Here is a 63,640-nt window from a genome sequence, read left to right as displayed (position 1 = left end):
GCAGTCTCCTTCATGTATCCTGGTGTTCACAGCTTCTCCCTACTCTTTTTTGTGATCAGTTGGAGGAGTAAGGCAAAACGGTTTAAGATAGTAAGACAGTATTCTATGATATTTACAGTAACAGTCAGTATAGAAGAGATGGGATATCCTTTGGCTACTTATAGTGTTAACCGTGATCTTCCCCCCCACTAGCCACATTTTAGGAAGGATGGAAAGAAGATAAGACTCTTATTGGGGTCGAAAGGATTGTTAGTTGTATCTAGAAAGCTGTGAGGCTGTGGGAGGTCAGATTCTGAGGTAGGGTGTGAATAAAGATTAGTAAATAAGAGCAGTGTGTAAAAGAATAGAGACAACCCCCACGATAATATAGTTCAGGAAATTGCAAAGTAGGCTGAGATCAGGTAGGGGTGTTGAGTAGTATTTACAATTGTATGAACTAGGTGTTATTTACAGTAATATTAAAGCAACAATCATGTGGCAGAATCTATGAGATCTAGATAACAAGAATAAGGAGTATAGAACCTTGAGAGGTGTACTAATGGAACACACATGAAGGATAGTAAATTATCAACACACTGTGACTGAGATAACAGGGGGAACCTATCAAATGACAGTATAACCAGCCAAGCAAAGAAGATTATACAGAAAGAAAAAGAATACCAAAATATTATTAAAATAAAAAATGTCAGAAAAGTGAGAAAAAGATAATACAAATTTGCAGTATATTGCAAGCTCAGAAAAAATAAGGGAAAAAAGCAGACGGTGGAATGCAGGAGACATAAATTTGGAGTGGAAGGAATAATACTAGGATGAAAGGAAGAGAAACATAAGGAATTGAGAGATATAAAAATACTAAGAATTAAAAAATAAAAAGTCACTTAAAAAAACAAGATAAAATCAAACAATCAAACAACAACAGCAAAAAAAAAAAAGGCCAAAAAAAAAAAAAAAAGCAAAACAAAAAACAAAAACCAAAAAAACCCAACCTCTTGTTGTTTTCTAACTGGCCAGACCAGTTTTTCTGGTCTTGCTGGCTTTAGCAGGCTGAAGGGCCTTTTGAATGCTTATCAGTCTTCCCAGTCAAAACTCAGTCAGTCTCCCAGGTACTGTCTCCATGGCCAGCAGGGTGCTCTCCCCAGAGCCAATCCGACTTCCCCCTGCAGAAGCCTAGGCGATCCCAAGCACGCTCTCTGGAGCTCACTGCCGTGGTCTCCCAGGCTCCGGGGCCCTGCAGAGCTCCTGTGTCTTTTCCAGGTTCATAGTGCAAGCTCCTGATGATCGCTAGGAGACGCGCCCTTCCCCCAAATTTCACCGCAGCGGGCTCTGTGTTCTTGGGAAGCACCCGTGACTTTTCTGGGTTCACGGTGCCAGCTCCAGGGATTGCGAAGGGGCTCACATTTCCACCAATTTCCCCTTTGCCAGTTCCAGGAACCCCCAAAGCATGGCGTCCCTTCCGGGTTCACAGCGTGAGAGTCGGGAGTCCCAAAGGGGCACGTGCTTCCCCAAGTTCACTACCACAGGGTCCAGAAACCAGCAAACCCCTCCCCCCGCGCCCTTTCCTTATTCAGGGCTGTGAGGTCTGTGTTTTCTACAGATCAACAGTCCCACGGGGCTGGGGGCACCGGAGCCTGTCCAGGCTGCCTCTGGTCACACTGGCTGGGGGCACTCACCCTTCCCAGGGCTATGCTTGGGTGCCAGCAGCCCTGAGAGACTGTCTCCCAGTCCAACTCCCCTCTCTGTGCCTTCAAGCAACAAGGTCTCTCTTGGAGTTGCTCAATCCCCATTGTCTGGGGAGGGAGCAGCAAGTCTGCTCTCCCGGGTGCCCTGAGGCAGACCTAGGAGCACCGGGTCTGGGGGCTGCAACCCCTCTGGTTCCCATGCTGATCCCTGGGTCCCTGTTGTCCTGAAGCAGTCTCCTTACCGTCTGGCTTTTCAATGTCCCTTACAATTTTCAATGCTCTGTTTTCATAAACATTTTGATATCCTATGCCCCTTGCTCTTTTCCTCCATGAATCTATGAGTTTTTCTCCCCTGCACAGAGGAAGGGGTTCACGATTCCTCCAACTAAGCCACCATCTTAGGACTCTCTGGAGATTTTGTTTTTGTTGTTTCCCTGGATGAAAATAGTCCTCAAAGGGAAACATTTTGTTGATGTGGAAGAAGTGAAACAAAAAATGTCAAAAGCACTAAAAAGCATCAAAACTGATGAGTTCAAAAACTTTTTTCCTTTTTTTGTTGTTGTGCACTTATAGTTGTCCCATCCCCCCATTACTCTCTGCCCCCCCTCCTGTTGTCTTTATTGATGGTCCCCTTATATAGGTTCCTTGGTGACCCTGCCTCTTCGTTGTCCCATTATCCCCTTCCTCCCCCAACTCGGTTACCAAAACTGTTCTGAGCAGTGGAAAAAAGTCTTGGTAGGTGTAGTGCATCATATGGAGAGCACCTGCAAGGTGACTGAAGTTTCAACATGTAAGAATAAATACACAATTGTTAAAAAATAAATAAAAATACTGTGTTCTGTGGGTCCCCCTTCATATACTTGAGTTTAAACCTAGGCAGTCTAGTACCAGAGGCTGGATTTTTAAGCATTATGTTATTCTTTCTTATAAAATTGGTTTAATATTGATCTCTGGAGAGACCAACTGTAACTTTCTTTTTTAAATTTTCTTTTTATTTTTTTAAAAATACTTTATTGTAGTTCCAGTACAGTTGTCTGTCTCCACCCCCCAGCATTCCCTACCCCCGACCCCAGCCATCCCCACCTCCCTCTCCCACTTCCACCTCCTCTTGCTTTTGTCCATGTGTCCTTTATAGTTGTTCCTGAGGACCCTTCCTTCCTTCTCCCGATTATCCTCTCCCATCTCCCCTCTGGTTACTGTCAGATTGTTCTTAATTGCAATGTCTCTCGTTATGTTTTTAATCAATGCTTAAGAGTGGGGTGAATGAAGAACATTCTCCTAGGTGATACTTCAGAGACTTTGCCTTCCTATAATGTAGAAAGGATATACTCCAAACTTTTTATATCAAAGTTTTGTAATTTTTATCTATTTACTGAACATTTAATTTTCTTCCTTTAGGAATTATAATTTTTTTCTATTTTTTTGATTTGTACTGTCTCTATGATATTTGAATTACTAGTGTAGGAGAAGGTTTCTGTCTACAATTATTAATTTATGCTTTATTATTTAAAATGGATTTTTATGTTATTTTATTATTTTCATCATTAAAATGGAATGAAATTGTATTTTGGGCATCAGTTTGAATTAAATAACCTTATCACACTTTTTGTTTTTGTGTCCTTGTGCTAAATGTATATTGGTGAATTATCTTATGTTTTCCAAGTTTGTGGCACTCTAGCAATTCTTATAATGGTTTTCAATATTTCTCCAGGAATTAAAGTGCTTGGGAACACATCTCTCCATCGTCATCTCTGTTTTCTACCTTGTCTGTCTTCTAACCTGTTTCTGTTCTGGGTTAGTATCATTGTAAGTCTTTCATGTTCACTCATGGCTGCTTCTCTTACCTGTTGTTTGGTCCCTTGAACACATGAGAAGACTTAGTAAAGTGTGTCAATATTTCTAAGTTCTACAACTGCTTTTGTAGGAAAGTTTTGGACTTCTTGTATTTAAAAATAAGAAAATATTTTCTTCCTTCTTTTTTAGATATTCCCCTGAGTCATATCATAAAATAAAGATAAATAATATGTAAAAAAGAAAATTTTACACCCCTCCCTTCTTCAAAATCCTATGAGACTATTCCCTTGGCCCGATGATCTCATTCTGAGAATCCCAGAACTCTAATACATCACTTGGTCACCACCTTCTACCATAGCTAATTAGTCACCTCCCTCAAAATAGCAGTGTTTTATATAGCCTCTAGTCTTAGGGAGGGTGGGTGAGAGGATGTGGGCAATGCTTATGCACAGGAGAAAATTTGGGTTGTGGAACTTCTCTGACTCCCTGATGATGTTGCCAGTTAGGTAGGTGGTGGTGAACAAGAGGGGTGGAGGGCAGTTGGGCTCTGCTCTGTCCCAAGAAGAGTCTTCTAGGTTCCTTGCTTCCAGAGAGGAAAATGTAACAAAATGAGCAGAAGCAGAAATTATATAGGAATGAAGTTTCAGGGCAAATGTGTAGAGAAAAGCACATGAAGGAAGGTGAAGTTGATGTTTGAAATGGGAATCCAGGTAGAAGAACAAAGATATGGGAAAAGAATGGTTACCGTAAGCTGACAATTACTGTCCCTGCTTTGAAAATCTCTGATCCATATTCCACTTTCTCTGCATGTCAGTAGCTCATCTTTGACCTCACTTGCTGCATTGGCCAGAGGGTAATTTGGTCAAACAATTTCAATGTGACCTTTAGTGCCCATGGATTTCTGTCTCTTTTGATATTCAATTCTGCTCATATGTCAAACAAATGTACTTTTCTGAAATTCTCATTAAGTTCCTAAGCACACCTGAATGGTGTCACAAATGTATTCCAGCTGGCGTTTGTCCAAATTTATGATGCTCACCTTCAAGAAGTTTCTTACAGTTACTGGGAAGCTTTCTTTATCTCAGCTGTTTATACATTTCTGCCACTCTGCACATCTTCTGTGTGTAGCACATTGCCTTTTTTTCCCACTTTTCCTCCAAAACTTCCTTGTCTGTATTACTGAAACTGTTTGACATTTGTAATTTTGTTTTCTCTACTTTGTCTTTATTCTTTACCTCTCTACAATCTTAATTCTCTCTTCACTATTTGACTTCACCTACTCCTTTTAATGCCACCAATAATACGTATCCCGGCCCTAAGTCCCTGCCTTTTTCTTAGTCTGTGTCTTCTTGATCACTTTGTATCATATGAGAGGGACAGCTAGTACTTCTTTGGTATTTCTTTTCCCCTTGTTTCTCATTGTTGTGCACAGAAACAGGGCTTTTAAAAAGCAGGTGATATGTAAAAATAGATATAACATAAAGAGAGATGTGGATGATACAGATAGAATAGAGAGGGCAAAACCTGGAGTGGTTCTTGAGTGCACAAGAAGGAAGAGTTACAATGCAAAAGGTAAGGATTTGGCTACATCTTTGTTACTTTAGCTTTAGAAGGGAAAGGACACATTTTCTCTTCCCTCTTAAGCTAGAATCCTGTACCTATTGTTTTGACAAGTGATAGGGTGGTCAGTTTTCTTTCCTGTTGTTCTTGTCTGATATTTTGTTTTTGGCTTCTAAAATAAATGGACATGGACAATATTATTACATTATTCTGTACTTTGACACAGAGGTGTGCTGTAGAGATGAACAAGAAAGATTTTTTAAATTCTGGTTTCAAAGACAAAACTTACTTTTATTAGACATATGATTTAGTTTAATATTGTACATAGATTGGAATTATGCAGTGATAACAATACTCTTCATTGCTGTTTTGAGCATTCAGTCAAGTAATATGCATGCAAAATGATTGATTTTCAAAATCACTTTATTTTCACACTTTAAAATACTTTTTACCAAAATCACGATATTTTCACACTTTAAAATACTTTTTATTTTTAAAGAAAACTCAAAAATTTTGTCAAGTTTTTAAAAATACTTTTCTGTATTTTCAAATGATGAATATGTACTATTGAAGTCATTGTAAAATGATTTCTAAAATTACTTTAAATTTTGCTGTGGAGTGCATTGCAGTCACTATATAATAAAAAGAGTTCTAGAATGTGGCAGAAAGCCTCTTTTTCAAGAGGAAGTCACAAACCTCTTTTTTCTTCTCATTAACAGCCTCCCTCTTTAGTTACACTGGAAAAACCAAAATGGTTATAGGCAATGACTCTCCAGGTCAAGTATTCTCAGTTTGGCAACCCAGCATCTCTGAAGCATCACTTGGTCATTGTCCCTAGGGACTGTAATTACCTTCCTTTCTTACTGTGACACTGTTTCACACAGGTATTTGTGTGTGTGTCTGCAATGACACTGAGTAGGATCTGGTTGAGTTTTGGGGGGACTAATAACTGAATCTTAGCAACAATGATGTCTTAGTCCCCTTGGCAAACCAGGCAGGTGAGGGGAATGAAGATAGTGAGAAAATCAGAAAGCAACATTTCTCTGTTCTAAGGATAGAGATGGTTTGGGTAAGCTGGTAAAGATTTTCTCTGGTCAGATTCATTCAATTACAGCAGTGTCTCAATGGGGCTTTTCTTTTTTGCCCCTTCTTTCCAGTTTATCCATGGCACTGAAATAAGTCACATTCCTTAAGCATGGGTCTCATCGATTCCTTGCTCCCCAGTCTTTGCTTCCTTTTTTTTTTTGAAACAATGCTCAATTATCTTAAGTTAGAGGCTGAGGTCAGGTTTCTTTGAAAAAAGTGAGTTTCAGCTTTTTTTCTCCTCATATTTACCACTGCTGTTTTAAACGGTTTCCATTCTCCAGGCAACTTGCACTTCTCACCATTATCCCAGAGCATCTTAGACTTACTTGTCATTTCTCATATTATCATCTGTTTGATATGATTCTTCCAAATTTATCTATAAATATTATAATAGCTCTTCTCAGTGCCACATTTACCATTTGGCTTCTCTACCAGAGTTGTAGTTTGCTTCTTCCACTTTGCTCATGTATTCCTGTCTGTGGCACTCATTTTACTGTACTTGTTGGATATTCACTGACCATGTTAGATATGCAATGTCTTTCTAAGCAACTAGCACAGAAGAGATACCCAGTAAATACATGTTAATTAATAAAATAAATAAGAAGACATGGCAGAACAAGAATAAACAGAACTAAGACTACATTAGGCTTAGTTACCAGCTGTCTCCATAATTGGCTATTTGACATGTATAAACTGTCAATGTGTTTTACATTTGTCCAGGGTTAGGAAAAGCTATGGCTAAAGAATATTAAGTAGATCTTGAAAAAAGATGGTAGTTTTGAAGTAATTTTTGTTTTTTGCAAATGTCTTATTTACTGAGAGCCATGTATTTGAGAATTTGCCTCCTTTGGAAATTCCATGGGCAACCCTCTCCTGCTTCTGCAAAAGTTTCAAATGACCAGTGTTATCTGAGTTGGTCAGGAAATGCATCAAAATAGTTTTTTTGAGAGTTCTTCTGTGGCTTTGGCTGCAGGGAGAGGGGCAATTGGGGAAATGACACAGTATAACTATGTGTCAGAGCACAGACTTCTTGCAAAGGAAGCCCTGAACAGAATCTTCACTGAGCAGCAAAATAATTCTAATGGAAATATTCCTAATGAAGACTTTCAAGCCACTGGACACCAGCACAGACATGAAAACCTAACTTAAAAGCAGCACCACTTAATCATCTTAGAATAATGGATTCTGAATTAAAAACTTTTTAATACCTGGAATTGAAAACTGGGACATAGAGCTGGCTGGTCCCTCCCATGTACCAGGTACCATTTATTGTGCTCCACATTGTGGTAGGTTCTGCATTAGGTATGAGTTACATTTATCATGTCACCTAGTTCCCATCACACCCTGCAAGGGAGGTGTTATCTCCTTTCACGAATGAGGAAACTGAGGCTCTGGGAGGTTCAGGAACTTTCTCATGCTCATATAGAAAGTAAGTAGTAGAGCCTGGATTTTAAAATAAGCCTGATATACTTGAAAGCTCAAGCTACTCACAGCTCTACTGTAGTCTTCTGAAATGAGAGCAACAGCAATAATGTATTTACCTTTACATTTGTACTGCATTTTCAAAAGCAATTTTCCATTCATTACTATCTATAGAAATTGTGTGATCCTGGCTGGGCAGTTACTGAAGGAGTTTACCTATTTGAACGAATCACTAGACATGGGAGCTGGATCCTCCTACTTACTTTTATCTGAACCCTTCTGAACTTTGTCCTCTGTCCTTGTGTGCCTCATTTTTTACTCTTCTTTTTAGTATCATAGTGCATATCTCTTCTAATTTTTCTTTTCCTGGTGTCTTTTTCCTTTTTATATTCTCTTTCCACTTTTTATTATCCTTATTCCTCTCTACCTCAGAATATTGACACACTTCATGACAATGAGTTGAGTGTTGGATGTAGTTTTGCAGAGGAAAGTCTCCTCCTGTCTCTAAGCAAGATGTATGTTATGGAGGGTGGGGTGCCTCTGGATAGAGATTATTCATTATGATTACTATAAATTTTGAGATGAGAAATGTTCTACTCTGCATGTGGAACCTACTTGAAAAGCTGCTGGTGAAAGGAGAGCACTGGAGTCTCCTCTCATTCTGAAAGGAGAATTTCAGGATGAAGTTCTAACTTGCCATCTAGTTATAAACTCTGGATGATATACAAATGAAAATTTTCAACCATTATGTTAATAGCAGAAGACTACTCATTACAGATCAAGGTATTTACCACTCATATTTAAAAGAATAGATCTCATTCCATCCTCTTTCTGAAATCCCTTACCTCTCTAGATGATACTTGTCTTTTCTTTGAAGATCTATTGCTTTTTTCTCACACATTCAAGAAGTAATTTTTTCTATTGTTTACATTGTATATATTGTATACTTCCCTTTTATTGTAGCTATTATGTGCACATTTTATGTCTACAATGATTTATTGAGTTTGTGACTTATAGAAGTTAGTCAGAAAAACACCTTTTGACCATTATGAACTGAAAATGTCAAAAAGCTTTATAACATAATTGAGAAACTTTATTTACTTTTGAGGAGAGTAAAAGATAGAAAAGCAGAAATAATGGTGCAATAACAAACAGTCCCTCAAATTTCCTATTGTTATATACTTCCAAATAAACACCAAAATAAGAAGAGTGAACAATTAAAGTATGGTTGTAATGAATATTCTTGTTTCTGTGTACAGTTTACAGTTTTCTAACATTTAATTACTCATTTGTTTTGTTGTTGTATCTAGTTAAGTTGTCATACTGAATAATTTAGTGCTAATAATATGTAGTTTTTATAATTGCTGGTATTTAGTGTCAGTTTTAAGAAATTGAAACTGGAAAAATTGGCATTCGTGCTGCCTATCACTACCAGAACCAATAAGAAGAGACAGGGATATCACCTTTATAGGTGTTCAGTCTATGCAGATGTTGGCAACATGAGAAGATGGTGGGTTATGTACCCTCAAAATCCATCTGAACATCTCATCTCAAGCTGTCCATTTCACAAGAAGAAAGGGTAGGTAAGGATTTGGAAAAACAGTTAATTGGATAGAATTGCAGTACAGTCATGATTTTCCTAGTACATCTTTATCTGTTGATCAACAATTCTTTATCTATATCACTGGGGTTCCATCCCTGATGCACAATGGTGCTGATATCATCTCCATAGCTTGAAGACCTCCTGGGGCACAAAGGATGAATTGCTTCTGGATCTCTTGGAGTCACAAGGTCAGGCATTCCAGTTCCTGGAAAAACAGCTTTCCCTATACATTAATCACTGAAGCTTATCAAGTATGACTGAAGCCAATCTTTAACTCTTGAATTCTCCTAACAAAAATCACATTTTTAAGTTTGATTTTTACTCTTCTTTCTTAAGTTGTTTTCTACAGGATCTGTAATTTCTGTACTAGGAATCCAGAGACCTGGGCTGTGGTCCCCAGTTCTGGCACTACTGTGACTATGAGCAATTCAGCTTACGTTAATGAGTCTCAGATTTTTCATCTAAATAATGTTCAATTTGGACCAGGCTCTTCTTAATTTGAAGTGTTGATATGATTCTATTGGGTACTTATTTTCCCCCAGAAAAGTCTCCACATTTTTCATCAGTTTCTGGATGTCTCTGGCCCTCTCCCAGTGCCCCCAGTCACTCACCCATGCTTTTTTTTTTTACCTCCCAGTCCTCTTCAGCATATCTATGCCTCCCACGATGAAGAGCATAGGTGGTTCCCTGTTCCCCAGCTCAGACTGACAGATTTCTGATGACTGAAGAACATGAGACTAAAGAAATGTGCCTCTGAACACTGGGTTGTAGGCTGAGAAATTGAGAGTAAAGAGATTTGATTTTGTTTTGTATGGAGAGACTCGGCTTAGTAGTGGTGAGTCAGAATTGGGGTCAGGTCATAGTGAGAACTTCTGGAAGTTTGGGGGCAGAAGGGTGTTTTAGGATACATGAGAACATCAACTTGACATGCATTTTTTGGTGAAAAGATTCTTCAGTTTTCTGGAGCTGACTCTGCAAAAGAACAAGAATATCAGTAAACCTGTTGTTCTGCATTCCAGCACCTTCTAAGGGCATAAAACTTCAGGAGCTGTGTTCAGGGTTCACCCTCTACATGGAATTGACTATGTTGGGTATTTGGACACAGAGAAATGCAATCATCTCCACCCCATCATCTGCTCCCCTTCCATACACAAACATACTCCAAACTAAAAAGGCAACAACCTTTCAGTATCAACTTTAGGTACACGTGATCAAGCTAAGGAGAAAATTCTGTTTTGCTCCCTTATATTGTTATTTGACATTCCTTTGATTTCAAAATGGGCTACAGCTTAAAAGTACAAGTGACCTTGAAGGTACAAATACATACATGAATTTCAGATCAATAACCAAGGTGGTTCAAATATGAGAGCAGGTTACAGTAAAGGGAAGGACTGAATACCTTAAAAGGATGGAGGCACCACTGAACTGGAAAAGGGAGTAGGTGGGTGAGGCGGAGGCCCTGGTGAAGCAAAACTTAATATTTCAATGTTTTCAAGTGCTGGTCATAGGCACCTTAATATATGTGAATGCATAGAAGCTGTTTGCAGATGTATTTAACATTCTCTGTGGCAATATAGGCATATGCTGTAGCAGAAAGTAGGGTAAATTCCCAAATATTTTTCTATATCCTAGTCTTGGGTAAAAGCCTTTCAGGGCCAAGTGTAGCCTCTAGAGAATTATTGAATAGTGTGGCCAGTAGAATGCTCTGTACAATTTTGGTAGAACTTTAAAAAATGGTAAGCTTCAGTGGGTGAACACTAAGGATAGTATGGTAAGTGAAATAAGCAAGTCACAGAAAGACAAATACACCACGATCCCACTTATATGAGATATCTAAAAAAGGAAAATTCATAGAAACGAAGTAGACTGGTGATTACCAGGGGCTGGGGGATGGGTAGAGGATGTTGTTGTTTAATGGGTATAAAGTGTCAGAGCTGCAAAATGGAAACATTCTGAAGATCTTTCCACAACAGTGTCAAAATACTGCATACTACTGAAGTAGATGCTTAAAAAAGGTTAATACAGTAAATATTATATCATGTATTTTTTCCACAATGAAAAAACATTGGAATATTTGGAAGAGAAGTGAACCTAATCTGACTTGAAAGAGAATGAAATTCTATCTTCAATAAGGCCCATATACTTCCTCTTTGACTACACCTGCCTAGTTCTGATGTGAATATTGCCTAGTTTCATCGATCTCAAACTCAGTCTGCATCCTATTCTATCATTTGTTTCTTCTTAATTCAGTCCCATCTCACGTTTCAGAAACTCTTATTCCTAGAGAATGATCCACTGAATAGCAACAGTTCTCCCCCAACCCTGTGCTATAAGTATAAACCCTGTGCTATTGTATGGAGAGAAGAATATAAAAAATGGCCATGAAAGGGAGGTGAAATTTTTTTTAATGGAAAGCAGGGTAAGATATAATATGCATAATAATCTAATTTCCCTTTGGAGGTAATGAAATGAATTGATTTCCACTAACTGTCTCTCTCCTTTTGCAAGTAAGTATACTTTCTTGCTTGTATGTTCTGTTTCTTGCTGCAGGTACTTGCCTAATTCCCCTATAATTTTAGTCCATAAGAGATTATGCTGCTAGTTACAATCATGATATGATCTCTTCACTTATGTTTATATCACCACCACCAACCACCACCACCACCACCACCATCATCATCATCATCTTGCAACTGTGAAGAATTGGATAACCAGATAGTTTTCATTGTTAGGGTGAATAGGGCAACACAAATAATTAATACCACTATCATCCAGAATAATCATCATTTCTTTCTTACTTTCTTAGTGCCCATAATTTCAGCCACAGCCCAGTGGGTGGATAAATGGAAGGGGGAAATCACTCAGTTGTGTCTGAGTTTGTGTTTCTGGGACTCACCCATTCATGGGAGATCCAGCTTGTCCTCCTGGTGTTTTCCTCTGTGCTCTATGTGGCAAGCATGACTGGGAACATCCTCATTATGTTTTCTGTGACCACTGATCCTCATTTACACACCCCCATGTACTTTCTACTGGCCAGCCTCTCCTTCATTGACTTGGGAGTCTGCTCCGTTTCCGGCCCCAAGATGATTTATGACCTCTTCAGAAAGCGTAAAGTCATCTCTTTTAGAGGATGTATTGCTCAGATCTTCTTCATCCACTTCCTTGGTGTTACAGAGATAATGTTGCTCATCGCCATGGCTTTTGACAGATATGTGGCCATTTGCAAGCCTCTCCACTACCTGACCATCATGAGCCCACGGATGTGCATTTTGTTTATGGCTTCTGCCTGGGCATTTGGCATCAGTCACTCATTGTTCCAACTAGCACTTATTGTTAACTTGCCCTTCTGTGGTCCTAATATACTGGACAGCTTTTACTGCGACCTTCCTCGGCTCCTCAGACTGGCTTGTACAGACACCTACAGATTGCAGTTCATAGTCATTGCCAACAATGGTTTAATTTGTGTTGTCTCTTTCTTTGCACTTGTCATTGGCTACATTTTCATCCTGGTTACTGTTTGGAAACATTCCTCAGGTGGTTCACCCAAGGCTCTGTCCACTTTATCAGCTCATATCACTGTGGTCCTTTTGGCCTTTGGCCCAGTCATGTTTATCTATACATGGCCACACCCCAATTCACAGATGGACAAGTTTCTTGCACTGTCTGATGTTGTGCTCACTCCTTTTTTAAATCCAGTCATCTACACATTTAGGAATAAGGAGATGAAGGCAGCAATAAAGAGGTCTTTCAGACAATTAGTGATTGTTAGAAAAATTTCATAAATAATGTTATAAGGTCATTATCATCATGTAACCAGCATCTGGGATTTTAGAGTTGTTTTTGTAATGTATCAGTAATTGGCTTGTATAAGCAGACACTTTATGAAGGCTCTTATTCCCTAAGAATAATGAATATTTAGAGAAATAAAACTTTAATTCCAAAGTTATGTTGATTCAGATGGGGTTGCACATATATGTAGTAATTATAGTAATTTCTTCCTTGTTGGTTTCTTTGCTTTTTGTTTTTCTGAAGATTTTTGGGTTATTATTGTCTTTCAATTTACCAATATATTTTCTCATAATCTGTCTCTAGAGGCAACCAAGGGGCTAATTATTCACTTGCAACTGATAGTCACCACTTTTGAACCATAATGCCCCTTCATTTACTCTTTTTGTAAGTTGGAAAACATTCATATCTCATTCAAGTTATTCAAGACCATTATAAGCATGCACTTTCTCTTTATGGTTCAGAAAACATAGTTATTTTGTTGAACAGAAGAGTCTTCTCTTCAGATACTTTGAATAGGTATAAATAACCTGATTTTAGACTAGAGGATTAGTAATCTTGTTTCATTCTGTCCTGCCTTTCTGTTCCCTTTCTTGCTGTTCATTGTCTTATATAAGTGACCATGATCACTCAATATTTTTTTCTATTTGTGATGTAAACCCTTCTGGGAAGAACTTTGAAAAGACAAAACTGATGACACCCACTGGTTTCCTTGACATACATGTGCATATTCAGGATCTAGTGTTTCATTCTTTCATTCATCTGTCCATCAAATTATTATTTTTCTCTCCTATATATGTGGAATTGTGCTTCCCATATATCTGAAATTGTTTTTAGGACTACATGGAAGCATCCAAAATGTGTGGCTGGAATAATTATAGACAGAGAGAGATATGAATCAAATATTTGTACCACAAACTTACAGAAGCTTTTGTAGTGCTTTGTGAAAAAGCAAGTGTGAGATTTCCAGTGCTGATGAAATGTCATAAGCCCAATGAAGCTTGTTTTCCCCTTTAATTACATCTAAACAATCTTGGAAAATCATATATTAGTGAAAACTACCAAAGTAAAAAAAATAAAGGTAACAAATGCACTGGCATATAATAGAAGGGAATCAAACTTGAAGAAACAATGCACATGCAGGTGACGATTATTTTTAAGAAAATCTTTTCCTTTTTTTTCCCTCTTGGCCTTTTCTGAGAACAGATCCCAAATGCAGAGCTATGGTTGCCATGATTCAGGTAGAAAAAAAATTCTTAGAGGCAATCAGGACTTCTGTCCATATTACTGGATAAAGTGGTCCCAGAAAGCTGGTAAGTGTGGAATATATATATAAATATAATATATGTAATTATATATAATATATTATAATATATAAAATAATATATATAATATAATATATATAAATATTTAAAAGATCTTTTTCTTTTACCCTTTTCCTCTCTTTGCCAAATCCTAGTGTAGCTATTGTGTCAGAGCTACGTCAGTGGAGCAGATAGCTAAGACTCTTTTGGGGGCCCCATTATTTATGGAGAAAGGACCTGAGAGAGGACCCTTGTGGTCTGAGAGTGCGAATGAAATTCCCATATATGTTTTCTACCTCTTGTTTCTTGCTACATTACTGTTGGGACAGGACCATTTTATGGAGCTGCAACTCTGCATAATTCAGGCAGCTAAAACTCCAAGAGAAATCACATATTTGCAGGTGAATGATGATGAAAAAGAACCCTGCAAGATGAAGAGTGAGTGAAGATTCTTAGAGAGAGAGCTGGAGAAAATCACCTAGTCTGGTGTATGCACCATCATCACACACCCAGGGCTGGTTCCTGAGCTGTGTATGCATGGGACAGACCCAGAGCAACATAGCAACACCTTGGAAAACTTACCTACAAATGAGTGTCACATGTGGGGCAGACTCAGAGCAACAGAGAAAAGTCTGTAAAAACACAACTAACATTGAAACTACTACCAACAGAAGCTGCAACAGAACTTACATGAACGTAAATTATTGCCTACAAAAAGAGAACAACACAATTTTCCAGAGAATTTTAACATTAGGTATTTTGTAAACCTAGAGTTTCACAAAATAATTTAAAAATGTCCAAGATAAAATCTAAAATTAATTGACATAAAAGAATCACAAAAATGTGACAAATTCCCAAAGGAAAAGATAATCAACAGGTGCCAAGTGTAAGATTACCAAGATGCTAGAATTTGCAGAAACATACTTTTATTTATTTACTTAGTTTTTTGTTTGTTTGTATATTTAATTGTTGTTCAACTAGAATTGCCCCCTTTTACCCCCATTGCTATCCTCTGCCCTGCCCACCCTCCTCCCACATTCAATCCTCTCCCCTCCCCTATTGCCTTTGTCTATGGGTCCTTTAAAAATATCCCTTGGCTTGAGCCTTCCGTTCTTTCTCCTTATATCCCCTTCCCCTCACTCCTCTTGTCACTGTCAGTTTGGTCTTTATTTGTAAGGCTCTGGCTCTATTTTGCTCAGTTATTTATTTTGTTGATTAGGTTCCACTTGTGGATGTGATCCTGTAGTATTTGTTTTTCACCTCCTGGCTTATTCCACTTAGCATAATGTTTTCTACTTCCATCCATGCTGTTGGGAAGGGTAGGACCTCCTTTCTTACTCCTGCACAGTGTTCCATTGTGTAAATGTACCACAGCTTTTGATCCAGTTACTAAGGGGCACTTCTGCTATTATTTTCAGCACTTGGCTATTGTAAATAATGCTGCTATGAACATTGAGGCACATAGGTTCTTCCACTGACTCAATCCCTATTGTTTTTTGCAGTTAGAAATTATGGGGATTTATCTTTCTGAAACTGGTACACTTGGCTGATGGGCCTGGTGTGGTACTTGGGCTCCTTGCTCCCAAGCTATCCCTCCTGAATTTTTATGCACCGCATGTGTATGTGGGCCCAGCCTGTTCCACATCTGCACCTGTCCTACCAGACTAATGGATGGGATTTCTCTCATTCTGTAGTTGTCAGACTTCCATTTCTGCCAGTTCTGAGTGATGGTTGTTCTACAACTAAGTTGTAATTTTTTTTTGTGGTTGTGCGAGGAAGCAAGCCATGTTTACCTATGACACAATCTTGACAGGTGTTGTCTTTTCAATTCTTTGTTCCTCTTTCTTACAGGAGTTTCAGGTGTACTATAAAATGAAATTTTGCAATTTGTGATGATAACATGGATGAACCTTAAGAGTACAGTGCTAAGTGAACTAAGTCAAAAGGAGAACAACAAATAGCCTATGGTTCCATTTACATGTGGAATAAAAAAGACCTGTAGAAACAAAATTAAAGAAACTATTTGATTTTCTATTTCACTTTGCTGAGGACATTTAAGCCCCCAAATTTTCTACTTTTAGTAATCTTCATTTCTATCATACTTTTTCTATTTACCTGTTGAAATATTTTAGTTTATTTTTCATCACTTTTTATTTTCTATGACTTATGTATTTTTTGAAGTTTTTTCACAAACTTTTAATTTTTATTTGTTTAATTTTTATTGTTGTTCAAGTACAGTCGTCTCCATTTTCACACAAAGATGGCCCTGAATCCCATCCATCCCCACCTCCCACCCTCAAACCTACTTTTTTTGGCTTCGTCTATGTGTACTTCATACTTGTTCCTTAATGGGCCTTCCCCTACTTTGCTCCATTATCCTTCTCCCCTCTCCCCTGTGGTTACTGTCAGTTTGTTCTTTATTTCAATGTTTCTGGTTATATTTTGCTTGATTGCTTGTTTTGTTGATTAGGTTCCACTTATAGGTGAGATCACATGGTATTTGTCTTTCACTACCTGGCTTATGTCACTTAGCATAATGGTCTCCAGTTCTATCCATGCTGTTGGGAAGGGTTATTTCTTTTTTTAACACTTACAAAACAATGTGACTTTTATTTTTATTTTTTTATGTGTGCCTTGCTTACACCTTCCTTTTTTATTTGTATATTTTTCAGTTATTCTAATTATTTCCACCATTTGCCCCTCTCTGCCCAGCCTGCCCCTACTTCCATAGTCAATCCCCACCCCATTGTCCATATCCATGGGTTCCCTGACTATTCCCTTCCCTTTATTTCAAGCAGTTCCCCCTCCCCTCTCCCCTTACTGCTGTCAGTCCATTCTGTGAATCTATGCCTGTGGTTCTATTTTCCCACTAGTTTGTTTTTGTTCATTAGAATCCTCTTACAAGTCAGATCATACTTTATTTGTCTTTCACCAACTGGCTTATTTTACTCAGCACGATAGTCTCCAGGTCCATCCATGCTGTTGCAAAAGGTAGGAATTCCTTCTTTCTTTATTCTGTGTAATATTCCATCGTGTAAATGTACTACAGTTTTTAAATCCACTCATCTACTGATTTCTTAAAATTTTATTTTTCAACTACAGTTTGCAATCAATATTATTTTGTATTAGTTTCATGGTACAGCATAGCGATCAGACAACCATATATATGTGCATACTTTACGAAGTATTCCTCTGGTATGTCTAGCACCCAGCTGGCACCATATATAGTTATTGCAACATTATTGGCTATATTTCTTATGGTATAACTTACATCCCCATGACTATTTTGTAAGTACTTTGGTGAGCAAGGGTTCTGCCCACGGAGCACCCCTGTCTGCCACCAATGAGAATAAGTCTACCAAGACATGATCTTCTTGGGAAGGAAAGGTGGCCAATCTCTCAAAGGGGAAGGGCCTGGAGTCTTTTCTTCAATTGGCTTTTATTGGGTTTAATTTGCCTAGGAATACAGGGCATATAGCTCATCAATCATTGTTAGGCAGTAATGATCAAACAGTTATCTACATTCTTAGGCCTGATTGCCCCAGAAACCTACCCTTTCCAGCATAGGACTGCATTGGACTCTGGCATCATTTCAGGCTTATGTCAGGTGGGGGATGTGGGCAGCCAAGAGATTAGGAGACTTTTTACAGACAGAATGAGGACTCAAGCTATGTCAAAGCTGAGGGGTGAGAGTTCATCACCCTCTTTCCTGTAGTCCCCCAAGTGCTTCCCTCACAGCCCCATCATGACCACCCCTGTCTTAGGTTGTCCCTGCCTTAAGGAATCTAACCCATCATTGGCTAACTAGTCATCTACCTGGGGCCAAGCAGAGAGAAATAAAGGGGGCAGAGGGGGCAAAGTTTTGCCAGGAGGATAAGCTTTGTGTTTTCAGTGGCTTATGGTCCCAAGGTTGTTTTGCTCAGCCTTAGCCATGGAGGGTTACAGCTTCTGAAACCAGGCAGGGTGGTTCCCAACAACTACCCATCTGTACTTTTCAATCCTTTCATCTTTTTTACCCAGTTCTCTCACACTCTTCTCCTCTGGCAACGATCAGTCTGTTCTCTATATCTGTGAGTCTATTTCCATTTTTTTCTTCATTTATGTTTTTTAGATTTTATATAGGAGTGAAATCATGTGGTATTTGCTTCTTTGACTGACCTATTTCATTTAGCACAATACCTCTGGTTTCATCCATGATGTTGCAAATAGTAAGATTTCATTCTTTTTTTATGGCTGGGTAATATTCTATTGTATTTTTGCTATAGCCATTTTTAAAAATATATTTTATTGATTATGCTAATACAGTTGTTCCATTACCCCCCTTCATTCTCCTACATCCTGCACACCCTCCCCTTTGGTGCATGTCCATGTGTTGTAAGTTCTTTAGCTTCTACATTTCCCATACAGTTCTTGCCCTCCCCCTGTCTATTTTCCACCTACCATCTATGCTACTCATTCTCTGTACCTTTTCCCCCTCTCTCCTCCTCCCACTCCCCTGTTGCTAACCCTCCATGTGATCTCCATTTCTGTGGTTCTGTTCCTGTTCTAGTTGTTTGCTTAGATTGTTTTTGTTTTAGTTTTAGGTGTGGTTGTTAATCATTGTAAGTTTGCTGTCCTTTTACTATTCATGTATTTTCTTTCTCTTCTTTTCTTAGATAAGTCCCTTTAACATTTCACAAAATAAGGGCTTGGTGATGATGAACCCCTTTAACTTGACCTTATCTGAGAAACACTTTATCTGCCCTTCCAATCTAAATGAAAGCTTTGCTGGATAGGGTAATCTGGGATGTAGGTCCTTGCCTTTCATGACTTGGAATACTTCTTTCCAGACCCTTCTTGCCTATAAGGTCTCTTTTGAGAAATGAGCTGACAGTCTGATGGGAACTCCTTTGTAGGTTACTGTCCCCTTATCTCTTGCTGCTTCTAGGATTCTCTCCTTCATTTTTACCTTGGCTAATGTAATTATGATGTGCCTTGGTGTGTTACTTCCTGCGTCCAAGTTCTTTGGGACTCTCTGAGCTTCCTGGACTCCCTGAAAGTCTATTTCCTTTACCAGAATGGGGAAGTTCTTTAGTATTTGTTCAAATAAGTTTTCAATCTGTTGCTCTTCCTCTTCTCTTTCTGGCACCTCTATAATTTAGATGTTGGAACATTTAAAGATGTCCTGGAGGTCCCTAAGCCTCTCCTCATTTTTTTTGAATTCTTGTTTTTTCATTCTTTCCTGTTTGGTTGTTTCTTTCTTCTTTCTGGTCCACCCCATTGATCTGAGTCCCAGTTTCCTTCCCATCACTATTGGTTCCCTGCACATTTTCCTTCATTTCACTTAGTGTAGCCTTCATTTTTTCATCTAATTTGCCACCAAAATCAACCAATTCTGTGAGCATCCTGATCACCAGTGCTTTGAACTGTGCATTTGATAGGTTGGCTATCTCTTAGTCACTTAAATGTACTGGCTCTGGGGATTTCATTTTTTCTTCCATTTGAGCCATCTTTTTTTTTCTCATTGGTCTGGTCACACTTGTTACATATCAGAGGCAGAGCCTTAGGTATTCCCCAGGGTGGGACAACCCAGTTGCTGGGTTGTGATGCTGTATGTGAGGGCAGGGTCAGAGAGGGAACAATGGCACTTGCTCTGCTCTCTGTCGAACCTCAGTCCCTACCACCTCTTTCCCCAAGCAGACTGGGCTTCTCTGGTGGCAATTCCCATGTGGGTGGGCTTGTGCACCTCGTGGGACTTTCCAACGACCTATCCTGTGAGGCGCGGAGTCTCTCCCCGAGCCTCAAATGCCACAGGTGTTTTCAATCAGTGTCCCAAGGCTCTATTTCCCAGCATTGGGATGCTGGGTTGCGCACAATGCCTTCCTTCACAGTTGCCTCCTTGATAGGTTTGCTGTTTGCCACCCCTAGGCCGCGGTCTGCCAGCTGCTGTGTGAGTGCCCAGGGTCTGCCTGCTTCGGTCTTGGGCATCCCAGATGCCTTATGCGCCTGGTCCCAATGCTCTCTGCTCTCCACGCTGCGACCCATGACCTGCTGCCCGACTCTGCCCCTCCTACCAGTCTGGATGAACGTGCCTATTTTAACTCCTTGGTTGTCCGACTTCCATACAGTTCAATTTTCTGTCAGCTCTGGTCATTATTCTGTTTCTAAATTGTTGTTGTCCATATCTTGGTTGTGTGAGGAGGCACAGTGTGTCTACCTATGCCTCCATCTTGGCCAGAGGTCCTACAGCACCTTTTTTATACACTTGTCTAATTTTTAAATTATTTTTATTTTATTCCTTACCAAAAGACATTTTTTTTCATTGTAGAGAGAAAGAGAGAAAGAGAAAGAGGAATGTCTACGTGAGAAAGAAACGTTGATTGGTTGCCTCCTGTAGGTACCTGACCAGAGTTTAAACTCTTAAACTATGTATGTGCCCTGACTGGGAATCAAACCCATAGTCTTTGGGCTTATGGTACAACACTCCAACAAACTGAGCCACACTGACCTGGCTATCCACTTATCTATTCATGGGTACTTGGGTTGCTTCTGTAGCTTGGCTATTGTAAATAATGCTGCAATGGAGATAGAGGAGCATATACCAGAAGTTTTTGAATTCGTGTTTTGGGTTTTTTTTACTATATTCTCAGAAGTGGGAACCCTGGGTCATAAGGCAGTTCCATTTTTAAATTTTTGAGGAACTTCATACCGTTTTCCACAGTGACTGTGCCAATGTGCAATCCCAATAGTGCACAAGTATTCTCTTTCTCCACATCCTCACCAACATTTGTTATTTGTTGATTTATTGATAATAGCCATTCTGACAAGTGTGAGGTAATATGCCATTGTGGTTTTAATTTGCATTCTCTGATGATTAGTGATGTTGGGTATCTTTTCCTATGTCTGTTGTCCATCTGCATGTCCTCTTTGGAGAAATATCATTTATTTCTTTTCACTCATATCATCTACAAGTTATTTCTGATGGTATATTATTAAAAAGAAGGTATATTGTTAAAAATTCATAGAAAATTGGACATCCCCTGAGGGTCCACTTCACCCCAGCAAGGCTAGTGTCCAAGGACTCCCTAAGGGTGTGTGACAGTTGCAATAAGAAGGAATGAGATGTTCAGATGATCCAATGTACATCCATCTGCTTTGAGTTACATAAGTCACTTGAGTTACATAAATTTGACTTGTCCTTACTTACAGCTTTTTTAAAAAAAATATTTGGTGGGGGGGAGAGATTAGAAGATGGCAGCAAGATAGGTGGTTGTGGAGTCCACTTCCCCCTGTGCATGGTGAAACACCTAGGTGATCTTCTGAGGAACAGCATGAACAACCAATAGTATCCCAGCATATATGAAGGTTGCAGACCAAAAATTGTAGAGGACATTGAAAAATCAGAGAGTAAGGAGAGCACTTCAGGACAATAAGGTCCCTGGGACCAGCACAGGGATCACAGTGGTGCATCCCCAGGCCTGGAGCTTGCTGGGTCTTCTTCAGGATTCTTGGGAGAAAGCCAGGTCAACAGCTCCCTCCCCTGCCAAATAAGGTTTGAGCAGCACCAGGAAAGACCTGGAAGCTTGAAGTCTCAAGTGAGCAATAAGGACACAGTGGCAAACACATGGGTGCTATGTGCACCCACTGAGACTGTGGACCCTGGCTGGGGAAAGTTGGGCCGTGATGGACCCTGACCCGGATAATCCCCAGTCTGGTTGGAGAGTTGGGCTATGTGAGAGGCCAGGCACTTGCTTGGGATGGCAGGCTTGAGTAAGAGGAATTCTTTCAAAAAGAAAAAGAGACAAAAGAGGCACTCAGTGGCTGTTTGGGGAATTCTCTGCAGCAGCCACCCCAGACTCCTGTGCCCCTAACCCTGCCCAGCCCAGCAGCATTCCCACAGTGGCATGGAAGGCCCTGTGCTCACATCCAAAGCCTCGGGAAGAGTGCGCACCTGAGCCTGCAGGACTGGTGGCTGCCCTGCCATGCTCACAGGCCCGGTGATGCTGCTGGCCAGAGGCACCTTACACCCAGCCCCTGTGACTGGGAAGAAGCAGCAGAGGAGGTGGGTACCTGCATCTAGCAGCCACATTGGCACCCCTGCCCTGTAGGGACAACTGGCTAAGAGGAAGGTGGAGCAGTCCCCACAAAGGATAACTGCAAGGCTCAGGGAGTCAGCAATCCACAGAAATACCTAAGCCTTTGGGGGAACGGTGGTGCTGAACTAGCTTGAAGGGACCCTGAGAGTCTCTAGCATCTAGGACAGCAAAGAGTGAGAAGGGGGTGTGTGAACTGTCCCTAATCAGTGCACCTCAAGGACAGTCTAATTGGTGGATTGAAGGTGTAGGTTGGGTGCAGAAGGGCACTGGGGACCAGGCAGCAAACTGAGGAACTGGGCTGGGGGCTGGGCAACTGTGAAGAGTGTGGCTCAGGAAGGAAGAAAAGTGAAACCAATTCCCCCTCAGTCTGCTGCAGCCAGGAAAACCAGCAGAACTGACTGGGCCAGTTTGAAGCCAGCAGGAGGCACTTTTGTTTGTTTTTAAGTATTTTTTCTTTTAACTCCTTCTTCCTTTCCTTTTTAATTCCTTCTTCCTTCCTTCCTTTTTTAAAAAATTCCCACAAGCTAGACAATAATACCTGGACTGTAAAAAGACCAGAGTTGGCCCCAAAGAGGGGTCATCCCAACAGCTGAGACAGTGTGACAAATTTCATCCTGCTACTCCAGAGAACTTGCAAGTTATTGTATATTTGTATTATTTTTTTCATTATTCTTACATTTTTTACTTTATTACTATTTTTATATTTCTGTTCTTTCTGTTTAGTCTTCTTCACTTGGCTTGTTAAATTGCATTGTTTGACTGGTTTTCCTTGTTCTCTCTTACATAGTGTGTTTTTAATTTTCTATCTTTCACGTCACTTGTGTTCCATTAGCACGCTACTCTAGGTCCTATACTTCCCATTCTTGTTATCCAGATCACATAGTTTCTGTCATATGATTGTTCCTCCATTACTATTGCATATAATTGCTGTTCCATTCATTATAAACACTACACAGCATGCCTCCAAGATCTTAGCCCACTTCACTTTTTCTTGATCTTCATCACTGTTGTGGGTAACTCTGTTCTCTCACACACTACACCTATTTTCTATCCTTTACTCTCACTTTACCTCACAATTTGAACTCCCACAAGCTCACTACATTCTAGATCCAACTCACAATCCTTCCCTCCACCCAACAAGAGTCTTATCTTCTTTCCACCCTTTCTAAAAAGTGGCCAGTTGGGTGAAATATCACATTTAACACCATACATATCCAAAGGATAATCTATCTCTTCTCTAGGGCTTGGTACTTTAAATACCATAGAATACACTCCCACTGTCTTAAACCATTTTGCCTTCCCCCTCCAACTGATCACAAAAAAGAGTAGGTAGGAGCTGTGAACATCAGGATACCTGCTGGAAGAGGAAACCCAACAACAAAGGAACCACCAACAGATAACAACAGAAGAAGGTGAAGGAGAGAGTGGAAGCTACACTAACTCAACTTAGATCCAATCTGGAAATATAACTAAATGGTGGAGAAATAACTCAGAACAAACAACTGAACAAGAGCGAGAGAGAATCCTCAAAACCCTGTACACATGGAAGAACCAACTTCAACACAACCTGCTCACATTTGCATGACAGAATACAAGGTGTGGTGGGCAGACTGACCCTCAGTTTCCCAGCTGGAGGGAAGGACCCACCAAAGAAAGACCCAACAACAATCAAATCCCAAAGATATACAGAGAGCCTACATAAATGACAGTGCAAGGCCAATGAGCTCAGGAGATCAAGGAGATTGCACCACTGGATCTCACAGGTCTTCTACCTTAAAAATTCACAGCATAATCCCAGGGAGCCAGAAAAGGTCAATGTGAAAAGCAGAGGCTAACAAGAAGAGCCTCACAAACAATGGGAAGACAAAACAACAATCCCCAAATGAAAGGAAAGGAAGAAGCCTCAGAAAGAATGCTAAATGAAATAGAGGCAACTCAACTATCAGATATTCAGTTCGAAGTAATGGTTACAAGGAAGCTCAATGAGCTCACAGCGCATTACCAAAAACTACAGGGAAACTACAATTAACTCAGTGCAAACTACATCAACATGAAAAAGGAAATAGAAACTATCAACAAGGGCCAAGAGGAAATGAAGAATACAGTTTCTGAACTGAAGAACACAGTAGAAGGAATCAAAAGCAGGATCGATGTAGCAGAGGATTGGATCCTCTTGCAAGCTGGAGGACAAGGTAGAAAAAAACACCCAGAAAGGGCAAGAAAAGAAAAAAGAGGCTTAGAAAGAATGAAGAGGGGTTAAGGTAAATGCAGGACAACATGCAATGTAATATCTGTCTAATAGTGATACCAGAAGGAGAAAAACAAGAACAGGGGACAGAAAACCTGTTTGAAAAAGAAATGATGGAAAACTTCTCTAACTTGAGGAGAGAAAAATACCACACAAACCCAGGAAACACAGAGAGTCCCAATCAAGAGGAACCCAAAGAGGCCCACTTCAAGACACATCATAATTAAAATGGCAAAATTCCAAGACAAAGAGAGAATCTTAAAGGCAGCAAGGAAAAAACAGGAAGTAACATACAAGGGAGCCCTGATAAGGTTAGCAGCTGATTTTTCAATGGAAATGCTCCAAGCCAGAAAGGAATGGCAAGAAATATGCCAAGTAATGAGAACCAGAGGCCTGCAACCAAGACTACTTTATCCAGCAAGTCTCTCAAGTAAAATGGGAGGCCAAATAAGGAGCTTCCTGGACAAAAGAAGCCTCAAAGAATAAACCTCTTCCAAACCAGCTCTGCAAGAAATGCTAAAGGGTCTGCTTGAAGAACAGGAAGAAAAGCAGTGAAGGAGAGAAGAATGCAGGTATGAAAAAATGGCAATGAATAAGTACCTATCAATAATAACCTTAAACATAAATGGATTAAATGTCCTAATCAAAAGGCATAGAATAGCTGAATGGATAAGAAAGCATGATGCACACATATGCTGCCTACAAGAGATTCACTTGAGAACAAACAACCTACACAGGCTGAAAGTGAAGGGCTGGAAGCAAATATTCCAAGCAAGTGGACAGGAAAAAAAAAGCCAGAATAGCACTACTCATATTGGACAAAATAAACTTCAAAAAAAGTGTCATAAAAAGAGACCCAAAAGATCACTTCATAATACTGAAGGGAAGAATCCACCAAGAAGGCAAAAACATTGTAAATATATGTGCACCCCACACAGGAGCACACAAATGCATAAAGAAAATCTTGGAGGGTTTGAAGAAAGATATTGACAGCAACACAATAACAGTAGGGGATTTTACAACCCCATTGTAAGAAATGGGCAGATCTTCCAAACCAAATATCAACAAAGATATTGTGGCATTGAACAATGCCCTAGATGAAATGGACTTAACTGACATGTATAGATCTCTTCATCCCAAAGAAGCAAAATACACATTCTTTTCATATGCACATGGAATATTTTCAAAGATAGACCACACGATAGAACACAAAACAAGCCTCAACAAATTTGAGAAAATTGAAATCATATCAAGTATTTTCTCTGACCACAAGGGACTGAAACTAGAAACCAATCTCAAGGGAAAAAAAAGGCCAAACACACAAAGTTATGTAGATTGAATAGCATGCTATTAAACAATGAATGGGTCAAGAATGAAATTAGAGAAGAAATCAAAAAGTATCTGGAAACAACAACAAAAATAAACCCACAACAAACCAAAACTTATAGGACACAGCAAAGGCAGTCCTGAGGGAAGTCCATAGAGATACAGGCCTACCTTGAAAAGATGGAAACATTTCAAATAAACAACCTAACCCTATGCCTACAAGAACTTGAGGAATAACAACAAAGACATCCCAGATCAAGTAGAAGGAAGGAAATAACCAAGATCAGAGCAGAATTAAATGATGTAGAGACTAAAAGCACAATTCTAAGGATCAATGAATCCAGGAGCTGGTTTGTTGAAAAGATAAACAAAATCAACAAGCTTTTAAGCAGGCTCATCAAGAAAAACAGAGAGGACAAAAATAAACACAATCAGAAATGAAAGAGGAGAAATTACAACTGATACCACAGAAATACAAAGGATTGTAAGAAATTTTTATGAAGAACTGGATGTGAAGAAATTTGAAAACCTAGGTGAAATGGAAAATTTATAGAAAAACATAATCTTCCAAAACTGAATGAAGAAGAAGCAGAAAGCTTGAACAGACCAATAACAGCTGATGAAATTGAAGCAGTACTCAAAAAGCTTCTGACACACCGAAGCCCTGGAGCAGATGGTTTCCCAGGAGAATTTTACAAAACATTTAAGGGATAGCTAACCCCCATCCTTCACAGATTATTCCAAAAAATTAAAAAAGATGGAAGACTCCCAAACACTTTTCATGAAGCCAGCATCATCCTAATCCCCAAACCAGATGAAGACATAACAAAGAAAGAAAACTTCAGGCCAATATTGCTGATGAACATAGACACTAAAATCCTCAACAAAATATTGTGAAACCACATCCAGCAATACATTAAAAAGATCATACATTGTGACCAAGTGGGATTAATCCTAGGGATGCAAGAATGGTACAGTATTAGCAAATTGATAAACATAACACACCACATAAACAGAAGAGAAAAATCACACGATCATATGAATAGATGCAGAAAAAGCATTTGATATGGTACAGCACCCATTTATGATAAAAAACTCTTAGCAAAATGGGAATAGAGGGAGCATTCCTCAACTTAATAAAGGCCATATACGAGAGACCTACAGACAACATCATACTCAATGGACAATAACTTAGAGCTTTCCCACTAAGATCAGGAACAAAAGAAGAATGCCTGTTTTCACCACTCCTATTCAACACAGTATTGGAAGTCTTAGCTACAGCAATCAGATAAGAAAAAGAAAGAAAAGACATCCAAATTGAAGGGAGGAAGTAAAACTGTCATTTGTTTGTAGATGACATGATAGTGTACATAGAAAATCCTATCAACTCCACCAAAAAACTACTTGACCTAAGAAATGAATTTGGCAAAACAGCAGGATACAAAGTTGATATTCAGAAAACAAAGGCATTTTTGTACACCAACAATGAAATATCAGAAATAGAAATCAGGAAAAAAAAATCCCATTTGACATTGCAACAACAAAAAAATAAAGTACTTAGGAATAAACCTAACCAAAGAAGTAAGAAACCTTTGCTCAGAAAACTATACAACACTGAAGAAAGAAATTAAGGAAGACATAAACAAATGGAAGCATGTACCATGCTCATGGATGGGAAGAATTAACATCATGAAAATGTCCATACTACCCAAAGTGATTTATAGATTCAATGCAATCCCTATTAAAGTACCCGTGACATATTTCACAGATATAGAATAAACATTTCAGAAATTTATACAGAATCATATGTTTCTGAATAGCTGCAGCAATTTTGAGAAAGAAGAACAGGGGGGATCACAATACCTGATATCAAACTGTATTACAAGGCCACTGTAATCAAAACAGCTGGTACTGGCATAAAAACAGACACATAGACCAATGGAACAGAACAGAGAGCCCAGAAATAAACCCAAGTCTCTATGGGCAACTAATATTTGACAAAGGAGGAAGAAGCATAAAATGGAGCAAAAATAGCCTCTTCAACAAATGGTGTTGGGAGACCTGGAGAGCTACATGAAAAAAAATGAAATGCGACTACCAACTTACACCATACACAAAAATAAATTCAAGGTGGATAAAAGATTTAAATATAAGCTGTAACACCATAAAAGCCTTAGAGAAAAATATTGGCAGGAAATTCTCAGACATTCCACACAGCAACATCTTCATGGATATCTTCCCTAAAGCAAGGGACATAAAGGAAAGAATAAACAAATAGGACCTCATCAAATTAAAAAGCTTCTGCATGGCTAAAGAAAACAGCATTAAAATGAAAAGAATACCAACTATATGGAAAAACACATTTACCAATGATACCTCAGAGAAAGGTTTGATCTCCAAAATATATAAAGAACTCACATGACTCCACTTCAGGAAGACAAAAAACCCAATTAAAAAATGGGCAAAAGACTTGAACAGACATTTCTCCAAGGAGGACATAAAGAGGGCCCAGGGACATATGAAAAGATGCTAAGCATCACTAGCCATCAGAGAAATGCAAATTAGAATGACAATGAGATACCACCTCACACATGTCAGAATGGCCATCATAAACAAATCAACAAACAAGTGTTGGAGAGCATGCAGAAAAAAGGGAGCCCTAGTGCACTGTTGGTGGGAATTCAGACTGGTGTAGCCACTGTGGAAAACAGCATGGAATTTCCTCAGAGAACTAAAAATGGAATTGCCTTTTGACCCAACTATTCCACTGCTGGGATTATACCTCAAGAGCCTTTAAACATGAATCCAAAAGAAGTTATGTATCACAATGTTCAAAGCAGCACAATTTACAATAGCCAAGTGCTGGAAGCAACCTAAGTGCCCATCTGTAAATAAGTGGATCAAAAAACAATGGTACATTTGCACAATCCAATTCTACACAGCAGAGAGAAAGAAGGAGCTCCTGCACTTTGCGAGAATATGGATGGAACTAGAGAGCATTATGCTAAGTGAAATAAGCTAGGTGGTGAGGAACAAAGGTTATATGATCTCACCTTTAACTGGAATATAATCAACAAAAGAAAAACAAACAAACACAATATAACCAGAGACATTGAAATTCAGAATCTGACAATAGCCAGAGTGGAGAGGGGAGGGGACAATGGGGGGAAGGGTTAGGGAGGAGACCAGGGAGAGAGGTGGGATTGACTGGGGTAGGGGAAAGTGGTGGGTTGTAATGCAGACAACTGTAATTGAACAACAATAAAGTAATTTAAAGAAATCCATAGAAATTTGGCTCGTAATTTTTACTTCAGGGCATAACTTTATTAGGTTTACAGGTGTATGCTGTGTACATTATGTCATTTTCTCTTTTCTTTCTTCTTGAGGTATGTTCATACAGGTCATCTGCTTTATTTTATAATAAAAATATTATAACATAATAGTAGTAATAATAGTATCTTTGAATATACCAAATATTTTAAAGGAGATTTTGGAGAAGGAGCTAGGGATAATAGTGAAGTGAAAAGTTGAATTTTAGAATGTTGTCTTCAAAACGTTTTGTTGGTGTGATTTTTCTTCTGTAATTGCTGTATTAATTTCTGACTCAGAGCAGTTGATATTTGTTAATTTTTTCATATTTTTATGATTTATACTTTTTTTTCTATCTAATGGGAATTATCTGCTATCTGGCTGCTTGCCTCTTCCTCTTCCTCTGAGTTTTTGTCCATTAAACCACAAACATGGCCTAATTATTCCAGTGGTGGTTTATCTGCATTTTCCCTTTCAGATCCTTTTCCCCACAACTCTTCAACACTTCTGTTCCAATCCAGGTTCACTAGCTTTGTATTATGGTACCCACCTCTTTTTGAGACTGCTGGAGGTTCCTGACTACCCCAAGATCTTTTTTTAAAAAAGATTTTATTTATTTATTATTTTTAGAGAGAGGGGAAGTGAAGGAGAAAGAGAGGGAATGAAACATCTATGTGTGGTTGCCTCTCATGTCCCCCTACTGGGGACCTGGCCTGCAACCCAGGCATGTGCCCTGACTGGAAATTGAACTGGTGATGCTTTGGTTTGCAGGCCCACATTCAATCCACTGAGCTACCCTAAGATCTTTAGTGGCTTGTATTTTACTTCAGTGTTTTTGCTCTTGACCTGTTTCCATTTTTGTTACACACACATTTTTCTTCACATGTAGTTTGGAATTATAGATATATTTCCTGGTCTTTCTAAGGATGGAATTCACACTTATGTTGTTTTCTCTTGGTTTACAGGAAAAGGGAGAAAAAACTTAAGTGTGGAATACAAGAATGGAGGTATACATTTATTTTATACAATTGAGGTTGACCTACAGCTTTATTTTTGTAGTTGTATTTGTCTAAAATTTGAATTTATCAATATGTTAGGTAACATTGACTTTTCAGAGTCCAGAGTGCTAACCATTACACAATGGAGCCTAACATTGTCTTTTCTATAAGAAGTTAGCTGTAGGTGAAAGAGGAAACGTTTGAGAAATTAAGGAATTCATATGTAGTTCAACTTTTAATATTTGTATAATTGTGAATGAAAAATAATTTTTCTGTGATTATATGGCAACAACAACAACTTCTTCACTATGTGGTGGTGAGGATTCAATAGAATATGTATAAAAGTGTTAATTTTGAAGTCAATTTTGGTCTCCTTTTCTTATATATTTTCTCTGCTTTTTTCATGGAATGTTGTATGGTTTTATATCCAAGCATTATTCTTTATACTTTTAAAAAATATTCTAGGTCAGGTGGCGGCGGTGGCGGTGGCGGCGGCGGCCTGTCCAGCGATCAGGTAGGTTCCCAGGAAGAGAAGCTGGAGGAGGAAGCCTGGGGGCACACGGCTCGGGGGTGGGGGGGTGGGGGGGGCGGGGGGGGTGGGGAGGTGGGGGGGGGGGGGGGGGGGGGGCGCTGCGTAGCAGCACCGCCGGCCTACTGGAGCCCAACGTGCGCTTCTGGATCACGGAACGCCAATCTTTTATTCAGACAGTTCTTCAGTGGACAGAGTTATTGGATCCTACAAATTTGGTCATTTCAGTTGGAAAAATAGAGAAATCGAGGCAACTATTGCTAACAAATGAAGATGCATCTATTCATGACTTGGGGGACCAGTGAAGCTTGGAAGAGAAGTCTGTCAACAGTGCATCCTGACAACAGCAAACTGATCCCTGTTCCTTTCCGACGTGCAGCTCTCCTGCCTTTCACTAGGCCCATGGTATTTTTGTCCCTGGTGCCGGGGAAAAGCCTGAAGTCCATGATTTTACCTCTGCTGTCTTTCTGGAGCTACAGCACAGCATTCAACGTCATCAACGGAAACGCGAGGTACAATCGTCACCCATATGAGAGTGCATTACTAGGGGTAGGAACAGTTTCTTCTACAACCTGTTTTGCATTATTCCCTCATTTACTCCTCATAAAGTATGAGCTGAAAAACATTTTGCTGAGAAGAACCTTGCCTGTCGTCATTCTCGCCCACGTCAGTGCACTGAATGTTGTTGTGTCTCGAAGTTTGGAGACCATGTGAGGGATTGAGGTCATGGACAAGGAAGGCAAGGTCATAGGTTATTTCAGAAAAGCCGGGGCAAAGGCCGTTAGGGATACAGCCACATCTGGAGCCATGCTGTTTGGTACCTCAGCTTTGATTCCTAAGTCGTCTCACATTTTTTATAAATGGACCCAGTTATTCGGGCAGCATCCGCTGTCCTTGTGGACCTTGAAGCTGTCTTGTACCGTCTTGGTCATGGGGCTGATGGTGCCTGTTTCTTTTAGCGTGTTCCCCAATATCACACAGATACAGTGTAGCAAACTGGAAGAGGAAATCCAGTTTGCAACAGAAGACACAGAACTCTTCTACAACAGAGGGTGTAGGTGTGAGTTTTAGGTGTCTATTTGGTTCCTGCTAGAAAACCTTCCTCTCAAGGTCTCAGTTTCGAGGACGCTGCCAGAGGTCGCCTGGAACCCCCTGAGGTGTCTGCACAGATGGATGGCTTACAGGCACATGTGCCCAGACCTTGTCAAGGCTTGTTGGGCCTGCGGTTTTGAAGCCTGGATGGAGGAAGAGAAATGGCAGGCTGTCCTGTCGGGCCTGCCCCCATGGGACTGCCGAGGGGGTGGGTGATGTTCAGGTTCAGTTTTCGATCTGTCAGCCCATGAAATGACACTGAAATTACTAATAAACTCATCTCAAGTCGAAAAGAAATATTCTATGTTTAAATAGAATATTATTGTGACAATCAACATAGAAATGATTGATTAAAATTGAAAAGAAAATAAGTTTTCATTTTTATTTTTAATGGTTCATTTGATTTTTTTTATTACAATTTGTACCCTTATACCTTCTGCATCTCCACCCCCTGCTCTTCCCCTCACAGTTACCACAGTGCTGTCCATGTCCCATAAAAGACAATATTTAATGGTATTCTGGAATTTATTTTTAGTCACCATAAAGCAAAGATTTATAATAGCATATTTATTGCTATTGCATTGTGTGTCTACCACAATATCATACAATTGTACACTTGAAATCTGTATAATTTCATTAACCAATGTCACCCCAATAAATTTAATTAAAAACAGTTCTAAAAATGCTTCTCTTTCACCTCATTAAAAGCTTCTCTGCTTAGGTACACTGGGAAAACCTGAAAGATCCTAAGACATGATTCCCCAGGCCAAGTGATCTCACAATCCCAGATCTCTGGAGCATCCCTTGGTCATTACCCACTGGGGCTACAATTAGCTGCTCCTCTGTTGTATAGTCATTTGTGTGTGTCTTTAATGATCCTGCATTGGACCAGTTAATTTTGGAAGAACTGTATATTTCTGAAACCTTAATGATGCTGTTTTCTTGCTTCCCTTGGCAAAATAGGTAGGTGGGAAGGACAGAAATAAAATGTATAGTGAGCAAATCAGCTATCTAAGGTCTCTATGTTTCAGTCATGCAAAAATTAAGCTTCCCTTAACTCACGGTGATGTCAGCTTTCTATGTGGCTGGTTGCTGCTAGCAATAGAGAAGGATGGAGCAGGAATCAGGCCCATGAATGAGAGTCACTTGTGTGGTCAGTTGAAGGTATGAGACAGTGTGTAAGGGAACCTGTACATCTTACCCTCAAAGAATGAGAATAAAACTGTGGAAGGATATCAGGGAAGACTCAGAGTTTAGCCTATGGCTATTTATCTTTCTCACCAAGCTTCCCAACTGTCTGACCTCTTGTTTTAAAATTTTTATTTTTTCGGTTTCATGTGCCCTCTTCTCTGGTCTGGGGTTTATGGTCACCCTTGCCAGTTGGTAGGTTTACCCAATGCCTAGAACCTTTCATCATTTTGTAATCTTTGGACTCACCTTCCATTCCAGTTTTCAGCCCTCATCATCCTAATGGTTGCAGCTCTTTTTGACTGACTGGAAGCTGCTGAGCATTGTTGGTGTGTTACAGCAGAGTGGCAAGTACAGTCTCTGAAAACTGTCATCCACCCTCTAATGGGAACTTTCCACTAATTCATTCTTTGACAGCTCTTTCACATTTTTAATTACTCATTTATTATATTATTCATTTATTAATTAATCCATCTGATATTAGTTATATTGTGTGTCCACAATAACCAGGTCCAAACTTCCCATTTACAAGGTGGAAAATTTATGGGAATTGCTGTCTCAACTTCTATTTCTTCTCCTTTATCATCCCACTTTCTTCAATCATGAAATTACTCTGTTTCTTTTCTTTCTCCTTTATTTTCCTGCTTTATTATTTTTTAAAATGTAATTAATGAAGTTTATTCTTTAGAGCAGTTGTTAGTTCACAGCAGAATTAAACAGAAGGTACAGAAAGTTGTCATATACTGATGTTTTCACACACACACCCTCCTCTTCTGTGAACATCCTTTTCCACAGAAGTACATTTTTTTTATCACTGATGAACCTACACTGACACATCATCATCACCTTGCAGTTGTACATCTTATAGGTTTTGACAAATGTATGACTTCTATCCATCACTGCAGCATCACATGATATAGTTGCACTTCCTTACAAATGTTCCATGATCTCTTTGTTCATCCCTCCCTCTCCTCTAATGCCCTAGCAATCACTAATCTTTTAACCCTCTCCCCAGTTTTGCTTTTTCCTAAATATCATATTGTTGAAATCAATCATATAGTATGTATCTTTTCAGATTGACTTCCTTTATTTAGTAACATACATTTGTTTCCTCCAAGTCTTTTCATGGCTTGATAACTCATTTCTTTTTAGCACTGAAGTATATTCATTGTCTGGATATGCCAGTTTATATATCCACTCACCTATTAAAAAACATTTTGTTTGCTTCCATGTTTTGGCAGTTATGAATAAAGTTGTTATAAACATCCATGTGGTTTTTGTGTGGACATACGTTTTCAATCCCTTTGAATAAATATTAAGAATCATGATGGCTCAATCTTGTGTTAAGAGTATGTTAGTTTCATACGGAAATTTCAAACTGTCTTCCAAAGTGGCTGTACTATTTTTTTCACCTTCACTAGCTTTCTGTTCCTGTAGGTCCACATTCTGGCTAGCATTTGGTGTTGTCAGTATTTTGAATTTTGGCCTCACCATTAATTCCTTGTACACACTTCTTTATTGGCTCCCTATGTACATTTAATAATTATTTTTTTAGTACAAGCTTGCTTTCTTCATATTTTTCACATTTTTTATTGTTGTTCAAAAGAAACAGGCAATCAAACTATAACCAGAGACATTGAAAATAAGAACAAACTGACAGTAACCAGAAGGCATGTAGGAGGGGATAATGTAGGAAAGAGGGGGAAGGGTCTAAGAAACATGTACTTCATAATTCTTAAATATTTAGATTAGTTTCCAATGTTAAGTACAATCTAATCTCTACCGTCTTTCTCACCGTGTTTTCTTCTGTCTTCCAAAACAATATCTATGCTGTAGACATTGTACATACTTTGTTATCAACCCAGTGAACACTAAACTTACCTGTTTTTCACATTTTACCACCTGGTGAAAATGACTTCTTTAGACATTGTATTTATGTTGTATAACCTTTACTATCTTTTAAATCTATACAGAACTGCCACAACTCTTATGCTTCCTTTCCTCATCACTATAGTTATTTATCTCCACAGTTCTCATATGTTAGAGGGTCTACTTCACTTCCACAACATGCATCACCTAATGTCTGGTATATATTTATATAAATATTAGATATGGATATGATCTGGTACGTAGTAAGTAAATCTACTTTATGATTTGTATTTATTTTTTTAAGTATAGTCACTATACAATCTTATATTGGTTATATTAGTTTAAGGTGTACCACGTAGTGATTAAACATTTTTACTCCTTACAGTGTGATCATCCCACTAATTCTTATTTGCTGACTTTTTCATAATTGTCATTCTGGGTGGTGTGAATTGACATCTATTATGATTTGGATTTGCGTTTCCTTGATGAGTGGTGATGTTGAGCATTTTTTCATGTTTGTTGGCTATCTGTATATGTGCTTTGGAGAATGTCTTTTCATGTCTTCCATCCATTTTCCAACTGGATTGTTTATTTTTTGTTATTGATTTTTATGAGTTCCTTATAATTTTGGGTATAACCCCTTATCAGAAATATCTTTTTTATTACTTTTTAAAGATTTTATTTATTTATTTTTAGAGAGGGAAGGGAGGGAGAAAGAGAGAGAGAGAGAGAAACATCAATGTGTGGTTGCTGGGGGTCATGGCCTGCAACCCAGGCATGTACCCTGGCTGGGAATCGAACCTGCGACACTTTGGTTCGCAGCGCATGCTCAATCCAATAGAAATATCTTTTGAAAAATGTTTTCCCAGTCAGTAGGTTGTTGTTTTGTTTGTTGGTTTTCTTCACTGTGAAGAAGCTTTTCAGTCAGGTGCTGTCCCATTTGTTTACTTTTTGTTTTGTTTATCTTGGTCAATGGGATGTGCCCAAAAAGATAGTACTCAGACTGATGTCTGGTAGTTTATCTCCTACGTTTCCTTCTAGGATTTTTATGGTTTAAAGCCTTATAAGTAAATTCATTTTAAATTAACAAAGTGAATAAGTGAAAAGTTAAGAATGAGAATAGAGCATAAGGAAAACTTTGGTCTTGAGTAACCATCTGACTTTATAATGTATCTAAAATCTGTCTCTTTTTTCCACTTACATAATGAAAGTGAAAATAAAAACTAAAGAATTTATACACCTCATGAAAAAGGCAATTTAGGAGAAAAGTCTGTTATCCTGAGCAGCTAGCTGGTATTGTGTGGTTTGGCTTCCTTGCCTTGGCAGATGAACAGCAATGTGCACTTTCAGAATTCTCTTGAAGTACCTGCCTTGGCCCTTTCTTCCTTTTCTCCTCCCATTTATCCTGAATGACAAGGGAAAGAGCCAGTGTTACCTGATGTGGTCAGAAATAATTTAAAGTTTTAAATATGGAGAATTGATATTTATGGCATCCGATTGTTGGGGACAGCAGTGGTGGAAGGGACACAGCCTCATTGGAGCATAAAGCTTCTTTCTGCATGCCTCAGGCAGTCTTTGATTGGTATGCCCACTAAGGAGCAAAATTGTTATTGGGAAATATGCCTAAATGGTTGGATGGAGGTGTACACATGAAGGCTTTACCTCAAACTAGGTCTAATTTCCATACATAATAATGGCAGAATCTGAATTTGAGGAATGATTTTCTATAGTTGAAAGTCACTCACATAGATAGTCTTCAAGATAGAATAAATGCCATTTATTATGCCATACTATGTGGTAGTATGTCATTTATTTATGTATTATGTGTCTTGTATCTGAAATACCCTAAAAGTGAGGTAGTATTATCTCCATGTTATTAATGAGAATCTGAAGCTCAGAGAGGTCAAGTAACTTTGTCATGCTCACATAGCAAATAGCGGTGGAGCCAGGGTTCAAAAACAAGCTTGGGTTCTGTCAAGGTCCAAGATTTTAACCACTCTGCCATAATGTATGAAAGTCAATCGGTGATTTTCATATTTGTAGGATTGAAAAAGATAGAAATGAAAATTTGGAAATGACTTTTGGACTTTTGAATGTGATCATAAAGCCGTGTGATAACACTACCATGTAGAAGAACCACACACTTTTGGAAATAACTGTACTGTGACCCTCAGTAACATAATCTGACTGGAAAAAGAATACTTCTAAAATGGTAGAACACACAGAAAACACACACCATGGGGAGTTTCATGTGCTTGTTGTATGTTGTTCTGTGTATCTCCTTCTGCTAGGTGGTATTTCTAGACTTCTCAAATTATATTAACAGTTCAGATCTTTACAGTTAATTGCCTGTGTATGTCATTGTGCAGCATAAAGGGAAGTCTTTTTTTTCATTACCATGTGTGATTTTCACAGAAACTCTGTGTCCGAGAGGGCAAGTAACAGAAGCAGCTGCCTTTTCTCTCCTTACTTAAATGCAACCTAATGTCAAAGACAGGAGCAGCACTGAATCAGTGAACTACAGGTGAGAGATTGATGTTCTCTTTAACTTACCTGGGTTCTCAGAGACAGAGGCTACCATATTTCATCACCTGAACCTTATTCAGCTCTTTCTCTTTTCTCCTGAACTCATTTTTTATATTGTACATATTTTTCCTAATTTTCCCTTTCCCCATCTTTCCCATGTTTTAAATCTTAATTTTTATCCTTTCTGTTTTATTTTCTCTCCATACTAGATTATTCCATAGACTTTAGAAAAAGAAGTTGAGTGCTGGTTCTAGGTTTGGAGTTGAAATACTATCTAATCCGCAGCAAAAAAAAATGTGTTGTGAAGCTTTAGGTGCCTTTTCACTGAGAGATGGATTCTCTCTCACTGACAGTCATGAATTTTATAAATTTCGAAATGAGGAATTTTCCCTTATGCCTGTTAAAACTATTGGAAAAGGCGACCGAGAGAGAACAGAATCAAGAATAAAAAAACCCACTTACCTGAAGGCATGGCCTTACTACAGGTTGGGGCTATTAATATAACCTCTCAATCAAGAACAATCTACTGACTTTCTATAGGTACCTGAGTGTATAATATGGGCTATATGCATATGAATAATGACAATTAGTTTTAATGGGTAACTTCATATTATATAAGGCAGGGTATTTTCCTCACATTGTATGTATCTTCTTTGTTTTTTTTTCTAGTCAGTTCTCTCTAATTCCTAAAGAGCTGGGTCCATATCTATCCCCTGGTGTAGCCTTCCCTACTTGCTGCTGCTGTCATGAATTACCTTCTATCTCCACCCCCCCACAAAACCCTTACCAAATATTCATCTTACTATTCACTTTACATGTATGGTATACCACATTAGATTGTATTTGGTATGTGTGCAATTCTTGTATTTTCAATATTTTCTTGTTCTTTGACTTACAGGAGTTAGCAAAAGAACAAATCAGTATAAAAGAAAATTTTCAATAAAAGCTACAAGAGGTAATTGGGATTTTAATGGAGGTTTCAGGATAATAAAATTTATAAAGATCAAGAGAATTGGTTTTTTAGGAACACGACCTTAAGTTTTTAACAGTTGTAGAGACCAGTTACAGAACCCGCAAAATAAGAATCTTTGCACAAATCATAATAGCAGGAAAAATAATCACTTTCTCAAATACAATTAACTATTTGTTATACTTGTCAAATGATCTCTAACTAATCACACATGGTATATATACTTGTTGTTATCCTGTTATATAATTTAGTATTAATAAAGGGCACTTTGTGAATTTTGCTAGTTTTAGTTTTAACCAGGAAAAAAATCACTGTTTTCAATTTTTTTAAACTTAATTACTTTCTCTAGTATTTGTCTTTTTGGAATAAAATCAATGAATTTAACATTTGGTGCCCAATTCTGACAAATGTGTGAATCTGGGAAACTCAGTTTATTTTTCAGGGTCTCATGTTTTCCATCTGATTGATGACCAAATGAAAAATTACTTTTGTAGATTTCCATGAGAATTCTTCTGAGTATAATGTGGACATGTGGTTTTCCTCAGTAAGGCCTTGGATAATTTTCAACAGCTACTGAGTTTCCTGGGTCCCTCCCTGGTGTCTATCACCTGCTCTCCAAGCATACTTTTCCCATCAGTCCTCTCCTCTCCTGATGAGCAGCATATGTGGTTGTCCCCTGCCCCCATTCCCCACTTGAAGGTTAAGGTTTCTGATAATAGAAAGTGTACACCTTGACATTGTGGAATATTGGCTCAGGAGGTGACAGTATAATTACCAAGTGTAGGTGAGAATATAGTGGCATTTGTGCCAGTGATGGTCATCCAGAATTGGGATCAAGACATGACAGACTCTGTGTGTTTTATGATCTAGGATGTGTGAGGGCATCAGTCATAGGGCTGTTTGTGTGAGAAGGTCTGGAGTTGTAGCTGCAAAACTGAACGATGTCAATATTCCTGTTCTACTGTATTTCATCAAATCCCAAAGTGATTAACCTGTATTGAGTGTTTTCAGGACCTACTCTCTACCATCAGAAATGACTGAGGTGTGTATTGGAAATGAAGAAACATAACACTGTTCTCTGCTCACCTCCATATCACATGTAAATACAACACACATTAAATGATTAAATCTCCAGTGTTACATTTTGTATTTTATGGGTTAAGATCAAGAAGAAAGCTTGTGTGCTCTGTAAACTATGTCTTAATTAATGTTTGCTATTCCTCTTATTTTTAAATCATAGATGAAAAGTATAAAATAAAAATTTCCTTGAACATAAAATATTTTAATGTATTTCAAAGTAAGCAGTGTAATATGAAATTTTAGGATGGGTGACCATGCTGGTAGTACTCAGTACTTTAAGAGGTAGGGGGATGGCAGCAGACATAAAAGATGTCACCAAAGGTAGGCTGAGATGCTGATGAATTAAAATTTAATGTCTCAGGTGTTCCAAGTGCTGGTCTTTGAAATCATAATGTATATGGATGGAAGAAATCTGTTTGCAGAGCAACTTTATAGTTTTAGTGGCTGTGTTAGGCATCTGCCTTAGCTAAATTCTGATGAAATCTTCCAAATACATATTTATTAAGCCTGGAGAAAACCTTGTATCACTAGGAGGCACAGATTCCTCATGAAATCCTTGCAGAGGGTTAAGGCCAACTTATGGCTTTGTAGTTATGAAAAACTGTGTGGGAATTAGAGGCCCCCAGGTGAGAAGTGGACATGATAGAGTGTGATGGAAAATAGTGCTGGTTTGATTTTCTTCATTAGAGTCCACATAATTCCATTGTTCTAGTATATTTAGGGGCTCTCCAATTTCAGTTACACCAGTCTCTTTGTTCAGTTTCAAGCTTCAGCCTGTCCTAATTTAGTCTCAACTCATGTCAAGAACTTTTCACTCCAGGTCATATAGCCCATCAGTTCATCATATTTTCCTCTTATTGCTGCTTTCTGTAAGTTGTGAGAACAAAATGGAAAAAGAAAAAGATTATGAGAATATATATAAAAGCAAGATGGAATCTGTTGAAAATGAGGAATAGTCAATATTAGAAGTGATTTAAACAGGTGATGAATATCACATACACTCATGAATTTGAGAACTGAACATTGCAGTGAGAGTTTTTGTGACAGGTTTAAAATATGTTACAGTTCATATGTTGTAATAGTATGTTGACTTTGTGTTTTGTTTTTGTATATTTAGGGAACTGTATAACTGTATACTTTTTATTTGTAATGAGAACATTGAAATTCTTTGATTTCTTGTCATCTCTGTAATCACAATTTACTTTCCATTTTCTTAGTTCTCATAATTGCAGCCACAGCCCAGTTGGGTGGATCAATGGATGGAGGGAATCACTCAATTGTGTCTGAGTTTGTGCTTTTGGGACTCACCCATTCATGGGAGATCCAGCTTGTCCTCCTGGTGTTTTCCTCTGTGCTCTATGTGGCAAGCATGACTGGAAACTTCCTCATTGTGTGTTCTGTGACCATTGATGCTCACTTACACTCCCCCATGTACTTTTTCTTAGCCAACCTCTCCTTCATTGACTTAGGAGCCTGCTCTGTGGTGTCACCAAAGATGATTTATGACCTTTACAGAGAACATAAAGTCATCTCTTTTGGAGGCTGCATTGCTCAGATCTTCTTCATCCACGTTGTTGGTGGGGTAGAGATGGTGCTGCTCATGGTCATGGCCTTTGACAGATATGTGGCCATATGCAAGCCTCTCCACTACCTGACCATCATGAGCCAGAGAGTGTGCATTTTGTTTACAGCTGCTGCTTGGGCCCTTGGCATCACTCACTCACTGTTCCAATTAGCATTTGTTGTTAATTTGCCCTTCTGTGGTCCTAATGTATTGGATAGCTTTTACTGTGACCTTCCTCAGCTCCTCAGGCTGGCCTGTACAGATACCTACAGATTGCAGTTCATGGTCACTGCCAATAGTGGTTTTATCTGTGTTGGTTCCTTCTTAATACTCCTCATCTCCTATGTCTACATCATGTTTACTGTTTGGAAGTACTCCTCAGGTGGTTCATCCAAGGCTCTCTCCACTCTGTCAGCTCACATCACTGTGGTCCTTTTGTTCTTTATCCCAACCATGTTTGTCTATACATGGCCACACCCCAATTCACAGATGGACAAGTTTCTTGCACTGTCTGATGCTGTGCTCACTCCTTTTTTAAATCCAGTCATCTATACACTTAGGAATAAAGATATGAAGGCAGCAATGAAGGGAGTATGGAAACACTTACTTATTTACAGAAAGGTCTCTTAAGTGATAAGGTTAAGGCCTTTTCACCAATGATGGTGTAGCCTTTGGTTTCTGTCTTTGACATTTTTGACTCAGGAAGTTTGGGACATCACATATTGATCTGTATGTTATCAGATCTTTAACAGAATTTTTAACTGATGAATGTATTTATTCCATGGAAAGAGTGAATCATGAAAACAGTATGTCTATCTATGTAAGTCCCACTAAAATTTTCTCAGATATGTTATGTAGTTTTCAGTGAATAGGTCTTACATATCTTTTTTGAGATTTATTCTTAAGTATTTAAATTTTTGATACTGTTTTACATAGTATAGTTTGTTTAATTTATAATTAATAATGGCTAGTATCCATAAATACAATAGAATGTTTTGGTTTTTGACATTATATCACAAAGCCTTGTAAAACCTCCTACTTTTACTAGTTTTTTTTATTGTTTAGGTAAGGATTTCTTCACAGGTGATCATGTTGTCACTGAATAAAGACATTTTAATCCTTTTGTTCTAGTATGGATTAGTTTATTGTTTTTTGTTGCTGTATTGCCATTGCTAGATGAAATGTTATGATGCTGAATAGAAGTGGTTAGAGTGAACATCCTTGACTGATTCTTATTCCTGTGAGAAAAGCATTCAATCTATTATCATTAAGTATATAGGTTTTTCATAGGTGCCTATTTCAAGGTGAAAAAGTTCCTATTTATTCAGTTTGTTGAATTAAAAAAAATATATACTTTACTGATTATGCCATTATAGCGTTCCCAGTTTTTCCCCTTTGCCCCACTTCGCCCAGTACCCCATTCCTTCAACCAATTCTCTCTTAGTTCATGTCCATGGATCATGCATGTAAATTCTTTAGCTACTTTAATTCCTATACTGCTCTTATTCCTTTTTCTTTTTTGAGGCCATCAATTTGTGTTTCTTAATCCCTGCACCTTTGTCCCTGTGATCCCCTTTTGTCCTCCCAACTGATAACCCTCCAAATGATCTAAATATCTATGATTCTATTGCATTCTGCTTGTTTACTTAGTTTGTTATTTGGATTATATTATTGAGAGTTGTGAATTTATTGCCCTTTTAATGTTCATCATTTTGATCTTCTTCTTTTTCTTGTGTAATTACCTTTAGCATTGCATGTAATAATGGCTTCGTGATGATGAAGTCCTTTAGCTTTACCTTGTCTGGGAAGCACTTTATCTGCCCTTCAATTCTAAATGATAGTTTTGTTGGATAGAGGAATCTAGGTTGTAGATCCTTGCTTTTCCTCACTTTGAATACTTCTTGCCAGTTTCTAGCCTGCAAAGTTTCTGTTGGGAAATCAGCTGACAGTCTTACGAGAACTTTTTTGTAGGTAACTACCTGCTTTTTTCTAGCTGCTTTGAAGATTCTTTCTTCATCTTTAACCTTTGGCATTTTAATCATGATGTGTGTTGATGTGATCCAGTTTGTGTCCACTTTGTTTGGGACTCTATGAGCTTCCTGAACTTCTATGTCTATTTCCTTCACCAAATTAGAGAATTTTTATTCATTATTTTTTCAAATAAGAGTCCAGTTTATTGCTCTTTCTTTTCTCCTTGTAGCACTTCTATGATTTGGATGTTGATATGTTTAAAGATGTCCTAGGGGCTCCTTCACCTATCCTCAATTTTGAGTTCTTTTTTTTTTTTTGCTTATCTGATTGAATGTTTTTTTCTTCCCTGTGTTCCAAATTATTAATTTGAATCTCAGCTTTATCCCTTCCTCTGTCAGTTCCCTGTAGACTTTTCTTTATTTCACTTAATGTAAACTTCTTTTCTGCCTGGGTCCTTTTATGCTGTTGCAGTACCCAATGAGTTCCTGGAGCATCCTGATAACTAGTGTTGTGAACTGTGCAACTGATAGGTTGCTTATTTCCATTTTGTTTAGTTCTCTTTCTGGGGTTTTATTCTGTTCTTTCATTAGGGCCATATTTCCTTGTGTACTCATTTTGGCAGCCTCCCTGTTTTTGTTTCTGTATATTAGGTAGAGCTGCTTTTACTCTCTTAGTAGCATGATGTACTGTAGAAAAGTGTATCTGTAAAATGTGTGGGGTAGATCCTTAGGTAATCACCAGGTCTAGGCAACCCATGTCAACACTGTGTTGCTCTGTGTGAGGGAGGGCTCAAAGTGATGACAGTGCCATTCCTTGGCCTCAGAAGTTTTACATAGGAGGAAGCTGTCTCCCGGCACTTGCCTTTTTGCCTCTCTCTTCACTTTCTCTGCATATGCCACTGGTACTCTTTTTGCTGTTGCCCTGTTGCTGAACCCCAGAAAGGTTGGACTGAGTGAGTCCTGAGCTCATTGCAGGCCCTTTAAGAAGAGTCTTTTGAGAATCCCACAGTTTCTTTCACCACCTCAATGTTCACTGGATTTTAGAGCTAGAAGTTGTGGGGCCTTATGTTCCTGGTGCTAGAACCCTTGGCTGGGTGGTCTGATCTGGGGCTGTGATCCCTCAGCCCTGAGGTACTCTTCCTGATCATTATCCACCACAGATTACCTCACTTCTTTGCACCACTCCACATTGCCTCATCTCTCTGTGCCTCTCACCTTCTGAGCCTCTCTGTGTCACTCTAACATCTCGGTGTCTTCACCCCTCCTACCCATCTAGATGAATGTGGCTTCTTTAAATCTTTGGTTGTCGTACTTTCATACAGCTGGATGTTATGAAAGTCTGGATGATATTTGTTTTGTAGTTTCATTGTGATTTTTTTCTCTAGTTGTGCAAGAAGGCGAAGCATGCTTACCTTTGCCTCCATGTTGAGCAGAAGTCCTTGTTGAATGTTTTTAAAATCAGGAATGAATGTTGGATTTTGTAAAATGCCAATTTTGGTTTAGTATCAGGGTAATGCTCATCTTATTTAAAATTAAATTTATCAGGGTGACATTGGTTAATAAGATTATATCATTTGTATTCCCATACAGTTGGTTCTCTTTTTATTTTAATACTGTTTTGTTTAGCTGTGCAGAAGCTTTTTATTTTGATGAGACCCCATTTGTTTATTCTTTCCTTCACATCCCTTGCTGTAGGGGACATATCAGTAAAAATGTTGCTGCATGAAATATCAGAGATTTTGTTTCCTCTGTTCTCCTGTAGGACTTTAGTGGTGTCACGGCTTATATTTAAATCTTTTATCCACCTTGAATTTATTTTTGTGTATGGTGTAAGTTGATGCTTGAGTTTCATTTTATTGCATGTAGCTGCCCGGTTCTCCCAACACCATTTGTTGAAGAGGCTATTTTTACTCCATTTTATGTTGCAGCCCCAGTTGTCGAATATTAATTGACTGTAGAGACTTGGGTTTGTTTCTGGGCTCTCTGTTCTGTTCATGGAAAGATGCTCAATAATGCTAGCCACCAGAGAGATGCAAATTTAAACCACAATGAGATACCACTTTACACCAGTCAGAATGGCCATCATAAACAAAGCAACAAACAACAAGTGTTGGAGAAGTTGTGGAGAAAAGGGGACCCTAATGCACAGTTGGTGGGATTGCAGACTGGTACAACCACTGTGGAAAATAGTATGGAATTTTCTAAGAAAATTAAAAATTGACCTGCCTTTTGACCCAGCAATTCCACTGGTAGGATTATATCTTAAGAACTCTGAAACACCAGTCCAAAAGAACCTATGCACCCCAATGTTCATAGCAACACAATTTACAATAGCCAAGTGTTGGAAGCAACCTAGGTGCCCATCAGTAAAGGAATGGATCAAAAAACTATGGTACATTTACACAATGGCATTCTATGCAGTGGAAAGGAAGAAGGAGCTCCTACCCTTTGCAACAGCATGGATGGATCTGGAAAGCATTATGCCTAGTGAAATAAGCCAGGCAGTGAAAGACAAATACCATATGATCTCACTTTTCACAGGAACCTAAACAACAAAACAAAGAAACGAACAAGCAAAATATAACCAAAAACACTGAAATTGAGAACAGGCTGACAATGACCAGAAGGGAGAGGGGATGGAATTTCAGGGGAGAAGGGGAAGGGTTTACAGGAACAAGTATAAAGGACACATGGACAAAAACTAGGGGTGGTGGAAATGGGAGGGAGGTGGGGAGCACTGCAAGGAGTAGGCTGGGATGGGAGTTAAAGACAGAAAAGTGTACTTGAACCACAATTAAAAGAAAAAATAAAAATTAACAAAATAATTATATCATTTGTACACTGTGTTGTGTGTTAACCACCCCAAGTCGAGTCTGTCCATCACCAGTTATTTCCCCTGTGCTGTCCTCCCACTCTCCTCCCTCTTCCTTTGGCAATCACCACACTATTGTCTGTGTCCCCAGGTGTGTACCTCTTTTTTCCTTTTTTTGCTCAATACCTGCACCCACATAGACCTCCTGTGTCCCTTACAGCTGTCAGCCTGCTCTCTATTTGTGAGTCTGTCTCGATTTTGCTTGTTAGTTCATTTTGTTCATTAAAATCTACATATGAATGAAGTCATATGGTACTTGTCTTTCTCCTGCTTGCTTATTTCTCTTTGCCAAATGCATTCCAGGTCCATCCATATGGTTGCAAAATGTAAGATTTCCCTTTTTTTTTATGTCTGAGAATACATTTCTACCATGTGATATGTCTATTGCATTGTGCACACACCATCCAAAGTCAAATAATCTTCCATCACCATATATTTGACCCCTTTTACCTTTACTATCTTCCCATCCCCTTTCCTTTTGTCTATGAGTATGTTTTGTTTGTTTTTCTTGTTCATTCTTTTGTTGCCTTGAGTTTTAAAATGTATCTCCTCATTTTAAATTTACCAAAAGAATTTTGTAGAATTTATATGATTACTTTCTAAAATGTTAGGTAAAATTTGCCAGTGAAGTATTCTAGGTCTGAAGTTTTTCTGTGAGAATTTTCAACTATAAATTCAATATTTGGTAGTTTTTATATTGCAAGCAATTTGTACATTTATGTACATTATCGAATTTATTGGAATAAGTTATTTCCAATATTCCCTTATCATCTTTTGAAATATCTGTAAGATGAGCAATATTTCCCTTTGTGTCATTCTGAATATTGGTTGTTTGTGTCTTTTTTCTTTTTTATCTTATCATATTGGCTAGAGAACTTTCAACTTCTTGAATTTCTCAGGGAACCAAGTTTTCATTTCATTTATTTTTCTCTATTTTTATTTTTTATGTATTTTGCTTTTATGTTTACATTTATATATAGTCTTCATTTTTAGTTAGACTTTTTGCTAGTTTCTTTAGGAAGAAATAATCATCCTTCATTTAAGACCCTTCTTTTTTAATAGAAGTTTTCAGTTGTATTAATTTCCCTTTAGCACTCCTTTAATTGAGTCACAAATTTTCATATATCCTATTTTCTTCTCATTCAGTTCAATATATGTTCTAATCTTTCTTTTAATTTTTAACACATAGATTATAACTCCTTTTAAAATATATTTTATTCATTATGCTATTACAATTGACCCATTTCCCCCTTCACTCCCTTCCACCCTGTACACCCTCTGCCACCCACATTGCCCCTCTTTAGTTCATGTCCATGTGTCATAAGTTCTTTAGCTTCTATATTTCCCACACCATTCCTGCCCTCCCCCTGTCTATTTTCTACCTATTTTCCATGCTACTTATTCTCTATATCTTTCCCCCCTCTCTCCTTCTTCCACTTCCCTGTTGCTAACCCTCCAGGTGATCTCCATTACTGTGGTTTTGTTCTTGTTCTCTTTGTTTGCTTAGTTTGCTTTTGTTTTAAGTATGGCTGTTTCTAACTGTGAGCTTGATGTCTTTTTTAACTGTTCATATTTTTTATCTTTTTTTCTTAGATAAGTCCCTTTAATATTTCATATAATAAGGGCTTGGTGATGATGAACTCCTTAAACTTGGCCTTATCTGAGAAGCACTTTATCTGCCCTTCCATTCTAAATGAAAGCTATGTTGGATACAGTATTCTTCGATGTAGGTCCTTGCCTTTCATGACTTGGAATACTTCTTTCCAGCCCCTTCTTGCCTGCAGGGTCTCTTTTGAGAAATGAGCTGACAGTCTGATGGGAGCTCCTTTGTAGGTCACTGTTTCCTTATCTCTTGCTGCTTCTAGGATTCTCTCCTTCATTTTTACCTCGGATAAAGTAATTATGATGTGCCTTGGTGTGTTCCTCCTTGGGTCTAACCTCTTTGGGACTCTCTGAGCTTCCCGGACTTCCTGGAAGTCTATTTCCCTTGCCATATTGGGGAAGTTCTCCTTTATTATTTTTTCAAATAACTTTTCCAATTGTTGTGTTTCCTCTTCCCCTTTTAGTACCTCTATAATTTGGATGTTGGAACATTTAAAGATGTTCTAGAGGTCCCTAAGCCTCTCCTCATTTTTTTGAATTCTTGTTTCTGCATTCTTTTCTGTTTGGTTGTTCCTTCTGGTTCCCTTCCATTCATATGAAACCCAGTTTTCTTCCATCAGTTTTCATTCCCTGTGCATTTTCCTTCATTTCTCTTATTGTAGTCTGCCTTTGTTCATCTAATTTATGACCAAAGTCCACCAATTCTGTGAGCATCCTGATCACCAGTGCTTTGAGCTGTGCATCTGATAGGTTGGCTATTTCTCGGTTGCTTAAAAAAACTGGCTCTGGGGCTTTTAACTCTGTTTGAGCCATCTTTTTTATTTTATTTTATTATTCTTTCTTTGATTTGTTCTCATAGTTACATATGACGGGTGGAGCCTTAGGTGTTCCCCCAGGGCAGGGCTCCTCAGTTGCTGGGCTGTGACGTTGTATGTGGGGGTGGGGTCGAGAGGAAACAATGGTGCCTGCTTCACTCTCACTAGGATTTCAGTCACCTTTGCTGCTTCCCACAAGAAATTTGGGCCCTTCTGGTGCTGGCTCCCGGGCGGGTGGGTTTGTGTACTTTCTAGGACTCAGTGGGTTTCTCCAAAGAGCCTCCTGTGAGGCTGAGAGAATCTCCTGGCCTCAACTTCCACAGGTGTTTTCAGTTGGTGCCTTAAGGCTTTGTTTCCCAGCGCTGGGTCCCTGTGTTGTGTGCTCTGTGTTGCTGCCTGTTTTTGCCTAGTTTGTTTGCACACGAGTGTGAGGCTGCGGACAGCCAGCTACCTTGCATGCCTCCCTGGGTCTGTTCCTTGCCTCCCAAGCCCAGGGTCTGTCAACAGTCTGTCAGCTGCCCCTGCGCTTCTGGGGTCTACCAACTGCCGTCTTCACCCTGCTTTCCCACGTCTGCTAGCCACTGATTTTTCCTGCTGGTACCCCTCCACCCCTCTCTGTAGGCCTCTGACTCCGCCCCTCCTTACCGGACTGGAGGTATGGTATTTAGACTTCGGTTCCGGTCATTTCTCTCTGTTCTGGTTGTTTTTTGTTGGTAAATTCTTGTTGTCCTTAGTTTTGGTTGGGCGAGGAGGTACAGTGCATCCACCTATGCCTCCATCTTGACCAGAAGCTCCAGATTATAATTTCTTTGAAAAATTTCCAGATATCATCCCGTTATTGATTCTAATTTATTTTTATTGTAGCCTATAATCTACTTTGTATGATTTGAATAGTTTTAAATTTATGGAGAGTTGTCTTACGGCCCATAAGATAGCAGATTCCTATCGCATGTCATATTTACTGCTGAAGAATTTGCAGAGACTGGTTTCCTGGGACAGTTCATAGCATTGGACAGGGGGTGGGGCAAAAATTTAGACCTGATGTTGCTCTGTGAGATTGGGAATAAGCATAGAACTGAAGTTTGTTTCCTGGATAAAGAGGGCCTAATCCCCAGAAATTCAGAGTACTCTGTGTGAAGCCAAGTTCTTGCTTCTACTAAGTGCTAAAATACTGGGAAATCCAAGTCTACCAGTTAGTTAGCAACAAGGAAAAGGAGTGGCTGTCTTCTTGTGGCTGGCACTGTTCTGCAAGATTTGGAAAAAATAACAAAACCAAGGCTTTCCTTCAAGATACCAGGAAGGTAGTTAAGAGCTCCATGTCTTTAAAGCATACAGTCTGAAGGATCTTTCTTCATATTGAGCACTGTTGACTGGTGAAGGTCTCTTCCAGTGCAAACCAACTCATAAAGACTGGGAGAGGAAGCTGTAATACATTGACAAAAAAGCAAACCTACAAGGAACATAAAGGATCATGAAACATGTCACAACTCAAGGAGGAAAAGAAATCTTCAGTAACCAATCCTAAAGATATGGACACCTGTGTATTGCCTGACAAAGAAGTCAAAACAGTCATTTTAGAAAGATCATTGAGTTACAAGAGAACATTAGAGGCAGCTAAGTGAAATCAGGAAAGCAATATTTGAACAAAATGAGAATATCAACAAACATAGATATGGTAGAAAAAAGAGTCAAACAGAAATGCTGGAGTTGAATAATACAATAATGGGACTGAAAAGTTCACCAGAAAGGCTCCAGAAACAGAACTGATCAAGGAGAAGAAAGAACCAATGAACCTATAGCTATGTCATTGCATTGATACTGGTAAGAGGAGCAGAAAGAGAAATGAATGGTAAGAGTGGACAAAGCCTAAGGGACTATGAGACTCCATTAAGAAAACTAAAATATATGTCATGGTAGATCCAGAGATGAGAGATGAGAGATGAGAGAAAGGATTATAAAGCCTATTTTAAGAAATTATGGCTGAAAACATCCTATATCTTGGGAAGAAAATCAATGTCCAGAATCAGAAGGCCACAGGACTCCAAAGAAGTTGAAATGAAAGTGATTTACAGTGAGACACATTATAACCACATTGCCAAATAGGAAAGACAAAGAGAGAATTTTGAATGCAGCAAGAGAAAAGTGGCTCTTCTTATACAAGGAAGTTCCCAGAAGACTGTCAGTGGATTTTTCAGCAGGAAGCTTGCAGTGCCATGAAGAAGTGGGATTAGATTATATATTTTAAGGCTTAAAGAGAAAAAGTGCCAAAGAAAAATGCTATACATGGCAAGCTGTCCTCCAGAAATAAAGGAGAGATAAAGCTTTTCCCAGACAAACAAAAACTGAGGGAGTTCATCACCCTTAGTCCTGCCTTATAATAAATGCTAAAGAAAGTTTTTTCAAACTGAAATGAGAAGATACTGATTAATTGAATGAAAAATATAAAAGTATAAAACTCACTAGTAAAGGTAAATATATAGTTAAATATAGACTAGGCTCATACTGTGATGATGGTGCATAAGTCACTTTCCAACCATTAATAAAGTTAAAAGGCAAAAGTAAGAGTGTGACAGGACATAGCTGAGCAGTAGCCATTCCCAGACAGCAGCCATTCCCAGATAAGCAGTTATCTCAAGGTCCTACGCAAACCCCTGTTTTCAGCAGCTGCACTCCTTCCTCTCCTTCTTCTGCCTGTGTAACAAGCATTTAAGGAAACTCGAGCTTGAGGTCAATGCCCAGATTTTGGATTTTTATCTCCTCTAGGTCTGCATGTGTGAATAAACCCCGCTTCGCAAACTCCGAGGCCGTCTGAGTTGTCTTTTCTGTAACAAGATGAGTAGCTAATTAAATTAATCTAATGGATATGCAAAATCAAAAAATGTAAATTGTGAAATCAATAATATAAAGTGAGTGTCGGGGGATGAAAACGCAAAAGTGTAGAATTTTTTATGTGAAATAGGATACATTACAAATGATACCACAGAAATGTAAAGAATCATAATGATTTTTATGAAAAATTATATGCCAAGGCTTCCAGTCAAGATGGTGGTGTAGGTAAATGTAGTGCAGGCATCCTCCTACAATCAGACCTTCCTATTAACTTTACCTGTGTTAACTTATTTAATCCCAATAGCAATCCTTGAGATAGACATGATTATCATCCCCCTTTACAGATTGGGAGATGGAGCACACAAGTGTTCCATTAGACAATTTGTCTAATGTAAGTAATGATATGAGGGGAGACCCCTCCAGGCCTGGAATTATCTTGTGGAGGGTAAGCCCGTTGTAGTACAGGCTTCTCCCACTAGGTGAGTGTTCTAGGAACCCATGTGTATCAGTGTACCAGCTGGTGTTGTTGTGAGAGGCTGTATTTGGCTTCTGTGAATTTTTTTAAGACTCTTTCAAAGGATTTTTCCATTTCATGCTGGGTGATTTATTAGTTCACCTGCCCACAGTACACTGACTGTTCAGCAATTTTTTTTAAATAGAAATGTTGGCACTTTCAGTTTTTAGTTCGCAAAGTCTCTGTTCAGCAGTTTTTGACCATAAAACAGCATCACCCCTGTGCCCCATCCTCCCTATTCACCTGATCTCTCCCTGAGAGACTTTGTTTTTGTTGTTTTCCGGGGTGAAAATTTTCCTCAAAGGGAAACATTTCGCTGATGTGGAAGAAGTGAAACAGATGACATCAGAAGCACTAAAAAGCATCAAAACTGAAGAGTTCAAAAACTGTTTTTTTCCCTCTTTTTATTGTTGTGCACTTATAGTTGTCCCATCCCCCTTATTACTCTCTGCCCTCCCCTCCTGTTGTCTTTGTCCATGGGCCTGATATACAGGTTCCTTGGTGACCCTGCCCCTTTGTTGTCCTGTTTTCCCCTCCCTCCCCCCACCTGGTTACCAAAACTGTTCTGAGCAGTGGAGAATAGTCTCAGTAGGTGTAGTGCATCATATGGAGAGCACCTGGAAGGTGACTGAAGTTTGAACATGTAAGAATAAATACACAATTGTTAAAAAATAAATACAAATACTGTGTTCTGTGGCCGCCCCCCCATATACTTGAGTTTAAACCTAGGCAGTCTAGTACCAGAGGCTGGATTTTTAAGCATTATGTTATTTTTTTCTTATAAAATTGGTTTAATATTGATCTTTGGAAAGATCAACCTTAACTTTCTTTTTGAAATGTTCTTTTCTTTTTATTTTTTAAAAAATATTTTATTGTCATTCAAGTACAGCTGTCTGAATTTACCCCCCACCCCAGCCATCCCCACCTCCCTCCCCTGCTTCCACCTCCCCTTGGTTTTGTCCATGTGTCCTTTATAGTTGTTGGTGAAAACTCTTCCCTCTTTCCTCCCATTATCCCCTCCCACCACCCTCTGGTTACTGTCAGATTGTTCTTAATTTCAGTGTCTCTTGTCATATTTTTAATTAATGCTTAAGAATGGGAAGCATGAAGAACATTTTCCTAGGTGATACTTGGGAGACCTTTGCCTTCCTATAATGTAGAAAGGATATACTCCAAACTTTTTATATTAAAATTTTGTACTCTTTATCTATTTACTGAACATTTAATTTTCTTCCTTTAAGAATTGTCATTTTTTCTATTTTTGATTTGTTCTGCCTCTACGATATGTGAATTACTAGTGTAGGAGAAAGTTTATGTTTACAATGATTAATTTATACTCTATTATTTAAAATATATTATATTTTATTTTATTATTTTCATAATTAGAATGCAATAAAATTGTATTTTGGGCCTCTGTGTGAATTAAATGACCTCATCACACCTTTTAATTGTGTGTCTTTGTGCTAAGTGCATATTGGTGAATTATTTTACGTTTTCCAAGTTTGTGGCACTCTAGCAATTCTTTTGATGATTTTCAAGGGTTTCTCCAGGAATTAAACTGTTTGGGAACACATTTCTCGATAGTCATCTCTGTTTTCCACCTTGTCTGTCTTCTAACCCGTTTCTGTTCTGGGTTAGTAGCATTGTAAGTCTTTCATGTTCACTCATGGCTGCTTCTCTTACTTGTTGTTTGGTCTGTTGAACACACGAGAAGACTTAGTAAAGTGTGTCAATATTATTAAGTTCTACAACTGTTTTTGTAGGAAAGTTTTGGACTTTTTAAATTTAAAAATAGGAAAACATTCTCTTCCTTTTTGTTAGAGATTCCCCTGGGTCACATCATAAAATAAAGATAAATAATATGTAAAAAATAAAGTGGCAAATCTTTATATTTTGATAAAGAAATTACCCCCACCCCCCGGTGAATTGTGAATAGCCATCACAATTCTATGAGACTATTCCCTTGGCCTGATGATCTCATTCTGAGAATCCCAGAACTCTAATGCATCACTTGGTCACCACCTTCTACCATAGGTAATTAGTCACCTCTCTCAAAGTAGCAGTGTTTTATGTAGCCTCTAGTCTTAGGGAGGGTGGGTGAGAGGATGTGGGCAATGCTTATGCACAGGAGAAAATTTGGGTTGTGTAACTTCTCTGACTCCCTGATGATGTTGCCAGTTAGGTAGGTGGTGGTGAACAAGAGGGGTGGAGGGCAGTTGGGCTCTGCTCTGTCCCAAGAAGAGTCTTCTAGGTTCCTTGCTTCCAGAGAGGAAAATGTAACAAAATGAGCAGAAGCAGAAATTATATAGGAATGAAGTTTCAGGGCAAATGTGTAGAGAAAAGCACATGAAGGAAGGTGACGTTGATGTTTGAAATGGGAATCCAGGTAGAAGAACAAAGATATGGGAAAAGAGTGGTTACCATAAGCTGACAATTACTGTCCCTGCTTTGAAAATCTCTGATCCATATTCCACTTTCTCTGCATGTCAGTAGCTCATCTTTGACCTCACTTGCTGCATTGGCCAGAGGGTAATTTGGTCAAACAATTTCAATGTGACCTTTAGTGCCCATGGATTTCTGTCTCTTTTGATATTCAATTCTGCTCATATGTCAAACAAATGTACTTTTCTGAAATTCTCATTAAGTTCCTAAGCACACCTGAATGGTGTCACAAATGTATTCCAGCTGGCATTTGTCTAAATTTATGATGCTCACCTTCAAGAAGTTTCTTACAGTTACTGGGAAGCTTTCTTTATCTCAGCTGTTTATACATTTCTGCCACTCTGCACATCTTCTGTGTGTAGCACATTGCCTTTTTTTCCCACTTTTCCTCCAAAACTTCCTTGTCTGTATTACTGAAACTGTTTGACATTTGTAATTTTGTTTTCTCTACTTTGTCTTTATTCTTTACCTCTTTACAATCTTAATTCTCTCTTCACTATTGGACTTCACCTACTCCTTTTAATGCCACCAATAATACGTATCCCGACCCTAAGTCCCTGCCTTTTTCTTAGTCTGTGTCTTCTTGATCACTTTGTATCATATGAGAGGGACAGCTAATACTTCTTTGGTATTTCTTTTCCCCTTGTTTCTCATTGTTGTGCACAGAAACAGGGCTTTTTAAAAGCAGGTGATATGTAAAAATAGATATAACATAAAGAGAGATGTGGATGATACAGATAGAATAGAGAGGGCAAAACCTGGAGTGGTTCTTGAGTGCACAGGAAGGAAGAGTTACAATGAAAAAGGTAAGGATTTGGCTACATCTTTGTTTTTTTAGCTTTAGAAGGGAAAGGACACATTTTCTCTTCTTCCCTCTTAAGCTAGAATTCTGTACCAATTGTTTTGACAAGTGATAGGTGGTCAGTTTTCTTTCCTGTTGTTCTTGTCTGATATTTTGTTTTAGGCTTCTAAAATAAATGGACATGGACAATATTGTAACATTATTCTGTACTTTGGCACAGAGGTGTGTTGTAGAGATGAACAAGAAAGAATTTTTTTTAAGATTTTATTTTTTTATTTATTTTTAGAGAGGGACTGGAGGGAGAAAGAGAGAGAGAGAAACATCAATGTGTGGTTGCTGGGGGTCATGGCCTGCAACCCAGGCATGTACCCTGACTGGGAATCGAACCTGCGATGCTTTGGTTCGCAGCCTGCGCTCAATCCACTGAGCTACGCCAGCCAGGGCAAGAAAGAATTTTAAAATTCTGGTTTCAAAGACAAAACTTACTTTTATTAGACATATGATTTATTTAATATTGTACATAGATTGGAATTATGCAGTGATAACAATACTCTTCATTGCTGTTTTGAGCATTCAGTCAAGTAATATGTATGCAAAATGATTGTTTTCCAAAATCACTTTATTTTCACACTTTAATATACCTTTAATTTTTTTAAAAAATTAAAAGATTCTGTCTTCAAGTTTTTAAAAATACTTTTCTGTATTTTCAAATGATGAATATGTACTATTGAAGTCATCATAAAATGATTTCTAAAATTTAAATTTGCTGTGGAGTGCATTGCAGTCACTATACAATAAAAAGAGTTCTAGAATGTGACAGAAAGCCTCTTTTTCAAGAGGAAATTACAAACCTCTTATTTCCTCTCATTAACAGCCTTCCTCTTTAGTTACACTTGGAGAACCAAAGTGGTCATAGGCAATGAGTTTGCAGGCCAAGTATTGTGTTTGGCAATCCAGTATCTCTGGAGTATCACTTGGTCATTGTCCCCAGGGACTGTAATTACCTTCCTTTCTTACTGTGATACTGTTTCACACAGCTATTTGTGTGTGTGTCTGTAATGAGTAGGATCTGATTGAGTGTTGGTGGGACTAATACTGAATGTTAGCAACAATGATGTCTTAGTCCCTTTGGCAAACCAGGCAGGTGAGGGGAATGAATATAGTGAGAAAATCAGAAAGCAAAATTTCTCTGTTCTAAGGATAGAGATGGTTTGGGTAAGCTGGTAAAGATTTTCTCTGGTCAGATCCATTTGATTCCAACAGTGTCTCAATGGGGCTTCTCTTTTTTGCCCCTTCTTTCCAGTTTATCCATGGTACTGAAATAAGTCACATTCCTTAAGCATGAGTCTCAGTGATTCTTTGCTCCCATGTCTTTGCTTCCTTTTTTTTTAAAAACAATGCTCAATTATCTTAAGTTAGAGGCTGAGGTCAGGTTTCTTTGAAAAAAGTGAGTTTCAGCTTTTTTTCTCCTCATATTTACCACTGCTCTTTTAAACAATTTCCATTCTCTAGGCAACTTGCACTTCTCACCATTATCCCAGATATCTTGGACTTGTTATTTCTCATATTATCATCTGTTTGATATGATTCTTCCAAATTTATCTTTAAATACTATAATGGCTCTTCTCAGTGCCACATTTACCACTTGGCTTCTCTGATCACCAGAGTTGTAGTTTGCTTCTTCCACTTTGCTCAGGTATTCCTGTCTGTGGCACTCATTTTAGTGTGCCTGTCAGATATTGAATGACCGTGTTAGATACGCAATGTCTTTCTAAGCAACTAACACAGATGAGATACTCAGTAAATACATTTTAATTAATAAAATAAATAAGAAGGCATGGTAGAACAGGATTAAACAGAACTAAGAGTACATTAGGCTGAGTTACCAGCTGTCTCCACAGTTGAATGTTTGACATGCATAAACTGTCTATGTGTTTTACATTTGTCCAGGGTTAGCAAAAGCTATGGCTAAAGAATGTTAAGTGGATCTTGAAAAAAGATGTTAATTTTGAAGCAATTTTTTTTGTTGCAAAAATCTTATTTCCTGAGAGGCAGGTATTTGAGAATTTGCCTCCTTTGGAAATTCTGTGAGAAACCCTCCCCTAACCCCACGAAAGTTTCAAATGACCAGTGTTATCTGAGTTGGTCAGGAAAGGCATCAAGATAGTTTTTGTAAGAATTTATCTGTGGCATTGACTGCAGGGAGAAGGGCAGTTGGGGAAAAGATACAGTATAACTGTGTGGCACAGCACAAACCTATTATGAAGCAAGCCCTGAACAGCATCTTCACTGAGGAGCAAAATAATTCTATGGAAATATTCCTAATGAAGACTTTCAAGCCACTGGACACCAGCACAGACATGAAAACCTAACTTAAAAGCAGGTCCAGTTAATTATCTCAGAATAATGGATTCAGAATTAAAAACTTTTTAATACCTGGAATTGAAAACTGGGTCGAACAGCTGACTGGTCCTTCCCATGTACCAGGTACCATTTATTGTGCTCCACATTGTGGTAGGTACTGCATTAGGTATGAGTTACATTTATCATGTCACCTAGTTCCCATCACACCCTGCAAGGGAGATTTTCTCTCCTTTTGGAAATGAGGAAACTGAGGCTCTGAGAGGTTCAGGAACTTTCTCATGCTCATATAGAAAGTAAGCAGTAGAGTCTGGATTTTAAAACAAGCCTGATATGCTTCAAAGCTCAAGCTACTCACAGCTCTACTGTAGGCTTCTGAAATCACAGTAGCAGCAATCATGCATTTACCTTTACATTTGTATTGCATTTGAAAAGCAAGTTTTCCATTCATTACTATCCACAGAAACTGTGTGATCCTGGGTGGGCAGTTACTGAAGGTGTTTACCTATTTGAACGAAATCACTAGAGGTGGGAGCTGGATCCTCCTACTTAGTTTTATCTGAACCCTTCTGAACTTTGTTCCTCTGTCCTTGTGTGCTTCCTGTTTTACTCTTCTTTTTAGTATCATAGTGGATATCTCTTCTAATTTTTCTTCTCCTGGTGTCTTTTTTCTTTTCATATTTTCTTTCCACTTTATCTTATCCTTATTCCTTTATACCTCAGAATATTGACAAGCTTCATGAAAATGAGTTAAGTGTTGGATGTAGTTTTTTTTTTTGTAGTTTTTTTTTTGTAGTTTTATTTATTTATTTTTAGAGAAGGAAGGGAAGGAGATAGAGAGAGAGAGAAACATCAATGTACTGTCGCTGGGGGTCACAGCCTGCAACGCAGGCATGTACTCTGACTGGGAATCAAACCTGCGACACTTTGGTCCACAGCCCGTGCTCAATCCACTGAGCTACGCCAGCCAGGGCTGGATGTAGTTTTGCAGAGGAAAGTGTCCTCCTATCTCTAAGCAAGATGTATGTTATGGAGGGTGGGGTGCCTCTGGATAGAGATTATTTCTTATGATTACTATCAATTTTGAGATGAGAAATGTTCTACTCTGCATGTGGAACCTACTTGAAAAGCCGCTGGCGAGAGGGAAGCATTGGAGTCTCCTCTCATTCTGAAAGTATTTACTAACTTTCACACCTAATTATAAACTCCGGATGTTATACAAATGAAAATTTTCAACCATTACGTTAATAGCAGAAGACTGCTCATTACAGATCAAGATATTTACCACTCATATTTCAAAGAATAGATGCCATTTCATCTTCTTCCTCAAATCCCTGACCTCTCTAGAGGATACAGGTCCTTTCTTTGAACATCTATTGCTTTTTTCTCACACATTCAGCAAGTAATTTTTTCTACAGTTTGTATGGTATATATTGTATACTTCCCTTTTACTGTAGCTATTGTGTGTGCATTTTATTTTTTATTTTTTTAATATATTTTATTGATTATGCTATTACAGTTGTCCCATTTTCCACCTTCACTCCCCTCCACCCTGTACACCCTCTCCCACCCATATCCCCCACTTTAGTCATGTCCATGTGTCATACTTACAAGTTTTTTAGCTTCTACATTTCCCATACCATTCTTACCCTCCCCCTGCCTATTTTATACCTACCATCTATGCTACTTATTCTCTGTACCTTTTCCCCCTCTCTCCTCCTCCCACTCCCCTATTGCTAACCCTCCATGTGGTCTCCATTTCTGTGGGTCTGTTCCTGTTCTAGTTGTTTGCTTAGGTTCTTTTGGTTTTGCTTTAGGTGTGGTTGTTAATAATTGTGAGTTTGCTGTCCTTTTACTATTCATGTATTTTCTTTCTCTTCTTTTCTTAGATAAGTCCCTTTAACATTTCATAAAATAAGGGCTTGGTGATGATGAACTCCTTTAACTTGACCTTATCTGAGAAGCACTTTATCTGCCCTTCCAATCTAAATGAAAGCTTTGCTGGATAGGGTAATCTGGGATGTAGGTCCTTGCCTTTCATGACTTGGAATACTTCTTTCCAGCCCCTTCTTGCCTATAAGGTCTCTTTTGAGAAATGAGCTGACAGTCTGATGGGAACTCCTTTGTAGGTTACTGTCCCCTTATCTCTTGCTTATTTTTAGGATTCTCTCCTTATTTCTCTCCTTATTCTCTCCTTATCTCTTGCTTATTTCTAGGATTCTCTCCCTTATTTCTAGGATTCTCTCCTTCATTTTTTACCTTGGGTAATGTAATCATGATGTGCCTTGGTGTGTTCCTTCTTGGGGGCACTCTGAGCTTCCTGGACTTCCTGGAAGTCCATTTCTTTTTACAGAATGGGGAAGTTCTCCTTTATTATTTGTTCAAATACATCTTCAATCTGTTGCTCTTCCTCTTCCCCTTCTGGTACCCCTATAATTTGGATGTTGGAATTTTTAAAGATGTCCTGGAGGTTCCTAAGCTTCTCCTCATTTTTTTGAATTCTTATTTCTCCATTCTTTCCTGTTTGGTTGTTTTTTTCTTCCTTCTGGCCCACTCTGTTGTTTTGAGTCCCAGTTTCCTTCCGATCACTATTGGTTCTCCGTGCATCTTCCTTCATCTCTTTTACAGGAACCTGCTTTTGTTCATCTAATTTGCACCCAAAATCAATCAATTCTGTGAGCTTCCTGATCACCAGTGTTTTGAACTGTGCATCTGATAGATTGGCTATCTCTTGGTCGCTCAAAAGGATGAGTCCTGGGGTATTGATCTGTTCTTCTGTTTGAGACATTTCTCTCTCTTTTTTTTTTTTTGGCCCTCTTACAGTGAGGGGTGGAGACTTAGGTGTTCACTGGGGCTGGGCACCCCAGTCGCCAGACTGTGATGTTGTATGTGGGGGCGGGGGTGGAGGTGGGAGGGAACAATGGTGGTAGCTCTGTTCTCCTGGGACCTCAGCCCCTTCTCTGGGGTCCTGGGTTGAGCGCTCTGCCCTGGTCCACAATCGCCACCTCAGTGGATCTGCCAGCTGCCGCTTGCGTACTCAGGATCCACCCACCGCGATCTTGTGCACCCCAGATGCCTTACATGTTCCCAGTTGCCTTATGCGCCCAGTTCTGCCTGTTCTCCACACGTCATGACCCACGACCGGCTGCTCCTCTTCGCCCCTTCTACTGGTCTGGATGAATGGGTCTACTTCAACTTCTTGGCTGTCTGACTTCCATTCAGATCAATTCTCTGTCAGTTCTGGGTGTTATTCTGCCTCTAAATTGTTGTTCTAATCTTGGTTGTGCGTGGAGGTATGGTGCGTGCACCTATGCCTCCATCTTGCCGGAAGTCCTGTGTGTGCATTTTATGTCTTTACAATGATCTATTGAGTTTATAACTTACAGAAGTTAGACAGAATAATGTTCTGACCATTATGAACTAAAAATGTCAAAAATCTTTATAACATAATTGAGAATTTTTTTGACTTTTGAGAAGAGTAAAATATAGCAATGCAGAAAGGATGGTGCAATAACAAATAGTCCTTCAAATTTCCCATTGTTATATGCTGCCAAATGAGTACCAAAATAAGAAGAGTGCACATTCAAAGTATGGAGGCAATGAATATTCTTGTTTCTGTGTACAGTTTACAGTTTTCTAATGTTTAATTGCTCATTTGTTTGTTGTTGTGTTTAGTTATTGTTGTCATGCCAAATAATTTAGTGCTGATAATATGTAGTTCTTATAAGTGCTGGTATTCAGTGTCAGTTTACAAATTGAAACTGAAAAATCGGCATTTGTGTTGCCCGTCACTAGCAGAACCAGTAAGTGAAGAGAGGGATTGAATCTTTATAGGTGTTCAGTCTATGCAGATGTTGACAACATGAGAACATGGTGGGTCATGTACCTTCAAAGACCATCTTAACATCTCATCTCAAGCTGTCGATACATAAGATGGAAGGGTAGGTAAGGGGTTTGGAAAAACAGTTAATTGCATAAGAGTTGCAGTGCAGCCAGGATTTTCCTAGTACATCTTTATCTGTTGATTGACAATTCTTTACCTGCATCAATGGAGTTCTCTCCCTGATGCACAATGGTTCTGATACCATCTCCATAACTTGATGACCTCTTGGAGCACAAAGGATGAATTGCTTGTGGACTTCCTGGAGTCATGTGGTTATGCATTCCAGTTCCTGGAAAAACAGCTTTCCACATGCATTAATCACTTAAGCTTATCAACTGTGACTGAAGCCAATCTTTAACTCTTGAATTCTTGTAACCAAAATCACATTTTTAAGTTTGATTTTTACTCTTCTTTCTTAAGTTGTTTTCTACAGGATCTGTATTTCTGTACCAGGAATCCAGAGACCTGGGCTGTGGTCCCCAGTTCTGGCACTAGTGTGACTATGAGCAATTCAACTTACATTAATGAGTCCCAGATTTTTCATCTAAATAATGTTCAATTTGGACCAGGCCCTTCCTAGATTGAGGTGTTGATATGATTCTGTTGGGTTCTTATTTCCCCCCAGAAAAGTCTCCACATTTTTCATCAGTTTCTGGATGTCTCTGGCCCTCTCCCAGTGCCCCCAGTCACTCACCCATGCATTTTTACCTCCCAGTCCTCTTCAGCATGTCTGTGCCTCCCACGATGAAGAGCATAGGTGGTTCCCTGTTCCCCAGCTCAGACTGACAGATTTCTGATGACTGAAGAACATGAGACTAAAGAAATGTGCCTCTTAACACCACATTATAGGCTGAGAAGTTGAGAGTAAAGTGATTTGATTTCATTGAGTATGGAGAGATTCAGCATGGTATTGGTGAGGCAGCATTGGGGTCAGGTCATAGTGAGAACTTCTGGAAGTTTGGGGGCAGAAGGGTGTTTTAGGATACATGAGAACATCAACTTGACATGCATTTTTTGGTGAAAAGATTCTTCAGTTTTCTGGAGCTGACTCTGCAAAAGGAGAAGAATGTTAGTAAACCTGTTGTTCTGCATCCCAGCACCTTCTAAGGGTACAACACTGTGACGGATACTGGCCAACAGTATCCATCACTGTTGCAGATTCTTGAAATACGAGAAAATATACATACAGATGATGAGTCCTGTGGAGGGAATAGGGATGAAACAGCCACTCTCTCTAGTGGAGAGCGCCCCGTTTTCCTGCCTGAGCAGGCTTTTATTAAGAATACAGATACAGTTTGTGAATTACAGTCTGGCAGGGAAGATAAAACAGGTAGTTAGCTTTCAAAGGGGCTGGGAGATCTCCCACTGGGATTCTGGGCTGTGATTTTGGGCTGAGATTTTAGGGTTTTATCATTTAAAAAGACTACAGGACATAAAAGCTTAGTTTCATTTCCTGCCTGTGCCTTCATATTCTAATTCAAAAGCATCCTCCAGCAAGCAGATCTCACAGGATTTTGCCTATTCTGTGTCTCAGCCCTGATTACCCTGGGGGTCTGCTAACTCTGGTCTGGACTTCACTGCCCCTGTTATTTCTCTAGGCTTGAGAGGGGAAAAGGCAGCTGGGAGACTTGGATTTCTCAAGGACTCAGGCTTTGACAAAGCAGAGGAGGGGGCAGGGGTCGATGTTGATCGCCCCTTCATTTCCACAGCCCCTGAATCTCTTCCCTTAGGACAAACCCTCGTGATTTCATCTGTCTTAGATTCATCCTCTTAGAAAATTGTTACCCATCATTGACTGCTGATCATGCAAAGGGAGCCAGGCATTAGAACAGGCAGCGTTCATGCCAGGGAAATAAGTTTTGTCTCCTTAGTGTCTCCTGGTTCAGAGGCCTCTTACTCAGCCTTAGCCATGGGCATTTAGTTTCCTGAGACCAGGCAGGGTGGACCCCAACATAACACTTCAGGAGCTATGTTCAGGGTTCACTCTGTACTTGGAATTGACTGTGGTGGGTATTTGGACACAGAGCAGTGCAATAGTTTCCACCCCATCATCTGCTCCCCTTCAATACACGCACATACTCCAAACTAAAAAGGCAACAACCCTTCAGTATCAACTTTAGGTGCACGTGATCAAGCTAAGGAGAAAGTTCTGTTTTGCTCCCTTATATTGTTATTTGACATTCTTTTGATTTCAAAATGGGCTATAGCTTAAAAGTACAAGTGACCTTGAAGGTACAACATACATGCATGAATTTCAGATCAATAACTAAGGTGGTTCAAATATGACAGCAGGTTACAGTAAAGGGAAGGACTGAATACCTTAAAAGGATGGAGGCACCACTGAACTGGAGAAGGGAGTATGTGGGTGAGGTGGTGGCCCTGGTGAAGCAAAACTTAATATTTCAATGTTTTCAAGTGCTGGTCATAGGCACCTTAATATATGTGAATGCATAGAAGCTGTTTGCAGATGAATTTAACATTATTTGTGGCAATATAGGCATATGCTATAGCAGAAAGTAGGGTAAATTCCCAAATATTTTTC

General features: G+C 38.9%; 4 protein-coding genes across 4 annotated transcripts in view; all 4 read left to right on the top strand.

Annotated features, from left to right (window-relative positions):
* Window positions 1–3,887: 3,887 nt before the first annotated feature.
* LOC114490315 (olfactory receptor 4F3/4F16/4F29-like) lies at window positions 3,888–12,991 on the top strand. Its single transcript, XM_028504290.2, has 2 exons — window positions 3,888–3,979; window positions 11,951–12,991. The coding sequence occupies exon 2, from the start codon at window positions 11,988–11,990 to the stop codon at window positions 12,924–12,926; it is 939 nt and encodes a 312-aa protein (XP_028360091.1). The 5' UTR covers window positions 3,888–3,979; window positions 11,951–11,987; the 3' UTR covers window positions 12,927–12,991.
* A 17,826-nt stretch (window positions 12,992–30,817) lies between these two features.
* LOC114490364 (sideroflexin-4-like) lies at window positions 30,818–32,095 on the top strand (the record flags this gene model as incomplete). Its single annotated transcript, XM_036017123.1, is given in 2 exon segments — window positions 30,818–31,020; window positions 31,022–32,095. Coding segments are annotated over 2 exon segments (972 nt in total), but the record flags the coding sequence as incomplete, so codon positions are not given.
* An 8,570-nt stretch (window positions 32,096–40,665) lies between these two features.
* LOC114490329 (olfactory receptor 4F3/4F16/4F29-like) lies at window positions 40,666–41,941 on the top strand. The gene has a single exon (XM_028504310.2). It carries the CDS (start codon window positions 40,700–40,702, stop codon window positions 41,636–41,638), a length of 939 nt encoding a protein of 312 aa, XP_028360111.1. The 5' UTR covers window positions 40,666–40,699; the 3' UTR covers window positions 41,639–41,941.
* A 20,089-nt stretch (window positions 41,942–62,030) lies between these two features.
* The window catches only part of LOC114490328 (olfactory receptor 4F3/4F16/4F29-like), a 3,908-nt gene continuing 2,298 nt past the window's right edge, over window positions 62,031–63,640 (top strand). Inside the window, exon 1 of the mRNA XM_028504309.2 lies at window positions 62,031–62,166. The gene's annotated coding sequence lies outside the window, so the exon portion shown is untranslated. The remainder of the gene's footprint in view (window positions 62,167–63,640) is intronic.

The sequence above is a fragment of the Phyllostomus discolor genome, chromosome 1 (genome assembly GCF_004126475.2).
Source record: "Phyllostomus discolor isolate MPI-MPIP mPhyDis1 chromosome 1, mPhyDis1.pri.v3, whole genome shotgun sequence".
Lineage (NCBI taxonomy): Eukaryota > Metazoa > Chordata > Mammalia > Chiroptera > Phyllostomidae > Phyllostomus > Phyllostomus discolor.
The sequence above is the reverse complement of the archived record's forward strand: the minus strand, read 5'-3'. Positions and strand labels throughout refer to the sequence as shown.

Bases quoted from the DNA above. Each gene is read 5' to 3' on its own strand.
- LOC114490329 (XM_028504310.2), top strand. From the start codon at position 40,700: ATGGATGGAGGGAATCACTCAATTGTGTCTGAGTTTGTGCTTTTGGGA.
- LOC114490315 (XM_028504290.2), top strand. From the start codon at position 11,988: ATGGAAGGGGGAAATCACTCAGTTGTGTCTGAGTTTGTGTTTCTGGGA.